General features: G+C 42.5%; 1 protein-coding gene across 1 annotated transcript; it reads right to left on the bottom strand.

The window, feature by feature from the left end:
* On the bottom strand, nucleotides 26,560–51,484 carry RPS4Y2 (ribosomal protein S4 Y-linked 2). The gene is made up of 7 exons (NM_001039567.3): nucleotides 51,426–51,484; nucleotides 50,737–50,814; nucleotides 47,544–47,724; nucleotides 46,211–46,308; nucleotides 38,616–38,787; nucleotides 27,926–28,083; nucleotides 26,560–26,661 (listed from the first exon to the last, which is right to left on the bottom strand). Exons 1-7 carry the CDS (start codon nucleotides 51,426–51,428, stop codon nucleotides 26,560–26,562), a joined length of 792 nt encoding a protein of 263 aa, NP_001034656.1. The 5' UTR covers nucleotides 51,429–51,484.

Here is a 60,288-nt window from a genome sequence, read left to right as displayed (position 1 = left end):
CACTACATATTTCAGTATTTTCTCAGTTACATTTCCCCAGTTATTTTAAATTTGGATTTTAGTTGGCAAAACTCTTCATTACAATTTAAATCTACTAGGCCATCTCAGTAACCATGATAATCATCATTTGTGTTATCTTGAGTAATAAAGCTCATGTGATATTATATTCATGGACTGCATCACTGTCAGCACATGGTGGAATTTTACAGCTGGCATCAGCAAGGGCTATTTTTGATCTAACAAAGCAGTCCAGCAAGTTTGTGCCTTTAATTGCCTCCTGCAAGAGTGCACCTTTCATGTCTTCTAATGCACATTTTTATTCTTTTCTCTGACTTATTTTTTTGAGATAGTCTCACTCTATTGCCCAGGCCCAAGTACAGTGGCACAATTTTGGCTCACTATAACCTCCACCTCTGGGTTCAAGCAATTCTCATATCTCAGCATCTCAAGTAGGTGGGATTACAGATGTGTATTACCACACCCGGTAAACTTTTGTGGAGATGGGGTTTCACCATGTTACCATATTGACAGGCTGGTCTGGAACTCCTAGCCGCAGGTGATTCACCCGCCTTAGCCTCCCAAAGTGCTGGGATTACAGCAGTGAGCCACAGCACCCTGTCTCTAATGCACATTTTCACATGTTGGTTTTCACATTTCACATGTCTTAGTCCTGAAGGAGTCAGTACTAAAAACTGTAAATAGGCCCAAACAAAAATGTCTCCCCAAAGCCCACCTTCTCTAGCCACAGGGACAGGAAACGGACACCATACTAAGACAAAAATCTTTTATGCAATAGTCACACTACTTTAGCCAAAGAACACAACACAAAACAAAGCAAAACAAAAAACCTACCCAAGCCAACAAAGTCCAGGTGTGAATATCCATTGCACCAGGCAATAATGAAACATCCCAATCCTCTGCTGGAGTAATGCTGGGTCTGACCCACAGACCCTGGCCAAACAATAGATGAACAAATGCACTCAGACACAGGTACCCAGTGAAAGAGTGGGCTAGGGGACTGGGCTGTCTACAGACACTAAGGAGGGTGCCATAGTCAGCAGCCACAGCCCTGACATGCTGGTGCTACAGTCATTTATTCAGCACAGATTTAATAACAAAGGCTTTGAGTCAACACACTTGTGGGTAATTAACTTCGTCGCCCTCCACAAAGAAAGCAGTCTTGCATGCAAATGATCAGAGTCAGTTTTAGGACAACATAAGTAAACAAGCTATAACTCCTCTACATTCCCTTGTTATTTGCTTTTTTGTTTTTTTGACAGTCTTGCTCTATTGCCAGGCTGGAGAGCAGTTGCATGATCTCAGCTCACTGCAACGTCCTCTTCCTGAGTTCCAGTGATTCTCCTGCCTCAGCTTCCTGAGTAGCTGGGATTACAGGTGCGCATCACCACACCCAGGTAATTTTTGCATTTGTAGTAGACATGGGGTTTCACCATGTTGGCCAAAATAGTCTCAAACTCTTGAACTCGTGATCCGCCTGCCTTGGCCTCCTGATGTTATTTGCTTTTTACTATTAGCTCAAGGTAAGAGGATCAGGCTGCCTTCAGCCATAAACCTTTCCTAAAGCTTTTTCAAAACCTGTCCTTCCAAGAAAGTTTGTGTTTTTCATATAATTTCCTCTTATAATTTCTCCCACCACCCTGAACAAATTGCTACATCTCCCCCGTTTCTGTTTTTTTTGCATCAGATTTTGTTGAGTGAAGAGTACAGATGCAACAGGTCTGTCAGGGGTGGCAGTCACTGCTCATATTCCGGCTTTGCATCCTAGAATTAGTAAATAAGACAAACATGAATATAATTAGCAAAATTCTTTTACAATCAAGCAGTGACCCACGGCAGTTGGGGGGGTCTATCCAGGAGAGATGATCTCACACAACCTCCCATATGGCTGTTTGTTGTGCGTGTAGATCTACGGCGTTTAGGGGTTCTGGAATTTTAGTTTTATGTTGTTTTATGGCTACTGTTAAATTGTCATGAAAGACTCCCCAGAGGTGCTGTTTCACCTTATCCTAGCTATGTATTAATTGATTCCATGGTTGAGAAATAACAGAGACATGTTTATGCTCCCAGTTGCATTTTAATTGCTGTCAGAATGCCAGTGCGTCCTGTCACTCCCCCACATATTCCAAGGCAGCCTCAAGGGCTTGCAGACATGCAGGAATCTTTAGATCTATACCTTGCTATAAGAGAAGATTCTTAGACAACTTTCTGGCCAAATTATCTAGAAAAGTAGCCGTTTGTACTGATTCAGTAACAGATGCTACAGCAACACTAGCAGTTGCTAGGATGATTATGGTTGAGACTATAAAGGCTATAAGTGTAACTATGAATCTTTTGTGTCTGATCTGGGACAGGGCATGTTCTGAGCTTCCCTGCCCTTGCCAATCACAGGTTAAATTGACTGGTAGGATGGTGTCAGATGGTCTCCTCAATACCATGACCCTAGTAATATTTAAATTAGATACATTATAATTAGAGATACAAGAGGCAAACCAAGCCTGTCCCTGCATGAGGGTCACAAACGTGGAGTTTTGGGGTATAATAGAAATATTGGCTCCCATAAGAAAAACATATGAATGGGTAGTGTGCAAATCAGGCACTGATCAGGGTGATTATGAAAAAAGGTCACAGTATAATTGTGACTGGAATTATGATATGTCCCATCCCAGGTGTTAAAAGGGGTGCTAAGATGCCCCAGGCACCGTAAAGTGTCTTGGGGTGGCATGGACTTTACTTGAGGATGGAGACATGCCATCCCCATTTTGAACCAAATTATAGGGGAATGGGACGTGGCTACAAAACTGTCATTGATATCACGACAGACAAGGACATCAGTATGATTACCCTACAAACAGCTATGGGGGCTCCAGTTTAAGATGTTACAATTGCCTAACTGGAGGCTACGAGCTTATTCCCCATGACAGACCTCTCAGCTAAAGTGGAATCCATTACTTTCTTGCTTTTGTTCTTTAGCACAGTGAGGAATGTTTGAGAAAGTGGCATTGATTGCATTGCCTAGTTTAAGGCTATATGCAAGTAAGCCTGTTAAGACATTTCCTTTGCCATGATGTAGCCATACTTGTGTTTGGGCGGGTACACAGTAAGGGGTAGAACTTTTACAATTTACATACAGTGGGAGGATAGTGGGATGATATGTAGTGTTACCCCGCACCTTAGTCCAATGTGTGCCATTAATGAGGAACCCCAGTGGGAGTAAATCTATCCCTCCTAGCCAAGCAGTTACATTATTAGAGGCTGGGAAGGGGGTGTCTGCCCAGGTGACAAGGCGAAAGAAAGATGGGTGTAAGAGATGAGCCCAATAGAGGTGTAGCAGGTACAGGCTGCAGACAAAGCGAGAGCATACAAAGGATCAATACCCTACACAAGCTGCAATGTACAACACAGAGCATAGCAAGGAACAAATTACATGGAGTAAATGGTGTCTGTGTCCAGAGCAAGATTCGCTCAGCCTCCTGAGTGATCCTCTTCAGCATCCTCCAGGGCTTGTGTCATCCACAGAAGCTGCATCACCGCAGCTGTGGGTCCTGTAGGGTCATTTTCTTTATTTCTGGGTTGGGTCCTAGTAACCCCATGGTTTGATGCATCATGCTGGAATCCAAAGAAGGACCTGTGAGGGTGTGAACACAAGCATATCCTTTCCTCCACATTAACAATTCATTTAGACAACACCATACATTACTGTTTACATCTTTCCATAAAACTGCAGGTTTTATGTGTTGAGAGGGTTTAGGAAAGTGCTTTTCTACAGCTGATTGAAATTTATCATCTAAATTTAAAAAAATTAAGAGTAAGGCTTGTGCCAGTAGTGTTGCAGGGTCCTTACTCGTATTCCCCCTTTTTTGTTTTTTGAGCATATTTTTAAGGGTGAAGTGGGCACGTTCTACTATGGCCTGTCCTTGGGAGTTATACAGGATGCCTGTGGAATGTTGGATGTTTCATGTGTGACAAAATTGTTGAAATTGTGAGCTGGCATAAGCCAGACTATTATCAGTTTTAATTTTTGTGGGTTGCCCCCTAAATGCAAAAGTTAAAAGATGTTTAATGAAATAATGGGTGGACTTTCCAGGAAGAGCATGAGTGCTAATTAAATGAGAGTTGGTATCAACAGATACATGTACATATAAAAGTTTTCCAAATTCAGGGACATGTGTAACAACTGTTTGCCATAACTGATTAGGTTCTAGTCCACTAGGGTTAACACCTGTTGAAGGAGGGGATGTGCCTGTGAGCTGGCAATCTGGGCATTGCAGGATAATTTATTTAGCTAGTCTCTGGGTAAGTTAAAATTGCTTAGATGAACCCGTAGGTGTGCTTGATCATTGCCATAAGCCAATGAGCCAGGCAGTGAGTTGTGGGCCCGAATGTGTGTAACAAAAATAGGATGTGTACGTTGATCTAGTAATTGTTGAAGTCAGAAAAAAATGTGCACACAGGGTGGGCTCCAGAGTGGACTTAATGAGGGCTGTCTCAAGGTTCTGCAATAAATAAACAGAGTAAGAAGAGTCACTAATAATATTGATGGGCTGAGTGGAAAAAGGCTCGAGAGCCAATATTAAGGCTCCAATCTCAGCTCTCTAAGTGCTAGTAAATCCAGAATGAGTGAGGGAATTATGTGGTCTCCACTAGACAGCCTCTTTTCTGTGGTTACCAGAGCCATCAGTAAAGACTGTTAAAGTGTTAAGTATGGGGGATTGAAATATTTTTGTAGGCAAAACCACAGAAGTATGAGATAAGAACTGAAGAAGCTTGTCAGAAGGAAGTGCATGTTCTATATGGCCTGAGTAATGAGAGAGCTATTTTCAGGTCTATAGATAACGGCAATATTTCTTCAAATTGCTATTTACTTAAAGGAATCCTGTTGATATTAAAAGTCATAACCTAGAAACTGATTGCATCATCTATGGCCTGAATAGATGACTTTACTGATTAATTGGATATAGGGAGAAAGTGTTTTAGTCCCAGTAATGTGAGCAAAAAAACCCACTCTAGAAAGCATAGCCCCGGGGCCACCTGTCCTATTAACCCTATAGGGGAGTGTTTCATGGGAAAAATAAATAATTGCATTGAATACCATGGGTCAATATGAGCTAGCTGTCTTTGAGAAATAGCTAGCTCTGCTTCTTCAATTTCCCATTGTGCTGCAGGAGTTAAATAACTGGAAGAGTCTAGGGCAGCACTGCCTTTTAAGATAGAAAACAACGTCTGTAATTTATCACCTGTTATGCCCAAGATGGGGCGAAGACCATTAATATCACTTAGCAATTTCTGATAATCATTTAAGGTAGGTAAGTTGCTAGTATTTAATTTAAACTCTTGAGGTCTTACTGACGAAGAAGTTAGTATGCACCCAAGATATTTCTCAGGAGAAACTGGTTATAGGCTATAACAGTTGGCATTAGGTCTCTTAATTTAGCCTGTGAAACCAAGTCTCCACTAGCTTTAAGCAGCTGTTTCAATAGTTTTATGTATTGTTTCTGTTGAACTGATAACTGTTGTCCCAGGATGAAACCCTAGCCTGAACAATTCCTTCAAACTTGGAAATCCTGAGTGGGCACCAATGACTTACTGACTTACTGACTGTGCATTCTTCTTCACCTTCGTTTTTGAGGGTTCTGTCATGATGGTTGCAGCATTCCTCTCATGGGGTACCATCTGCCAGGTCTGACCCACAGACCCTGGCCAAACGATGGATGAACAAATGCACTCAGACACAGGTATCCAGTGAAAGAGCAGGCTAGAGGACTAAGCCACCTACAGATGTTGAGAAAAGTGCTATAAAGAGTCAGCAGCCACAGCCCTGACAAGCTGGTGCCACAGGCATTTATTTAGCACTGATTTAATGACAGAGGCTTTGAGTCAACACACTTGTAGATAATTAACATGGTCACCCTCCCAGAGAAAGCAGTCTTGTGCACAAATGATCAAAGGTTGGTGTTAGGACAACATGACTAAACAAGCTATTTAGATGAACTCCTCTACATTCCCTTGTTATTTGCCTTTTACTATTAGCTCAAGGTAAGAGGATCAGGCTGCTTTCAGCCATATCTCTTTCCTAACGCTTTTGCAAAACCTTCTGGCCTTCTAAGAAGGTTTGTATTTTTCCTATAATTTTATCTTGTAATTTCTCCCACCACCCTGACCGAGCTCCTACAGAGTAGAATCAGAGAAGGTGGAGTAGAGAGCTAGGGTTTCCAACTCTTACATGTGGTAAGAAGACACTCCTCCCCTCCTAGCCAGAGAGATGCACGTAAGGCCTTGGGTGAAGCTGAAACCTGCATATTCATTTATCAATAACAGGAAACCCTGCTTTGTGTGTCAAAGGAACTGAAGAAGGGAATTTGGAATTCTGCCCCTACTTGACATGCACACCCCTTTCCTCTGTTAGGGTGGTATCACACAAAGCCAGCTACAAATGAGGGTTGTAATAAGGTCTGGAGTCTCCTAATAGTCCCTCAAATATTCAAGTTTCAAATAAAGATTACTCATAAAAATCAAGAAATAGGAACGTCTCCACCTCAATGAAACAACATGATAAATGTCAACACAGAAATGTCAATACTATCAGGATTATCTGAGAAATATTTTTAAATTGTCATAAAAATAATTAAATGAAGAATTATGAACATGCTCAAAACTAATGAAAAAGTATAAAGCATAAAAATTAAAGGTTTCAGTAAACAAAGGGAAATTTTAGGACTAAAAACTGTAACAAAAATCATGTAACTCAGTCTGAGGTGATCTTAAATGTATGTAGAGAAAATATATAAGGCAAGTATAAAAAGCTAATAATACAGTGAATAATGGGAGGTATACAGGTTTATATATTTCACTGAAGCTGGTAAAAAGATGTCAGTATACTATGACAAATTATGTTTACAGAATTTCACACCTCAAAAAACAATTTAAAAAGACACATCTTTATACCTCTTTAGGTATACTCAAAAAGATGATAAATACATCAGAATGAATGTCTCAAATCTCTTCAAATAAACTACATAAAGGACAAAAAAAAAAAAAAAAAAAACTCAAGAGAAAAGAAAACAAAATAAAACCAGCAAACAGAAAATGAAGAGCTAATGAACATATCAAAAATTAACATTAAATGTAGGCTGGGTGCGATGGTTCGCTCATGCCTGTAATCCCAGCACTCTGGGAGGCTGAGGTGAGAGGATCACGAGGTCAGGAGATCGAGACCATCCTGGCTAACACGGTGAAACTCTGTCTCTACTAAAAATACAAAAAAAAAAAAAATGCACCACCAGGCGTGGTGGCATGCACCTGTAGTCCCAGCTACTCAGGAGGCTGAGGGAAGAAAATCATTTTAACTCAGAAGGTGGAGTTTGCAGTGAGCCAAGATCATGCCACTGCACTCCAGCCTGGGCGACAGAGCGAGACTCCGTCTCAAAAAAAAAAAAAAAAAAAAAAAAAAACAACAACAACAACAACAAAAAAAACAAACAAAAAAAAGTAAACTATTCTAAATAGTGTAAATACAACAAAAATATGGAGATTAGCAGTGTGAATTTTAAAACATGCCCCACACGTATACTATCTATAAGAAACTCACTTTCACATAAAAGTAGAGACAGGATGAAAAGTTCAAAAGTAAAAAAGAAAAATGTATCATGCAGACATTAGAAGAAAGCAGGAGTGGATAGACATATTCACCAGATAAAGTAGACTAGAGAAAAGAAAATTTTCAATGATGTAAAAGATATTATATAATGATAAATGAAACTAGTAACCGAGAAGAAACCACAATCTGTACTGTCCATGCAGCAAGAAACAGAACTGAAAATATGTGAAGTAAAACCTAAAAATATAAAAGAAAAAGACAAATCTACAATTACAGTTGGAAAGGACAACATCCTTTCTCAATTTACAGAACAACTTGAAAGAAAACCAACAAAGAAGAGGACTCAGCAACACCATCAACCAAAAGAATTGAATCAACATTAATGGAACGTTCCACCCAATGCCAAATACACATTGCTTTCAGGGTTCCTGTGCCATAAAAGAAAACTCAACAGACATAAAAGACTTACAATAATCCAGTGTGTTTCCCAACCACAATACAACTAAAGTAGAAATCAGTAAGACAAAGAAAAAAACAGGAGAATCTCCATACACTGGGAAGATAATCCTTGGGTCAAACAAGAATCCTTTAATAACGAGAGGATTTAAAAAAAATTGTCAAGGAAAATAAAACAATACACTGAGCTGGATAAACATGAAAATACAATACTTCAGATCAGATGAAGGTAAAAGCAGTGCTGACAGGTAAATTTATGGCATTAAATCAAAACATGAGAAAACAAAATGTATTTCAAAAATGTACACTTCTATTTTAAGAAGTTATATATAGAAGACCAAAATTAACTCATTTTCTTTGTCTGGGCTCAGTCTTTAGGACACATGTCTGCTGGGCCGGTGTACACCTTAAGCACTTTTCTGCACTCTGTCCGGTCTCTCTGATTCTTTAAATCCCACTTCATCTGGTACCAAAACCTGGGAACTGGAGACAGCAGATTTCTGTATCCTTTGCCTGTGGGACTGAGGCCCCAGAAGAGGGGAGACCTGAACCCCTCGGCACCACGGGAGGACTTCAGCCCATAAGGGAATTGGTCCTCCTCTGTCCTGGTGCCCTTCCTGACAGCGCAACAGAACCGGCAAAGGAGATTGCTGGACAGTGTCAGGAGCTCTGTGCAGACATATGAACTGCAGTAAGGGTCTGAGCCTTAAGGCAGGACCCGTCCCCAGGGAGCGTGATCACCTCCCAGGGTGAGACAACTAGTCCGACCCAGAGGGACTGGGGACAACAAGAGAGGCCCCTTGATTCAGATGAAACTCATGCTCCAACCGACATCGAATGCGAGAGAGGCTTATAGGTCGGTCGGAAAAAGGAAATGAAAGTGGCAAGAGGGGCTCGCAGCTTTAACTAAAGAAAGAGAGAGAACAGAGGAGATTCAAGGAAACTGAAAGTGGCGGGGGCTCGCTGCTTTAACTAAAGGCCAGTACGGGAAATGGGGAGGTGTGTGAAAGTATGTGAAAGAGACGGTCTGAGCAGAGGCCAACTCGGGATGTGACGTGGGGAGACACAGATCTCTTAGCACAGACTGTGTGTTCCAAAGCGAGTGTGGGACGAGCCAGATCTAGGGCATTGCATACAGCCAATAGGAGCTGCTTCACGGCTGCAGCTGGCTGTGACAGGATTAAGGTATTCTCCTGGCTAAGCAACCCCCAGACTTCCCGTAATAGGACCCCGTCTGGTCAGTCCAGGAGTGAAAGTGACAGCAAATGCGCCTCTCAAGGCTGGAGATGGAAGGAAATGCTTCGAAGGCTACTGCATTGGAGTATATGTTGAAAAATTTCAAGAAAGGTTTTAATGGAGATTAATGAAGTTAAATTGACTCTCAGAGATTGAGAACTCTCTGTGAAATGGATTGGCCTTTTTTTAATGTCAGGTGGCCGACTGAAGGAACAATAGATAGGGAGATAATTGGCCGTGTGTTTAGGGTAGTAACTGGAACCGGAGAACAATCTGGGCACCCCGATCAGTTCCCATACGTTGACTCCTGGCTGAGGGTCATTGAAAATCGCCCCAAGTATCTGCAAGTCTGTTTTGAAAACTACTGTAATACCTTGGTAACCTGTGCCAAATTACACACAGTAAAAGTGTCCAAAGAGACTGTAGAAAAAAAGAAAAAGCCACGAGGAGAACAGAAAAAGCCTGTTTTGCAAGCCCGACCTGAGGAGAGGAAAATTCCACCTCTCTATGTCCCAATATATCCATCTCTGGCAAGGCTAAGGCAGGATGCCAAACAAGTGGTCCTAGAGGAATAAAGCTCAGAGGAGAGTGATTTAAGGTTTCACCTGGCAGGGAAGAGTTAGAGCCCCTGTCTGTAAAGACTAAGGAAGAACCTCAGGATAATGAGATCAGGCTGCATCCAAGCTTTGCAGATGCCTCTCGGGGAGACACAAGGTTATATTTATCATGATGAACAAGGTCAAATCCGAGGAGGGCAGGGTCTTTTTGTTTACTAGCCTTTCTCCACCACTGACCTAAACTGGAAACAGAATACACCCTCCTATACGGAGAAGCCCCAGGCCCTTACAGACTTGATGTGGTCCATCTTTCTGACTCATAACCCTACCTGGCCTGATTGTCAACAACTTCTTTTAGCATTATTCAATATGGAGGAATGTCGTAGAGTGGCACAAGTGGCCCTCCAGTTGTTAGAAAGCAATGAACCAGAAGGCACAAACAATGTCAAGCAGTATGCACCGGAGACAAAACCAGGCAGAAGGGTTACAAAACCTGCAATGGTATTGAAAGGCACTCCTTAACGGAATAAAGGCAGGAGGAAAAAAGACAATGAATATGGGAAAGGTCTCAGAGGTTCACCAGAAGGCTGATGACAGTCATAGTAAATTTTATGAAAGGCTCTGTGAAGCATACTGCCTTCACACTCCATTTGACCTAGAGGCTGTAGGGAACCAGTGCATGATTAACAGGGCATTTGTGGGCCAGGCACAAGGTGGTATCAGATGAAAGCTTCAGAAGTTGGAAGGGTTTGAAGGTATGAATATCACCCAGCTTATTCAAGTGGCTACCATGGTGTTTGTTAATTGAGAGGAGGAAACCAAGGAACAGGCAATGCCAAAGCTAAGAAAAAGGCTGATTTGTTGGCTGCTGCCATGGTAGAAAGAGAGACTGGATTTGTGAAAGGATGTGGATGTAGAAATGGTTGTGGACATGGTTGTGGAAGAGGACAAGCTAGGCCAGGGCAAGAGGGCTGGCTAGGCTTGAGAGGGATCAGTGTGTGAGATGCAAACAGAAAAGGGAATTAGAAGGATGAATGTACAGAAACAGAAAAGGATGGAGGCAACAGCCAAGGACCTGAGACATGGCAAAGGCCAGCAGCTGCTAGCCATTGCATTTTGAAGCAAGAAGCTGACTTGGTCGGCTTGGCAGGAATTGAAGAATATGAGGACTGAGACAGACCAAGCTCGATCTCTCTGGGCCTCCGGGAGCCCTTGGTCTCTATGGAGGTAGGGGACCAACAGATGGACTTTATGGTAGATACTGGTGCTGAGCACTCAGTGATGACATGGCCAGTGGGGCCACTATCTAAAAACTATGCTACTATAGTTGGGGCAACCAGAGTGTCAGAAAAAAGGCCTTTCTTTCAGTCCAGAAGGTGTGTTATTGGAGGTCAGGAGGTCTGGCATGAATTTCTATATCTGCCAAACTGTCCGGTGCCTCTGTTAGGGAGGGACATACTTCAGAAACTCCAAGCTCAAAGTTCTTTCAGGTCATAAGGAAACATGACTCTAGATCTGAGTCGTCTGAAAGCCATGGCATTAACCCTTACCTTGCCAAAAACTGAGGAATGCAGGCTATACATGAAAGCAGCATATCAACTGTCCAAGTTTATGGGCAGACTAATGGACAGGCTTGTTCTGAAGATACCTGAAGTGTGGCAGAAGACAATCCACCAGCACTAGCTATACCCCAAGCATCAGTGGTAGTAGAGCTGAATCCAGGTGTGTCACCAGTGTGTGATCCACAGTACCAGGTGTCCATAGAGGCAGTATGAGGTATGAACAAACACATGAGCCAGCTGTTAGAACATGGAATTATAAGAAAATGTAAGTCACTCTGTAGGTCAACCAGTAAGAGAACACACCTCTCTTACTGGTGCAGAAACCATCTGGTGAATTTAGACATGTGCAAGACCTATGGGCCATAAATAAAGTCACTGTTACTTTGCATGCCATGGTACCCAACTGATATACAATGATGAGTCAGATACCTGCTCATGCTGCTTGGTTTACTTGTTTAGACTTAAAGGATGCTTTCTTTTGCCTCAAGCTAACTCCAGTAAGCCAATCTATTTTTGCATTCAGATGGGGGAGAAACACAGTATACTTGGAGGCGACTTCCACAAGAGTTCAAAAACTCCCCTCCTATCTTTGAGGAGGCATTAGTGTCTGATCTCAAGGATTTTGTCTCGCCAAATGACAAATGTGTCCTGTTGCAGCACATAGATGATCTTTTGTTTGCAGCCCCAACTAAGGAAGATTGCTACCAGGGCATTGAGGGCCTCCTGCATCTACTATGTAAAGCAAATTATAAGGTGTCCCAGAAGAAGGCCCAGATTTGTGAACAAGGAGCAAGATATCTAGGTTTCTAGTAACTCAAGGGCAATGTGAAATGGGCAGTGAGTGAAAACAGGCTGTTTGTGCTCTTCCATCACTTGTAACATGTCAGCAGATCAGAGAATTCTTAGGGGTAGCTGTGTTGTGCCACATTTAGATACCAAACTTTTCACTTATGGCAAAACCACTGTATTAAGCCACCAAGTGGGGAGAAAAAGAACCTCTTCTGTGGGGAGTTGAACAGGAAAAAGCTTTCAACAACATCAAGAAAGCTTTAATCCAGGCTCCAGCCTTAGGACTGCCTCACCTGATAAAGCCATTCTTTCTCTACATCCATCAGAGAAAGGGAATGGCCACAGGAGTTTTATTTCAAATGGTAGAGTTGTGGAATCGACCAGTGGCTTACTTGTCAAAATGACTAGATTTTATGGCCTTCAGATGGCCCCCCTCTTTGAAGGCATTGGCCACCACTGCCACGCTAGCCGAGGATGCAACCAAGTTAACTCTAGCCCAAAGGCTAATAATACGGGTGCCACATACCATAATTTTCCTAATGGGTCAAAAAGGATATCACTGGCTATCTAATCCAAGAATATTAAGATACCAAGGGCTCTCATTTGAAAATCCAAATATAAATTTAGAAACTGTAAATATCCTAAACCTGGCTACTCTTTTGCCCATGGAAATGCCCAAGCTGCATGACCAATTTCCCCAGCACTACTGTGCAGACGTTGTGGACAAAATATTCTTGAGCCAGAAGGATTTAAAGGACCAGTCCTTCAATCAGGTAGGAGAAAGAAATAAAGAGTATTCAATTAGGAAAAGAGGAAGTCAAATTGTCCCTGTTTGCAGATGACATGATTGTATATTTAGAAACACCATCATCTCAGCCCAAAATCTCCCTTTAAGCTGATAAGCAACTTCAGCAATGTCTCAGGATACAAAATCAATGTGCAAAAATCACAAGCATTCCTATACACCAATAACAGACAAACAGAAAAATCATGAGTGAACTCTCATTCACAATTGCTACAAAGAGAATAAAATACCTAGGAATCCAACTTACAAGGGACGTGAAAGACCTCTCCAAGGAGAACTACAAACCACTGCTCAATGAAATAAAAGAGGACACAAACAAGTGGAAAAACATTCCATGCTCATGGATAGGAAGAATCAATATTGTGAAAAGGGCCATTCTGCAAAAGGTAATTTATAGATTCAATGCCACCCCCATCAAGCTACCAATGACTTTCTTCACAGAATTGGAAAAAACTACTTTAAAGTTCAAATGGAACCAAAAAAGAGCTTGCATTGCCAAGACAATCCTAAGCTAAAAGAACCAAGCTAGAGACATCACACTACGTGACTTCAAACTATACTACAAGGCTACAGTAACCAAAACAGCATGGTACTGGTACCAAAACAGAGATATAGACCAATGGAACAGAACAGAGCCCTCAGAAATAATACCACACATCTACAACCATCTGATCTTTGACAAACCTGACAAAAACAAGAAATGGGGAAAGGATTCCCTATTTAATAAATGGTGCTGGGACAACTAGCTAGCCATATGTAGAAAGCTGAAACTGTATCCCTTCCTTGCACATTATATAAAAATTAATTCAAGATGGAATAAAGACTTAAATGTTATAACTAAAACCATAAAAACCCTAGAAGAAAACATAGGCAATACCATTCAGGACATAGGCATGGGCAAGTACTTCATTACTAAAACACCAAAAGCAATGGCAACAAAAGCCAAAACTGACAAATGGGATCTAATTAAACTAAAGAGCTTCTGCACAGCAAAAGAAACTACTATCAGAGTGAACAGGCCACCTACAGAATGGGAGAAAATTTTTACAATCTAGCCATCTGACAAATGGCTAATATCCAGAATCTACGAAGAACTTAAACAAACTTACAAGAGAAAATCAAACAACCCCAATAAAAAAGTGGGCAAAGGATATGAACAGACACTTCTCAAAAGAAGATATTTATGCATCCAACAGACACATGAAAAAATGCTCATCATCACTGGCCATCAGAGTTGATCAATTTGCAACAGAGATTTGCATCAGAGAAATGCAAATCAAAACCACAATGAGATACCATCTCACACCAGTTAGAATGGTGATCATTAAAAAGTCAGGAAACAACAGGTGCTGGAGAGGATGTGCAGAAATAACACTTTTACACTGTTGGTGGGAGTGTAAACCAGTTCGGCCATTGTGGAAGACAGTGTGGTGATTCCTCAAGGATCTAGAACCAGAAATACAATTTGACCCAGACATCCCATTACTGGGTATATACCCAAAGGACTATAAATCATGCTGCTATAAAGACACAAGCACACGTATGTTTATTGCGGCACTATTCACAATAGCAAAGACTTGGAGCCAACCCAAATGCCCATCAATGATATACTGGATTAAGAAAATGTGGCTCACATACACCATGGAATACTGTGCAGCCATAAAAAAGGATGAGTTTATGTCCTTTATAGGGACATGGATGAAGCTGGAAACCATCAATCTGAGCAAACTATCGCAAGGACGGAAAACCAAACACTGCATGTTCTCACTCATAGGTGGGAATTGAACAATGAGAACACTTGGAAACAGGGTGGGGAACACCACACACTGGGGCCTGTTGTGGCGTGGGAGGAGGGGGGAGGGATAGCATTAGGAGATATACCTAATGTAAATGATGAGTTAATGGGTGCAGCACACCAACATGGCTCATGTATACATATGTAACAAACCTGTATGTTGTGCACAAGTACCCTAGAACTTAAAGTATAATAATAAATAAAAAGATCATGTCCAATAAATAAATAAATAAATACATACATAAATACATAAAAAGACCAGCCCTTTGAGGTACGAGATGTTGAATATTTCACAGATGGGAGCAGTTTCACATCAGAGGGGATCCACCAAGCCGGGCAAGGAGTGGAGACTCTTAAGTTCAGTAGCTGAGGCACAGGCCCTCCCTGCTGGGACCTCACTCAGCACACAAAGCAGAATTTATAGCTCTAACTAGAGCCCTGCTGGTGGCCAAAGGAAAAACAGTCCACATTTACACTGACTCAAAGTATGCTTCTGCCATATTGCATGCCCACGAGGCTATTTACAAGGAAAGATGACTTTTAACTGCTGGAGGGAAAGAAATTAAAAATAAAGAGGAAATTTTACAGCTCTTACATGCTATGTGGGCTCCAGACAGGATGGCAGTCATTCACTGTAAAGGACACCAGACAGGTGGTGGCATAGAGGCACAAGGAAATAGAAAGGCAGAGAGAGAAGCCAAGCAAGCAGCTATGTCCAACCTAGGTACTAAAAAGTAGACCCCAACCCTGCCACTTCTACTAGAGCCTTCCTTAACTGAAACCCCACACTACTCTCCAAATGAGAGAACTTGGTTTGAACAAGAGAGCGGAAGTTACATAGGAGGCTGGTGGAAGTTCTCAGATGGAAGGCTAGCTATCCCAGAAACAATAGCCCCCTGATTTGTAAAAGTTTCATCAAGGATCGCACATGGGAAAAACTGCTTTAGAGACTCTTGTAGTACAGAACTTTTATGTCCCACACCTTATTGCTATCACTTAAGCTGTTTGTGGCAATGCATGACTTGTGCTCTGAACAATCCAAGGCAAGGGCCAACTCGGCCCCCAGGAATTCAAGAGATAGGAGCGACACCTTGTGAGAATTTGCTTGTGGACTTCACCAAACTGCCCGAGCAGGGGCTAACAGTGCCTGATGTTTGTTTGCAATTTCTCAGGATGGGTTGAAGCATTCCCCACTAGGACACAGAAAGCCCTAGAAGTAACCAGAGTATTGCTAAAGGACATTATTCCTACATTTGGACTGCCTCTGTCCTTAGGATCAGACAATGGCCTGGCATTTGTGGCTGAAGTTGTACAGCAACTAACTCAGCTGCAAAAATAAAGTGGAAATTACACACAGCCTACCACCCACAGAGCTCAGGGAAGGCAGAATGGATTAACCAGACATTGAAGCAGCTGCTGAAGAAATTTTGTCAAGAAACTCATCTTAGGTGGTATCAGGTCTTGCTCATGGTCCTTCTCTGAGTCAGGTATACCCCTACCAAATTAACTGGGTATTCACCCTATGAGATTGTGTTCTCTAACCACCCCCAATTATAAATCAGATTATAGGTGATCTCTGGGAACTAGGAGAACTAACTTTAAGAAGGCAAATGCAGGCCTTAGGGCAAGCTATGCAGAAGGTCCATGACTGGGTTCAAGAAAAGATGCCTATTAGCCTGACAGACCCAGTCCACCCTTTTATACCTGGAGTTTTTGTTTGGGTTAACAAATGGAACCCAACCACCTTACGGCCCACATGGGATGGGACCCACACTGTAATCTTGTCTACTCCCACTGCTGTTGAAGTTGCAGCTATCATACCCTGGATTCGCCACAGCCAACTGAAGCTGGCTGCCCAGGACCAGTGGACCAGTCAGCAGGACGCAGATCATCCAACATGACTGATTTTGTGGCAAAACCAAGCCACTGCTGAGAAGAACTGCCCTGCTCTGACCACACCGGAGGCTGGTCAGTCTATGCACGACTGAAGCTTAAGGAGTCTTCAAGCCCTGCTGAAGTCACACACTGAAAGCTGACTGGTCTACCCACAGCCGAAGCTTTAGGAATAAGCAATAGATAAGTAGACATGGATAAAATTCATAAGTCTAGTTGTGATTTTATCAGTATTAATTATCTTGTTATTATGCTGTTACTACAAATGTTGCCAATCCCTTTGTCCAGGAGAAAGCCTCCCATGCCCATGTGTAGTGTAATCATGTTTCTATTATACACACTAATGTTGTTACTATTTCTGCCTAATTCTTCCTTGTCTCTTACCTCTTTTCATCAGAATTGTTCAGTCAACTATAGAGGCAATCATGGCCAGACACACTATTGCCCGAAAAATGGCATTGACTAAGTATCAGGTTTTGCCCCAAGAAGAATATGTATCAGCCCAAGAAGAAATAAACAATTGTAGTGCTCTATTAACCAACATTAATACAGAGCACCAAAGTGGGGATGAAGGGGGAAATTGTGAAAATAACAGAATAATAACATAAGTCATAATAGTAAAAATTATAATAATAGTTAGAAAAATAACAACAGTTCATAGAATGAATTTCTGTATTAACCAAAGCTAAGAAGAATGTAAGTAGCCCCCCGAAATTAAAGTCAGAAGAGAATATTAACTGTCTGTTCCAAGAACCATTAACCATGTCTATCCTCCACATATTTTGTTGGCTTTATAAACTCCTACTTCTTTCTTCCCTGCACAGCTGCAAAGTCCCAAGACATAAGCATAAGCTGCAAACCAAGTTCTCAAAGAGATGTAAGACATGTTACAAAAGTGTCACAGCAGCCTTTTGTTCTTGCTTCTGTAAGCCTGCTTCATGTAGTACCTGCCTCAAAATGCTTAAAAGGGACTCGTTTTCTTTGTTCTGGGCTCACCTTTAGGACAAATGTCTGCTAGGCTGGTGTACACCTTAAAACAAACACTTTCTTGCACTCCATCTGGTCTCTCTGGTTCCTTAAATCCCGCTTCACAATGAGGCAAGACAAAAAATAAAATACTTCCAAGCTGGAAATGAAGAAGTGAAATTATCTTCGTTTGTAGACAACATAATTTTACACACAGAAAAACCTAAAGAATTCATCAAAACCAGAACTAATAAAAGAATTCAAAGGTTGGGTGCAGTAGCTTACACCTGTAATCCTAGCACTTTGTGAGGCCAAGGTGGAAGGATTGTTCAAGATCATTCAAGATCCTTCCACTGGTGTTCAAGACCAGCATGGCAAAACTCCATCTCTCCAAAAAATACAAAATTGGCCAGGCACGGTGGCTCACACTTATAATCCCAGCACTTTGGGAGGCCAAGGCAGGCACATCACACGGTCAGGAGATCGAGACGAGCCCAGCCAGCATGGTAAAACCTTGTCTCTACTAAAGATACAAAAAATTAGCTGGGCATGGTGGTGGGTGCCTCTAATCCCAGCTACTCAGGAGGCTGAGGCAGGAGAATCACTTGAACCCAGGAGGAGGAGGTTGCAGTGAGTTGAGATCACACCATTGCACTCCAGCTGTGGCAACAGGGTGAGACTCCATCTCAAAAAAAAAAAAAGAAAAAAAAATTAACTAGGCATGGTGCAGCTGCATGCCTGTAATCCCAGCTACTTAGAAGACTGAGGAGGGAGGACTGTTTGAGTGTTTGAGCCTGGGAGGTTGAGGCTAACATGAGCCCTGATTATAGCAAAGCACTCCCAGCCTGGATGCTAGAGCAAGACCCTGTCTCGAAAGAAAGACAACCTATAATGCCAGCACTTTGGGAGAGTAAGGCAGGTGGATCACTGGAGGTAGGAAGTGCAAGAGCAGCCTGGCCAATATGGTAAAACCCCGTCTTTACTAAAAATACAAAATATTAGGGTGGTAAGCTCCTATAGTCCCAGCTACTTGGGATTGAGGTGGAAGAATCTCTTGAACCTCCTCAGAGGCAGCAGAGGTTGCAATGAGCCAAGCTCATGCCACTACACTCCAGCCTGGGCAACAGAGCAAGACTCCATCTCAAAAGAAAGAAAAAATAAAAGACAAGAAAGAGAGAGAGAAATAATAAAGTCAACATTAAAAAAACAGCATTTCTATACAGAAAGAGATTTATCTGAAAAAGCAATCACAAAAAAAAAAGCCCATTTACAATACCTACAAGAAAGTTAAATACTTCAGAGTACGTTTAGGCTGGGTGCAGTGGCTTGCACCTGAAATACCAGCACTTTGGGAGGCTGAGGCTGGTGGATCACGAAGTCAGATCAAGACCATCCTGGCTAACACAGTGAAACCCAGTCTCTACTAAAAATACAAAAAAATTACTCATGCATCATAATGGGCGCCTATAGTCCCAGCTACTCAGGAGGCTGAGGCAGGAGAATGGCATGAACCCAGGAAGCAGAGCTTGCAGTGAGCAGAAATCACACCAATGCACTCCAGCCTGGGCGACAGGGTGAGACTCCATGTCAAAAAAAAAAAAAAAAAAAAAGTATGTTTAACTGGCTGGGCATGGTGGCTCACACCTGTAATCCCAGCACTGTGGGCGGCCAAGGCAGGTAGATAATTTGAGGTCAGGAGTTTGAGACCAGCCTGGCCAACATGGTGAAACCCGTTTCTACTGAAAATATAAAAATTAGCTGGGCATGATGGCCCATGCCTGTAATCTCAGCTACTCAGGATGCTGAGGCAGGAGAATCACTTGAACCCAGGAGGCAGGGTTGCAGTGAGCTGAGATCATGCCATTACACTTCAGCCTGGATGCTGCAGCAAGACTCCATCTCAAAAAAAAAAAAAAAAAAAAAAAGTATGTTTCACCAAGGAAATGAAATCATCTGTATACTGAAAACTATAAGACACTGATAACAGAAACTGAAGAAAAAGTTGTTGCCTGTTCATGGATTAGAAGAATCAATATGGTTAATTTTCAATACTACTCAGAGCTATTTATTTCAGTGCAATCCCCATCTATATTAAAACAAAAAAAAAAGTGTCTGGCAAAACAGAAGAGAAAAAAAATCCTAAAATTCATCTGGAACCACAAAACAATCCTGAATTGGCAAGTCAATCTTGAGCCAAAAAACAAACGTGGAGTTATCAAATTACCTGACTTCAACATACACTACAAAGCTACAGTAACCAGAACAGCATTACTTAAAAAAAAAAAAAAAAAGAATTGACATATGAAACAGAATAAAGTCCCAAAAAAAAAACCATACTAATTTTTGACAAAGGTGCCAACAGCCCACAATGCGTAAAAGACAGTCTCTTCAATGATTAGTGTTAGGAAAACTAGATATTGACATGCAGAAGAATGAACTTAGGCTTTCTCACAACACACAAAACCAACCAAAATACATTAGGAACTTCAGTGTAAGACCCGATATTTCCACAACTACTATTAAGTATAACGAAACACAGGGGAAATGTTCCAGGACATTGGTCTGGGCAATGACTTGTTTCATATGATGTCACAGGCAACCGAAACAAAAACAGAGAAATGGGATTACATCAAACAAAAAAAGCTTCTGTGCAGCAAAAACAAAACAAACAAAACAAAAACCAGTATAAAGAGTGAAGAGAAACTTACAGGGTAAGAGAAAGTATCTGCACACCATATGAATAAGAAGTTAATATCTAACATATGAGGAACTCAAACAACTCAACAGAAAGGAAACAACTAACTCAATAACAAATGGACAAAGAACCAGAATAGACATTTCTCAAAAGACCCAGGAATGGTCAACAGCTATATGAAAATACTCAATATCATTAGCTATCAGAGAAATACAAATCAAAACCACAATGAGGTGTCACTTCACTCCTGTTACGATTGCTGTGATCAAGGAGACAAAAGTTAACAAGTGTTCACGAGGATGTGGAGAAAACAAAACCCATGCACATTGTTGATGAGAATGTAAATTAGCACAGCCATTATGGAAAACAGTATGGAGGCTGTTTCACAAATTACAAATAGAACTACCATAGGATCAGAAATATTGTTAGGCACATATTCGGAGAAAAGAAAATCAGTATTATCAACCTGATATCTGCACTCCTATGATTCTTTCAGCACCATTCACAATATCCAAGATATTAGGAAGCAACCTAAGTGTTCATTGCGGGAAGAACAGATAGAGAAAATGCAGTATATATACAGAATGGAATCATCTTCAGCCTTACAAATGGAGAAACCCTGCCATCTGTGATGAAATATGGATAAATCTGGAGGGCATTTTAAGTGAAATAAACCAAGCACAGAAGGATGGATTTTGCATGATCCCACTCACATAGAATTCAGAAACATCAATCTCATAAATGTGGATTATAATAGTAGTTACCAGAGCCTGGGGTGCTAGGGGAGGTGGGGTTGAGGAGATGTTGGTCAAAGAATATATATTTATAGTTAGACAGGAGGACTCAGTTCAAGAGATCTATTATTCAGCATTACAACTATAGTTAATGACAATATATTGTATTGCTTAGAAATGCTGAGATTGAATGTTAAGGGTTCTCACCACAAAAATGGTAACAATGTCAGGCAATGCATTTGTTTATTAGCCAGATTTAACGAGTCCACAATGTATGTGTACTTCAAAACATCATGTTATATGTACACAACACATACAAGGTTGTTGTCCATTAAAACAAATTTTTTTAAAGTAAAAATATAGAGAACAAATGCCATGTGTTATTCATCATTGGAATGGTTTGAGAGACTGCAGTATCATAAGCCCTACTCTCTTCAAAATATCTATCAGAGACTAAATACCAATCTTCCAGTGCTGTATGCACAAAGACATGTGACATATAAATCCTGGCTTTCAGACACATTGTGATAACTGAGACTTCAATATGCTAGTAAAGTGGGAAATGCACCATATAAAGCATTGAATCTCATTTCCCATGAGGGTGAGAGCACCAGAATTTTGGCAGTGTTGCCTGCAGTGGCCAAAATGCTGTTCTGAATATGATGTCTGAAGAGTATTGGCAGAGATCCCAGCATATTGTGGAGGAAGAATAATGAGAAATGTTACATTAGACTAATTTATTTTATGCTTTTGGCATTACTCCAAGTATGTTAGCATTAGCTGGCATCTCAAGTGTTCCAGCAATTCTGTGCAAGTTACCCAGTTTCATTTGCTTTCAAAATCACATTTCAGTTGTGACAAATACACCTGAGTAACCACAACTCCAATGCCATAGGAAATAGATGTTTTAGAAAGTTCCCACATGCCTATTAACAGTCATAAGCCACCTTCCATACATCCTACCCCTTAAAAGTGGCCACCCCATCCATTACTTCATCAGACTAATACCTTGTTTTTAAGGGTGGCATAATGTGTTTATGGAAATGAACACCACTTAAGGTATACAAATTGATGTCTTTTTACATATTCACTGAGTTTACTCCCCAAAAGTCAAGATGAAGAATAATTTTTCAGTACCCCAAAAGTCCATTCTCAGTTACTCATCCCTACTCAAGGTTAAGTGCTCTCCTGTTCTCTGGGCACCATAGATAAGTTTTTTATGTTTTTGAACAACATATAAATTAGAACCTCTTTTGAGTTCAGCTTCCTTTGCTGTAAACCACTTCGGTGATACTCTTCATGTTGCTCATCTTTTGAGTTTAGCTTCCTTTGCTCCAAACCACTTCAGTGATACTCTTCATGTTGCTCAATGCTTTAGAAGCACTTTCCTTTTTATTGCTTGTGTGGTTTGTTTATTCTATATCATTTCCTTTAAACTACCTCTCCTGATTTTCTTGTATACTGTTAGATCTGCCTGATTGTATTCAGAACATATCCATGTATGTAACTATATGCACAAATACACAGTAATTCTTCACATGTGACATCGTGCACTGGTAGGCATATGGTATTTGGTTGACTTTCTTACTAGAAAAGGAGCTACTGAAGATGGTCAATTTCTAGGTGTTTGCAATTTGCAATGCCTGTTTCAACACAGCCACCCCTAAAATCAAGCCTCGGGGACCCTTTCCAGGAATACATAAAGTCACAATTATTTTCACACAGAAATATAACCTGCCCTTTCCACCATGCTAATGTTTGCACTGAAGGTTCAAACGGCACTGGTGGTTGAGACTCCTGGCTTCCTACCACTAATGGATAAAGACAGTAGCACCAAACGGCACTTGAGTCATTTCTAATTTCCACAATCGTAAAAGCTCCCCTAAAGATAAATATAAGCAAGTTTCACTTAAGAATATCCCCAGCACACAGGGAAAATGCCACATGAAGGCTAGTTATGCAGCCACAAGTCAAGGAACTGCCAGAGCTTGGAGAGGCCTAGAACAGATCCCTCCTATCCATTGAGGGAGTATGGCCCTGTCAACACCTTGTTTTGGACTTCTGGCCTCCAGGATTAGGAGACAACTAACTTCTGTCTTTTAAGTTATCCATTTTGTGCCCTAGCAAACTAATACAAATGGAAAGCATGGATCCACCCCTTTAATTATGGAGGAAAAGTGTTAACATGCCATTAACTTGCGTGTACTCTGTCGACTCGACTCTACTGACTCAAAAATGTCACTGCTCAAAGGCCTTTGTGTAGTGCCTGATCTAAAGGCTCTATCCCAGTCCCATTTTACTTCTTCATAGACTTGTCACTGACAGAACCTTACTTAATTTGTTGACTTTAAATCATCAATTTCCCACACCTGAGCTCATGCTTCAGTATTTTCTGTCTGTTCTGTTCAATGCATGTCAAACAACAGGTGCTCAAAAAGTATGTCTCAAGAATGAAGGCACGAGAAAGTAATGTTTAATTTGGGAATACAGATTTCTGTGTATGGTCAAGGGTTGTTGACACTGATGGTGTTCATTCCTTTGTTCTTCCACTTTTCCTGCTTTTCCTTTTTTCATCTCTTTGGGCTGGGATTAAGTATTTGGACTTGCTGCATGGTCTTGGGCCTGAGTTCTCTTTCCCTGCTGTGGATGAGTGTGCTTTTGTACCAGTTTGTCTATGAGTTACATAGAGAACGTGAGTTCTTAGTCCTGCTCTGCCACCCCGCTTGGTAGGAAAGAGTGTTGGAGGAAACCAGACCTTCAAAGCTTGAGCACAAAGGCCTGAGGGCTTGAACTCTACCAGACAGAAAGAGGCTGTCAGGTACTGGGCCTGTGTAGGGCAAAGATTAGGGCAAATGTGCAGACATACTTAAAGTTCAAGATACCAAACAGAGGAGCAGTATTTTGTGAGAGCTCAGACTTGCTGCCTTTGAGCCTCAAGGCAACCTGAAAGAGATTCAGAAACAAAGTTTTGGGTTGACAGTGTAGCTCTTTGAGCTCGCCAGCTAGTGAAATACAGGAAGAACAAACTCAAATAATAGGCAGTGGACAGAGGAGAATATAAACTCAGAGATGAACATTTCTGGGATAAAATCCTGCAACAGAGAAGACAATGGATGGAAGAGATTTATGCCAGGTGGTTTAGTGGCTTAGTTTTACTTACATATGATTTAAAATTCACCTACTTACAGAAAGGATTTGAGGGAGATGAGATGAGGGTGAGGAATAAGGTAACAATAACCCAAGGTCCTCAAGCATGATGAGGTAAGGAATGTCCCTACTTCAGGGAGGAAGGATTACAAAGAGAAAACATTTTTGAACATGTTCAATATTGGATTTGTCAGTCATGAGATGGAGGGATATTGAAATAACAGTATCACAATACAACAATAAACACGGTAGTCAGAGAATTACTATCCCACTTCTTTCCAGTATAGTATCTTTGTTGCACTTTCCAGCATAGCATCTTTGTTGCAGAGTCAAAATTTTGATTATCAGCTGGGGGTGAATGGCTCATGCCTGTAATCTCAGCACTTTGGGAGGTCAAGGTGGGTCGATCACTTGAGGTCAGGAGTTTGAGACCAGCCTGTCCAATTTTTGTACACCAAAACTACAAAAATTATCTGGGCATGGTGGTGTGTGCCTGTAGTCCCAGCTACTCAAGAGGCTAAGAGGCATAAGAATCACTTAAACCCAGGAGGCAGAGGTTGCAGTGAGCTGAGATCACAACACTGAACTCCAGCCCCAGCAACAGAGTGAGACTGTCTCAAAAAAACCAAAACAAAATTTGATTATCACAGGTGCATGCACACGTGGACACAAACACACACACACATACCCATTTTGGCAGTTGCAACCGGGATCTTAAAATTACACCAAATTCCTCAGTTTTTCCTTCCTGTGTCCTGAAAGAGCCCATTTTCTTTCATGTGGTCATTTCACTTCAATTCCTTCAGAAACACCAGATGGTATGATACACAGGAAGAGAGCTCAACAAGCAAGCACCAAATGAGGGCTCACAGCAAAACAGCTGTTATAACCATAGGTTTTTGAGCTTGTAGATGCATAAAAATACACACTTGGCAAGTATATGCTCCTTTAAGACTCCAAGGAGGAAGGGTAATGACTCCTATTCCCTTTGTAACTGATTCTTTTATAGAATCCAGCAAGACACAGGGTCTTGCTCTGTCACCCAAGCTGGAGTGCAGCAGCAGAATCAGGGCTCACTGTAACCGCCAAGACCTGGGTGAAGAAAGCTATCAATCAGTCTTCCCACCTCCACCTTCCAAGTAACTGGCACTACAAGCATGCACCACCATACCTGGCTAATTTTTTTTGCTTTTTACTTTTTATAGAGACAGGGTCTCAATATATTGCCCAGGATGGCCTTAAACTTCTGGGCTCAAGTGATCCTCCCTCTCCCAAAGTGTTGGGATTACAGATGTGAGCCACTGCAATATAAAATAACCTTTATTTTAACTTCCAGTTATGTATCATAATTCAGAATTTGCTTTTCAACAGTAGCCAAATATTAAACTGTTGGCTTCAACTGCCCGCCAGCCATTTTTCTTTTGTTTCTAAGTCTTTACAAACATCAAAGATGCCCACATCCCACTGTCTAGTACTTGTAAATGCTACCTTTTACAAGTCCACTGCCAAGACAAAGTGGAATAAATATGATGTCATTAAAGTGACAGTCCATGAAATAGAGATTATCCTGCTGGGCCCTTAAAAGTGGAGAACTGTTCCTGACTGGGTCAAAGAAAGACCGCTTAGTGTATCTGAGGGATGGGACCACTAGGCAAAGAATGCACGTGACCTACAGAAGCCGAGAACAGGCCTCAGCTGCCAGTCAGCAAGGAAACAGGGACAGTACCCTACAGCCACAGAGATCTGAATTTCTGCCAATAATGTTAATGAGGAAGGAAACTAACACCTTCCCCAGAGCTTCCACAAAAGAATGCAGTCCTTTCGGAGAGAGAGGCCAGACTTTGGACCTAAAAAACTGTGAGGTAAATTCTATAAGGTGAAAAAAGAGGGGAGGAGGGAAGTGGGGGTAGAAAGAAAAAGCATAACCATGGTAAGGCACGAAAAATTATTTAAAAACTCCCTAATTAACACAAACACATTTTTCTTCTATGATTTCAACTAATGTTCATTTTCTCAGGCAGCCAAAAATATCACATTTTTTGCACTTCATTTATTGATGTTATTCCCATCATTCTGACCACAGAGAAGATGTGGGTAACATGTATGAGGGAAGGAAAGAAAAGGTTTATTTCCTTGAGGGTCAGAGGAAGAACGGGTGGTACCTAGAGATCTTAAGATGGTGCCAAAACCATGCCCAAAATTCAAACCCTATCATTATCCACAAGGGAAAAAGAAAAAAACATACACATTAGGAAACAAGAATTCATTGTTTATTTGTGCAAAGAAAAAAAATAAGCCACTACTGTAATTTAGCCACTGCTCTGTTTGGCAGCCAGCCTCTTGTCTCTCTCTTCAGCAATAGTAAGTCGGATGCCCTTTCCCCTGGGCAGGGAAATCCAAGGTTTATTACCCTGTAATTGAGAAGGAGATAAAATAAGTACATAAAAAAGGGATGAAAAGGGAGGAGACGAAAGAAAGCTGGAGGGAAAGACAGGAAAAAAACAACACTCCACCAAAACACACATGCCTTGTACCTTCCTTTACATTAAGGGGCAGCTAACAGAACACAACCAAACAAAATTCCCAACAAAATAAAAATTTCCTTATACATGTTTCCTGAGAGGTTGTCTGTCTCTCACTGTTCCTCCCACTCCCCACTGCTGAGCTGCTGAATACAGGTCTTCCTGCTTCTATTTTGTGTGAAGCAATCAGTCAAGAAGCTTTTCATGAACATCTTTTTCCATAAGGCACTCAGTGCTGAGAAAAAAAAAAAGGCCATTAACCTCAGCTTCTCATTATTTTGAAGTGGAGAACTGTCAGCTCCCTGTCATAAGCTTTACAGAGCTTTCACAGGCATCTACTCAGTCCTTCAGTTCCTTCAGAAACACCAGATGATATGATACACCTGTTTTCAAAGGTACAGAATGAGGTGTCATAATTCAGCACTGAGAAGAGAAATGGCCCAACTATAGAGCTGCCAAGTGACACAGCCAAAGAGGCAACAGCAGGCTTCCCCTCTGTACCATATCATCTCTCACGTACCAAATAGCTGCCAGGGTACAAGTGTTAAGATACCACTCCCAAGGCTGAATTGCTTGATGAAAAGCTTGCCCGTCCTTAAGTCACAGGGTAACAGACTCTCATGTGAGGATACTGTGTGACTCCAGAGGTGCTCCTTCACTGAAAAGCCCTCAAAAGATCTCAGAGCAAGGTCATTCTGAATGAGTAAACGAAACTAACAAGCAGTATGTGACTTGTAAATGCTCTTATTCTCAAATTAGCAACTCACTCATAGTCCCTTACATCAATCTTCATCATCAAATACATGTTCAATGATGAGGCATATAATGTAGTCTCAGAGGAGATGGCAGACAGTGACCTTAATCCAGCACATACCAGTGGTATAGCCCTGCAGAAGTTGCAAGGCTGAGTTTAACTTAATTTGTTGTGTGACAGTGCTGGCACCTCACACAGACCTCCTTGAGAGGCAGGCGCAAGGCTCTAGATCTAATATTCTTTCTGGTCAGAGGCTAAATACAGAGCTTGCTGCACTCTGTGCACCTTAACACAGGAAAAACACAAGAACAAACAGACAAACACCAACAGTGGATGCAGGTCTTTACATTTTTTAGGGTGAGTCTTCTTAGAAAGTAGTAAAGAGAGTGCAAGTCTTACATTGCCAATGACAAAAATGTTGGAAATCCTTGTGGCAAAGCTGTTGCCGTTGGCATCCTTCACATGTACCACATCGCAAGAACCAGGATGTCTTTCCCTGTTTGTGATCACACCAACACGACCGAGGTTAGCTCCAGCAATCACCATACATACATTGCCTAGAGGGAAAGGAAAATAAACAGGAGAGGAGTCATTTTAAAACCAGATAGAGGCCTGCTGTCCTTTAAAACCAATTTACCACAGACAGGCTCACCGGGACCAAAAAATGGAGCATCATTACAAAATTGTAATGTCAAGAACTCTTGTCACTATGAACATGCTTTTTGTGAAGTAGACTGCAGTCAGCGTTTTAAGGCAAGCCCCTAAGGATTTTTCCAATGACAAGCTTTCCCTGCACTGTTTGTCCAACAATAATTCTTCAAAGGTTGAATAAATAATCATTTTTGGGGGGGACAAAGATGGCATGGAAGAGTACTGGGTGGGAAGAAAGAAGAATGATTGACTGAGAGGGAGGGAGAACTAGAGAAATTCAGGCTAATCAGAAAGACACTAGACAATAACGAAAGGCCTTTAACTGGACTGCTAGCTAATCCAATCTCTAGAGGGGGAAACTTCCAATGTTCTGAGGGCTGTCACAGGGCTCCTGGAAGAATAGTGTTCATTTCAGATATCTGGACTTATTTTTGTGGGACATAACCACCTAATATAAGCATCCTATATAGGGCACAGGCCACCATGTCAAGGAAGTTTTATCACAGAATAAGCATGTTTTAAGAAAAAGTTTCCTCAAACCACTGCTAATAAAGACTCAGCCATAAGTCCACTTTTTTATGTGAAGACACATTTAAAAAAAAGGAAAAAAAAAACAAGGACACGTCCTTTTTTTTAAAATGAAGACACACCAAAGCCAGAGAATGCAGCCCTGTCTTAATGCCAACAAAACAAAACACAAACTAGTAACCTAGCCTAAAATACTCCAGGATAAATTTGAAATTATAACCTATAAATCAAGGGGAAAAACATAAATCAAGAGCACAAACACTTATTGAGCTCTCAAAAACTAATGGGAAAAAGAAGAAACCAACTCAACCTGAGGGTCTTAAAGATAAGCCTCTGGGATAAAAGAAAATTAAAATTATGTTCAGAGTAAAAATTCTTCGATTTGACAATGAACAAAGAGATTTCCAATGAACAAAGAGATTTCTGCAGTTTGACCGTCCCTACCACAGACATTTGTTGATCCAAAATACAGATTTTTAACAGAAATCCAGGGCCAGCGGGAAATATGTGTTTGGCATGGTGAGAAGCCACAGGAATTAAAAGGACCAATGGTTTTACCTCAGCATTAACAACTGTACTGAGAGTCAGAGAAGTGATTTGAAAGTAATTTTGTGTAAGTGCTGGTATCGCATTTATTCCAGATGGTATGGATACCCAATAATGTTCAGGTAAGTCACAAGAAAGTACCCACAGACCCCTATCTGAAATATAAGAAAAATCACATAAACAGCCCAAGATTTTGCTTCTTAGGTCAGTGTACTTGGCCAGTTCTTTGGGGTCCTTGTGGCAACCACTGAGAAGACAGTAAACGAGCAGCACCAAACACCCTCAGTTACAAAAAACTTTTGTACACTATGCTTTAGGGCAGTTTAGGAAGATCTGGATAAAAACGCCTGCTCAGTAACAAAATGCATGTTTGTTCTACGTGATAAGCAGAAGATGACACCCAAAAAAGAGGTGAGATGAAATGCCAGTGAAAGCTTGGTGTTTTGTTCCTCATAGAAAAGACCCAATTGCAGAGACTCCTGTAAAAGAAAATCAGTACTTGGGAAAGAGCAGCAGAAATGCCTCATGCTGCTTATGTCAATAATAAGGTCCACAAAGGTTTTTAGTTCATTTTCCAGAGTCCTTAGGTGGGAACACTATGGACTTAGTATGCATAGGGAAAAAATAGAACTAAGTTAATCACGGTAAGATTCAAACTGTTAATAGTTCCTTCCCTTCACTTGTTTGTCACTGCTTCTAAAAGTGAAGAAAGGGTATAAATTGATGAGAACACTCATTCTTTCAAGGTGTGTTAAGTTCCAATAAAAAGCCCCTGACATTTACAAAAGTTCCCACTAGGGCACACTAGTAAATGTAGGTTGAAAGCTAAGACCCTTCACAAGAATAACTGTAATTCTTGAATGTGTCAGATATATTCTTTATGTCTATCAGACAACCCTCAGAAAAACAGACTGAGTGGAAACTAATGTTGACTTTTGTTGTGAGACTCTGCTTTCTTTCTGATGGCCTCACAAAGACAGTGGAATAGAAATCAAAGCCCCAGGTTCAGTCTCTTGAGTGAAGGCTGTAACAGGAGACCCTTCCCACCATTAGATGGACCCCAAAGGCAGGACCCTCACAAACACATGAGCCCAAAAACAACCCTGTTTTCCTACTAACAAAATACAGGATTTAGCCAGGCGCAAATGCTCATGTTTGTAATCCCAGCACTCTGGGGAGTTGAGGCGGGCGGTTCACCTGAGGACAGGAGTTCAAGACAAGCTTGGCCAACATGGTGAAACCCCATCTCTACCACAAATACAAAAATTAGCCCAGTGTGGTGGTGGGCACCTCAGCCTCGCGGAAGGCTGAGGCAGGAGAATCGCTTGAACCCGAGAGGCAGAGGTTGTAGTGTGCCGAGGCTGGGTCATTGCACTCCAAACAGAGCAAGACTCTGTCTCAAAAAAAAAAAAAATTGACCTCATATTGTTCTTACTAACAACACTTTACATATAGTGTCTAGCATGGAAGGAACTAAGATACCATGATAAAGAACCACCATCATCAACACAGCATCAAACCAAATGCAGAACTTGGAACTGCCTTGAAAGAGTCTACAAGGACAAAAGCAAAACAAAACAGAACAAAACTAATGTAAATCACAAGAAGCCCACCTTTGTAGAGTGACCTAGTGGATTTGAAAATCAAGTAATGAAAATTTAGTGAACAAAATTAAGAATGGAAAGGAATGGGTTTAAAGAAACAGCCTACAATTGGTTGAAGAGAGAATCAGAAAAAGAGAAGGTTGCTGGGAAGATATGCTCATGATGCACCATGGAAAGACAAAGGATGAAAAACAGAGAAGACCGGGTGACTGGGTCTACTGTGAGAAGCTCTAATACAAGTTAAATGCAAGTCCCGAAAACCAAGGTGAGAGGAAGGTTAGGGACAAAGCAGTATGTGAAAACATAATTTTCTAGAATGATGCCAACCCAGATGCATGAAACCCGTCAAAAATCTCAAGAAAGGTAAGGAGAGAAACAGATAGCATATTCCCACCCACATCCTGCTACTGCCCCAGAGGAGGATAAAGAAGGTGGTTAATCCTGAGCTTGGGTGGTTTCAATATGCACACTGTAATCACGAGCACAACCACTTAAAATTAACAGAACCAGATGTGGCTTTATTTCAAAACCACCAAGGAAACAAATAAAAACTAAAATGTCAAAAAAATAACACAGCAGACATCTGCAAAATGGCACAAGAGGAGGCCCCAGGCTCTCCCTCCGACTGGACACACAGATTTCACAATAACATATACAACCAAACTGCATTGGTGAACACTCCACCAATCAGATAAGAGGCTGCAGGACCCCAGGCCAGTGCAAAGCCAAGAAAAGCAGCACTAGACCAATAGAAACATTTGTGGCATTTTACCTGCACAACATGTTCCACTTCCCCAGCACCGCGTAACACATTTGGGAAAAAAAAAAAAAAATCCAAAATCCTGGCATCTCCCACAGGAAGGAAAGAGAAATGTGAACCATTCATGCGACATTCTGGCTTTTCAAGGGGTCAAAACCTGCCTGACAAACTGCTTTCTGTCTTACCTGAGTCAATACTGACAAGGAAGGTAGTTTGGACACCCAGGCTGAGGGACTCAGAGAAAGAAGACAAGACATGCAGGTGGGGTGCGGTGGCTCGGGCCTGTAATCCTAGCACTTTGGGAGGCTGTGGTGGACTGATCACTTGAGGCCAGCGGTTAAAGACCAGCCTGGTCAATATGGTGAAACTCTGTCTCTAACTAAAAATACAAAAAATTAGGTAGGCATGGTGGTGCGTGCCTGGAATACCACCTACTTCGGAGTCTGAGGCAGGAGAATGATTGAACCTAGGAGGCAGAGGTTGCAGTTGAGATTAAGCCACTACACTCCAGGCTAGGTGACACAGCAAGACTGTGCCTCAAAAACAACAAACAAACAAAAAAAACAAAGATCTGCAGGTGCTGGGGGGACGGGACAGTTGTTACAGCACCAGAGAGGCCGTACTACACAGACAGGCATCAGGGAATGAAAGAGATTAGGGTCTTCACAGAAGCTCAACCAGGAAAGCGCACACCCAAGTCCCTAGTTGAGAGATCCCCAGAACCTCTGGCCTGGCTGACTGGTGAAAGTCATCGTCCCTGTATGAAGATACCTGGTAGAGATTGGGAGAGGTGGCCGTTTTTCTCTAGAAAAATAAGCCTAAACAAATGATGATCTATGAGTTACCTGAAAAAGAATTCAAACTAACCATCTTAAAGATGCACATCAAACTAAGGGAACACAGATAGACAAACAAAATCAGAAAAACAACGCATAAACATGAGAGTTATCAACAAAGTAAAGGAAACCCACAACAAATACCCATAATCAAACTGGAGCCGAATACCTTTAAACTGAATTGAAAAATTCACAGGTTCAGGAAGAATTTGCAAACTTGAAGACAGGCCATTGAAATTAACAAGTCAGAGGAGCAAAAAGAAAAAAAATAACAAAGAAAGGTGAGCCTAAGGAAGGGAGTATGAGACAACATCAAGAGGAACAATACACAAATTACAAGACAATACACAAATTACAAGAGTCCTAGAAGGAGAAGAGACAGAAACAGAGAATATGACAAGGGAATTTGGGAGACAGAGCGGGAGGGGCAGAAGGCCTTCTAGAAAAATAATAATGGCCCGGGTGCGGTGGCTTACACCTGTAATCCCAGCACTTTTGGGAGGCCAAGGTGGGCGGATTACGAGGTCAGGAGATTGAGACCATCCTGGCTAACACGGTGAAACCCCATCTCTACTAAAAATACAAAAAATCAGCAGAGTGCAGTGGTGGGCACCTGTAGTCCCAGCTACTAGGGAGGCTGAGGCAGGAGAATGGCGTGAACCCAGAAGGAGCCACTGCACTCCAGCCTGGGCAATAGAACAAGACTCCATCTCAAAAAAAAAAAAAAAAAAAAAAAAAGAGGCCCAAACTCCCCAGTTGGGAGAAAGAAGATGGACATAGAAATTCAAGAAGCTGAACTCCAACTAGAATAAGCCCAAAGAGACACACATCAAGAGACAATATAATCAAAGTGTCACATCACAGAGAAAGAATCTGGGAAAGAATCATGTACAAGGAAGCTCCTGCTAGATAAGCACTTTTCTGATAATCTCTGATAACTCTGCCATCCAGAAGATAGAGGGATGACATACTTCAAGTGTCAATGAAAAGAGTCTAACTCTGTAAAATATTTGAAGAGATTTATTCTGAGCCAAATACGAGCGACCATGGTCCATGACACAGCTCTTAGGAGGTCCTGAGAACACGTGCCCAAAGTGGTCAGGACACAGCTCGGTTTTATACACTTTAGAAGGGCATGAGACATCAAATACATTTAAGAAACACATTGGTTTGGTCCAGAAAGGGCGGACAACTCAAAGTGGGGTGGGGTGGTCCAGGCTATTGGTGAATTTCAGCATTTTCTGGTTGGCAACTGGTTTCCCTAAGTTGAGTTTGCCTAAAGACCTGGGATTGACAGACAGGGAATGTTTTAGTTAAGATAAAAGATGGTGGAGATCAAAGTTGAGGAAGTCTTATAATGGCTGCCCTCAGAGACAAGAGATGACAAATGTTTCCGATTCAAATTTTAGTTAATCTCTTTAAGATTGAAAAGATTTAGAAGAAAAAGATCTAGCTACGTGAAGAGAGACTCTTTACAAATACAGATTTCCCCCTCACAAGGAACAGTTTTGCAGGGCCATTTCAAAATATGGCAAAGAAACATGCTTTGAGGTAAAATATTTTAATTTTCTTCATTGTCTCGAAATGTTATGCCAGTGTCAGGCTGGAAAGTAAGTCATGATATGTAGGGTTAAAATAAAACCCATCTGATGATAAGTCATGCCCATTTGTAGGGCATGATTCCCAAGACGCCTTAGATAGGAATTTAGGCAAGATTAAAATCAGAGTTCAGTCCTCACAAGAATACCATTTCCAGCAAAGCTGTCCTTCAAAATTGAAGAAAATAAGACCTTCCCAGATAAACAAAAGGCACTAGGCTTGCCCTACAAGAAATGCTGAAGGGAATCCTTCAAGTGTCCAAGAAAAAGACATTAGACACAAAACCATATGAAAATATAAAGATCTCTGGTAAAGGTAAATATACAGAAAAATAGAAAATCATAATGGTTTACAAATCACTTTTAAGTCTGGTATAAAATTTAAAACATGAAAGCATAAGAACCACCATAAACCAATGTAAATGGGTACACAATAGAAAAAGATTAACATGTGGCATCAATAACAAAGTTGGTCTGAGGAGGTATGGAGATGGAATTAACAGCTGAAAACAGATTGTTTTCAATTTAAGATAATTTATGTAATTCCCTTGGTAACCAGGAAGAAAATAACCAAGGAAGGACAGATACAATAAAATGAGAAAGGATTCAAAGTATTCTTTAAAACACAAAAGGCAGGTAATAAGGGAGAAAAAATAGGGACAAAATATCTACAGAACATAACAGAAAATAGTTAGCAACAGAGCTACACTAATGCCTTCCTTAACAGTAATTATTGACTATAAATAAATTAACTCCCCACCCCAATCTTAGGACAAAGACTAGCTAAATGAATAAAACCAACCAACCAACCAAGGTACAATTATATGCTACTAACAAAAGACCAGTTTTAGATTTAATGACACACATAGGCTAAAAGTGTAGGACTAAAGCTGATGTTCCAGGCAAATGGTAACCAAAAGAGGGCAGGGGCTGACCAAACTTGGTCAGACAAAATAGACTGTAAGTCAAAAACTGTCACATAAGACAAGGCAGCTCAAAAATGCTTATGTTACAAAAGAAGACCTCAAACCAAAACCTAACTAGATCACAAGAAACTAGAAAAAGAATAGAAAAACCCAAGGTTAGCAGAAGGAAGGAAATTAAATAAAGATTGGAGCAGACATAAGAGAAAAAAAAAAAACCGGAAAAAAGCTAAGAGTTGATTTGAAAAAAAAAAAAGATTAACAAAAGGGACAAAACCTAGGCTGGGTGTGGTAACTCCCGCCTGTAATCACAGCACTTTGGGAGACAGAAGCAGGTTGATCACCTGAGCCCAGGAGTTCAAGACCAATGTAAACAACATGGCAAAACCCCATTTCCATGACAACAATACAAAAATTAGCCAGGTGTGGCAGGGCATGTGCCTGTGGTCCTAGCTACTCAGGACACTGAGGCAGGAGAATTATCTAAGCCTAGGGAAGTTGAGGCTGCAGTAAGTAGTGATCGAACAACTGCACTCCAGCCTGGATGACACAGAGTGAGAAGGCAGGCAGGTAGGCAGGCAGGCAGGCACAAAGTTAGGTAACTCACACATTCTGATTTGACACACAATACAAAATGAAAATGACAGCAATCCAACAGTCTTTTATTAGCATAAAAGACAAACAACAAAAGGAAGAAAATAGAGCCCAGAAATAAACCTAAGGGTATATGGCCAAATGATCTTCAACAAGGGTGCCCAGAACTCTCAATGGAGAAAGGACAGTTGCTTCAACAAATGGTGTTGGTGAAACTAGGTCCCCATGTAAAAGAACAACATGGGGAAGACTTTACCTTACACCATACAAAAAATCAATTCTAAATGGATTCAACGTAAGGCCTCAAACTATAAAGCACCACAGCCAAAAACAGAGGACCACAAGCTTCATGATATTAGGGACATGATTTCTTGGATATGACACCAAAAGCAAAAATACACAAATTCAAAATTGCCTGCCAATCAAAGGAAACAATCAGTAAGGGTGAAAAGGCAACCAAACGAATGAGAGAAAATATCCGCAAATCTTACATCTGATAATATCTAAAGAACTCCTATAATGCAATAATACCAAGAAACAACCTGACTAAATACTGGGCAAAGGGCTCGAATGAGACCTTTCTCTAAAGACATACAAGCACACAAAAAGATGCTCAATATCTCTACTTATCACAGAAACCCAAATTTAAAAGAACAACAACAAAAACTAAAGAGATATGACCTCATGCCTATCAGGGTTGTCAAGAAAGAAAAAAGAAAAAAATATAAAAAGCAAACAAAAGCAAAGTATGGGCAGGAATGTGGAGAAACTGAAACTCTTCTGCACTGTTGGGGAGAATGTAAAACAGTGGGGCTGCTATGAAAAGCAGCACAAAAATTACTCAAAAATTGTAAAATTATCACATATGATCCAGCAATCCCACTTCTGAGTATATACATAAAAACATCCAACAGGATCTGGGAGAGTTATCTGCACAGCTGTGTCCGCAGCAACATTACTCACAATAGTCAAGAGGTGGTGGCAACCGAAATGCCCATCCAGAAGAACAGATAAACAAAATGTGGTGTACACACAATTTAGTATTATTCTGCCTCAGAAAGAGGAAGGAAATACTGTCACATGCCAGAACATGGATGATGAACCTTGAGGACACTGCAAAGTAAACTAGTCAAACAAAGACAATCACTATGATTTCCACTTATTAAGACAAACCCAAAGGAGTCAAATTCACAGAAGCAAAGAGTGGGACGGTGGTTGTTGGGGGCTATGGGGAGGAGGAAGTGGCAGAGTTGTTTAATGGGCAGAGTTTCAGTTTTACAAGATGTAGGCATTCTGGAGATCTGCCACACAACAATGTAAATATAGTTAACACTAATGATCCATACCGTTAAAAATAATTAAGATGGTAATTCATGATGTATCTTTTTTTTTAAACATAATTAAAAATTACTTAGGCATTTTAAACCAAACAAACCAAGAACTATAAAGAAACCTTTGCCCTTATTCAGTTGGTTTCTTCTTACCAGAAATATTGGCTCTGTGAAATTATTTTATGTAAACTCCCAGGATTAAACTTAATAAGCAAGTAATAAACAAGCAAACCAAGCATTTCATGTAAAACAAAGATCTATATATTTCAAATAGAGTTAGGTGGGGGAGAATAATCTGTTGAATTTTAACAGGGAAATTCATTTAATAAACAAATGGCAAATATTCCATTTAATTGGAGATAGGAAGTCCATGTCCGTTTTAAAAATTATTCTCAAAGGTATGCAAAAGTTGACAGACAAGCATAATACGCTCCTACCTATCCACTCTCCAGTTTCAAAACATTTGAAAACTCATGGCCAGCATTGATTCATCTTTATCCATGTAGTCCTGCATTGGATCACTTAGAAACAAATGGCCAGTATCAAATCATTTGAACTTGAAGTATTTTGGCAAGCCTCTCAAAAAGCTAAGTCACTCTGCAGATGACTGCTAGATGTCTTAAGCTTCTTCCAATATATACATGCTTTCTTTTCTCCCTTTATCCAAGTTTGTATTGATTCTTTGACAAGAATACTTCCTGAATGGTACTGTGCACTGCCACTACTGGGAGATGCATGATGTCTAGTTATCTCTTTTGTGGTCACACTGAAATCAACAGGTTTAGACATCGTAAGCATGAAACATCCAGTTTAATATCCCCTCTCTCAATGTTTTCCCCTAATGGGAAGGCCTCTCAACTTTCACAGCCAAACATTCTTGCCTAACATTTCCAGTTCAACAGTAAATACCAGGAGTTCAGGCAGCACAGGCACAAGGTCATAGAGGTCAGACAACAATCAGACAGCTTCAGCGTGTGGAGTACTGAATTCAAGACAGCCAGCTTGGGGTCTTTAAACAGCAAGGCAACTGACGACTTTGGCTGGGTCTTAAATCAGGGTCCAAGTGGGGATTGTGGGGATGCACTTAAGCAACAGAACGAAGTGCAAAGTCATCAAAGATAGGCAGAAAAAGGAGTTGTCATTGTTTGTTGTGCCTATCCTATTTTTTCAGTGTTTCTGCATTTCTAGAAATTTCTGTTAAACACACTGGGCAAAATATTTCACTTCATTAGCACATCAGATGCTAGCAAGCACTTGGGTGTAAAGCTGTCAGGAGTCAGAGCCTGGGGTGTAGGGAGGAGAAACAAATCTGCAGACACATCTTTTCCTCATCACTAGTTTGAGGTTATCTGGACAACTTCAGCCCTTCAACTCAAGGAATACACATAAAATTTACACATTTAAAACAAAGTTCCCCTCTCATGACAAACCAAATGGACACCGAGTTTACACAGCTATGGTTTACATTCTTGAAAAAGGCCAGGCTGTTGGATGTAGCCCAAAGGGACGTCACACCACTATTCAGCATCAAGAACCCACTGCAAACCCAAGAGACCACGAGGCAACATACTCTCTTAGGGAGAGCCAAATGTGTTCTCTCCAGTCAAGATGGTAATACAGATAAAAGAGAATAAAATAGAAAGAAAAGATAGAAAAAGAAAAGGCAAGGGAGGTGGCCAACAGACAAGGGAAAAAAAAAACAACAAAAAAAACCTTACCTGTGTCAAATTTGATAAAGCTGGTTATCTTCCCAGTCCCTAAATCAATCTGCACAGTATCGTTCACCTTGATGAGAGGATCTGGGTAGCGAATGGTTCGAGCATCATGAGTCACCAGGTGTGGAATTCCCTTTGTCCCCACAGTAATCTTCCTCACTTTGCACAACTTGTACTATACACATAAGGAAAACCAATTTAGCATGTAAACACAAACTCAGCCCAAAGCAGTCACCCAGTCATTATTAATCCCACCAATTTTCAACATTTCCTTAGTCAGAGGGAGTGCTCTTGGAAAAACTATATTAACCAGTCACAGAGCTGATGGTCTGCCATACTGATTTAGTAATTGAGACATCTGGGAAACCTCCCCAAGGGGGAATCTGTTTCAGAACCCTCTGGTGGCTCCTGGAGGAGTACTCAGCTGAACTAACTTCCGGTCCTTTATCACAGGCTAAGCTTGTTGCCTGTACATCTGAGTGGTAACACAGACTCAACCGACTGGTCTATCACTTTCTCCTCAGGGATGTTTTTCCCGAGAGAACTCTCATCTTGCAACTCTGGAAAGGTGGCTACATGGTGCCCTAGCAACAAACTTAACTCTACCACTGCTAAAAACATGACGCTTTGATGACCAGGTTAGGTAAAAACAGCTTTTCCAGGCAGCTAGATACCTTCCATACACAATGCTGCTCTTCCTCACCTGATTTTTAAGGGTCACATCCCATTATCTACTTGCCTTAGCTCCTTGAGCTCTGGTGCTGTTCAAATGACATCTAACAGCAGAAGCTGTTCAAAATGTCTCATACCAAGTACGTGTATCATCCCAACAGTTAGCCAAGCCCCATTATGTTCCAGAAACAATTTTCAGGGGCTTCAAATGGTATACTTCGTAATCTCAAATGAACATAACCCATTTGTGGTTGTTACTGCCCATCCTATGTACCACGGGCTCCCCACAGAGTGTCACTGCTCAGAAGTAACAAAATGGGTTTTCTTTTAGCTTTGCTGGGAGAAAAAGCTTCTCAGGGCAAGTTTTGGGTAAATGTGAAAATGACAAGGACAAACGTAGAGTGCCAGGTAACAGAAAACCCCCCAAGAAAAGATGAGAGAAAACCTCCAAGAAGGGCACAATAAATGAACTCCAAGAGCCAATACTTTTTTTTTTTTTTCTAAATCAGCTCCTGCATTTCCTCTACAGATGTTGCACTCTCTCCCTCATCTTTGGGCTCTCAGGACTGACTAGAGTTGCCAGCTTGTCTCTGTCATTGCTTTTGACCTGCCTAGGAGGTGTGGAAAGAAACATGGTGAGAAAAGTAGCCAGATCTTGGGCTCCACTCCTATAAAAAGTCCCCAAGTTCAAATACTGTCCCCTTAAGCTTCAGAGGATAAGATGGGAGTAATAACTGCACAGTCCTAGATGTAATACATTTATAAGATGAAGGAACATAAAGGACCTAGCAAAGCAGTTAACGCCAGCTAATATTATTTCTGCTGCTACTACTGATCCAACACTATTCAAGGCGCTATGGAGATGTGAGGCCATTTAATATAACCCAGCAGTCCAAGACAGTGACGACACTCCACATGTGGAACTTAGGCCATATTAACTCTATTAGTTAAGGTAAATCTGGAATTCACCAGCCAGGCATATCCAAGCCCACTTATCCATGTTAAGGCCTGGCTCCTAGGCAGTCAATCTAATGAGTGCACTCTCTTCTCTCTACCTCAAAAGTTCACAGTTGACACAACCCCCCCAGGCACTCTCTTCAGTAAGTGGTCAGTTTGTTTACCAACACCAGCTCACATTTACCACCACTACAAATACAAACCCAAGATCATTTTCAGCTTTCTTGGCCAGGGAGTTAAGCACAGAAATGAAGACTGCCTAGCTCCCTGATCCCTAATTTGAATTTGAGATTCACTGAGCAGCCAAGCAGAATCGCCTCAGACAATAAATGGCATACTAAGGGCACAGAGGGTTACTAACCTGCCAGCTTCGGGTGAATACATGTGGATGGGGTACAATATGATTATCGAAGCTCATTGTTCTCTTTGCCTTCTACTCCTAAGTGGAAAACTACCAAGCTACAGTCCATAAGCACCAGAGCATTGGCCAAGAATCCAGGCTTGTTCAAGCCTCGAGTAAATAAGGTCCTAGAGCTGCTGAGGACTAAGCAGGCAGAGAAAACATGTTTTCCTCTTATACTTCCTAAGGCCTTGGGACCAAATCATAAGAAAGAGAACACTACTCCAGAGCCTATACTCTGCCACCAGTGAGGCCAGACTTGAAAACAGCCTGTCTGTTGACTTCACTCTTCCATCCCCATTTAGGAGAAGGGAAACTTGCAATTTGCCTTTAAAAGTTACTATCCCATCTTCAGTACCCTTCCTCCTTTCTCCTGCCTTTGAAATCCTTATCTTTCACAGTGCAATTCCAGTGACCACTTACTAAAGCAGTATTACAAAACCTAGGGCTACTAGTGGACATTCTCAATCTCTCCAGCTCTACTCCCTGCTAGATTTAAGAAATCCTGTCCTTGATAACATGAGAAAAGAACTCTGAAATGCCATGCTCTAGCTCTCAAATGGCTCTACACACAGTTACCAAGATCCCTATTACCAATATCGCTATTATAATCACTGTTCCCTATTCAGAATAAAATCTGCCCCTCCAACTTCATGAGGCAAGTCTTTGCATCATGGCCTGCTGAATGCATTCATGTCAGCCAACTGTCCTGCACATTTTTTGCATGTGACATCCTGAACCTACTCGGGGATTCTAAAATGTTTCCAGCGAAAGCTAATTCTGTCCCCTTTCCACCCTGGCTCATTAGCTCCAAATATCCCAGGTAACCCAGGTCCAAGCAAGTTCTATAGCTGTGAACACATAGAAGGCCTATTCACACTTCAAAGCCTACCTGCTGCCCTCCACTTTTCACATACATCCTGTGTAGTATACTCTGAGAACAGGGCTAAAGGAGTCACAGTAGTTAACAGGTACTGCTGACGGTCAGGAGACAGACAGCAAAAACAAAACAAGTAAAAATACTCTTCTCCTGTATCTTCCACAGATCCTCTCACTAACCAAACTATTTCTTCATGACAGCAATAGCATCATCATGGCATCAAACTTGACACCTTGGGCCCAAAGGTCCTTTGTCTTTAAACGCAGGCATGAAACACCCTCTGAAAAAGGCATGGCCTCTCCCTTTAAAGGTGCTACCAGTTCCAAGTGGCCTCCCTCCATCCTCTGAGGTTCACTCTGGAACCATTAACCCAAGCTTCATGATGCATGTCAGTCCTTGAAGCATCCACAGGTAACTTGACTGAAACACAGATGACACTCAGTAACTATCCATAACTGAGTAAAATGCCTGTAAGCATGCTAGTACATTAACAGGTAACAATTCTGTCTAACCTTTATACAGAGCTGACTGACCGAGTTTGCAGTACTTTTAAGACCAGGACTAAGACAGGCTAAAAACTTCTAAACACTTTTATTAAGAGAAGTGCTCCTGCAAAAGACAACACCATGGCAGGCTTTCCTCATATTCACCTCAAACAACTTTATTACCTAAGCACCAAACCTTCATGTGGCCAAGACAGCTCAGGATTCAGATCTGGGGTCGTCTTGCTTAGTAGAGGCCCATCCTGCCAGGAAACTAGAGCTTCACTAAGGGTATGGCTGGACATTTCATGAGGGGAACTTCCAGCTGAGTAAACCTTGTACCAGAGGGGTAGCCTCAACCATCTGCAAAAAACCAATCACTTTTCCTTTGCCCCACAACTGAAAAGACTGCCTTCAGATTTTAAAGATGTGACTCCCCCATCATCTTCTGACCCCACCCAACAATGAACGAAACATCTTTTGCAGCAATTTGAATGGAGCTGGAAGCCATTATTCTAAGTGAACTAACACAGGAGTGGAAAAAATCAAAACTCTTAGGTTCTCGATTGTAAGTGGGAGCTACGCTATGAGTATGCAAAAGCATACAAATGATATAATGGGCTTCAGAGACTTGGGAGGGGGCCAGGAATAAAAATAACTGTACATTAGGTTACGTACAGTCACACACTACTAGGGTGACAGGCGCACTAATATCTCAAAATTCACCACTGTGTAACCCAAAAACTACTTGAATCTAAAAAACTACTCAATTTTTTAAATTTAATTATTGTTTTTAAAAGAAATTTGGAGAAAAAGACTATTTGTAGCTGTCGTACAGCACCCTACCAAAAGAAAACCTCAACTCTGCTGCCTGTCTGCTCAGCAATCTTGACGAGCAATGATTTGTAATCACATCACCACCTATTACAACATGCCTACCCCATCAACACCCTTTCCATACAACCTGGACTGCAAGGTGAGGCCCCTGGTCATTCTCCAAAGTGAATGTCAAATGTGAGGCTCCACTGAAAGCATTCTACCCTGTCCCTCTCGAACTGCAGATTAAAGAACTGTTCGCTTCAAGTTTCCACTGCCCTTTGAATAACACCCACACAAACCAGTCTGAAATCCTTCCCTACCTGGCCTCCCTTAGAAACAAACAAATGCAATTGCCCAGGTTCCATCTTTTCTGAAACTTCAACTGCCTATCCTGTCCGCCAGTCTTTTTCCTTGCCCACCACAAAAGCACTAGTCTCCACATTCATGGTCTTGACCACTACCTCCTTTTGCACCAGACTCCAATTGTGTAAAAAAAAAAAAAGGGGGAAACATCGCCTCTTATCTTAAAAGAAACTCCCTCTTAACAAAGTTACCTCTATTTACCACCATCTATCTTCTACTTTGGGTATAACTGCCACCTTTATGAGGTTCAGTCTTCTCAATTTTCAAGAATGACAATCCACAAACACATCTCCGGTTGGTTACTCTCTGACTTCCTCTTTCTGATTTCTTTAACCAGTGTTTTCTACTTTTCAGGAAACAGAACCTGCACCACCTAGATCCTGTTCATAAACCCTCTGCATTATGAAATCTCTCTCTCCCCATGCACATCCATCATTGAATACAAGCTGCCCAAAGTCAATGAGGATTCTGTGCCAACTATTCAGCCTCTATTGTAACTCATCTGAGCAGTGTTTCAGTCCTCTATTTCAGTCAGCATCTACTTCCTTCTATCATCTACTTGAAAGTTCCAACGCAAGCTGAACCCAAAGCATTAATGTACTGTCCTTCCACAACTCTCTCAAGCATCCATGTATTTCATGAAGATCTGCAGCTACCATCTCCTTACCCTACCACCAAATACTCAGTCACCCTGTCCCACATCTTCTTCCCCTCTACCACAGCAGGGGATGCATACACTAAACCCTTTGTCTCCTTTGCCATCTCCCAGGTGATACTTGTGTCCTCTACCCCAACTTGCAATGGGAACAGGTACTGCCTCAGTTCCCATTACTCATGTGCAGGCTCATCACGGGCTCACCCAAAATCTTTCCTTTTCTCCCATCCACTGTAGTGGCAATCACAAAACAACAACAACAACAAAACAAAAACCTCATCTCCCATCCTTAAATCTAATGACTCCCATTTCTGTGGTCCTCAACTAATACCAAGTTGTTAAAGGGAAAAATTATGTCTGAAATCTATAAGGCTGTTTTCTCAAGACCCATAAAATATCCCTTTTCTAGTTTTAATTTCAAGGGTGGAGGGCCGTTTGGATGTTCTGTCTCTCCACTAACCTGTGCTACCTGGTGGACTAGTAATCTGCATAAAAAGGCTCCGTGGTGTGTCCCTGATACACTGAAATCCAAGGAGCCCACCACTCTCCACTCTGAAGTCACTGTGCCCTTCAACCTGTGGCTCTAGACATGCTGGCTGGGGTGTGACAGGGAATGCTACCTTTCTAGCTATCGAAAGAAACAACCAGCCAACAAATAAGCTCAACCAAAACTTCCCCAAATCTCTTATCTCTTGCACAAAGATAAGGTCCTTACTCTAACCCAAACCCAGAATAGGCATTTGGCACCTGTGGCTACGATGTGATACTCACCTGGACACAAGCTTTTCACATGGTGACTGGCCAATGTAGTAGAACCAGTACTAGGTATTAACAACTCTCCAGTATCTCCTTCTCCTACTCCATCTCTCCCCATTTAAAAATTCACAGCAACGGCTGCGTGTGGTGGTTTATGCCTGTAATCCCAGCACTTTGGAAGGCCCAGGCAGGTGGATTACGAGGTCAGGAGTTCAAAACCAGCCTGGCCAATATGGTGAAACCCCATGTCTACTAAAAATATAAAAATTAGCCGGGAGGGGTGGCACATGCCTGTAGTCCCAGCTACTTGGGATGCCGAGGCAGATTAGTATGAACCCAGGAGGCGGAGGTTGCAGCGAGCCGAGATGGCACCACTGCACTCCAGTCTGGGCGACAGAGTGAGACTCAGTCAAAAAAAAAAAAAAATTCACAGGGACTACCAATCTGCATTGTCTCTTGAGATCCAAATTCCTTACAAAAGCAGAAACCAGTCATCAGATTTGAGATTTCCCTGTGCTTTCTAGCTTTTAGACACAACAGGATCCAACACCCTGGGCAACTGAACACTCTCCAGGACACTAGACCTAGTTCCTACCACCTAAAACAAAGCACCTCATTGTGGGAACAATCCACAAAAACAGAAGGGACACTGCATCAAGGGACACTACCAAAGAAGTTAAAAACAACCAACAACTGATCAATTAAGAAACTACCCAGATATGAAAGTATTTGTGAATTCCTATAGGGACTCCAATGTGTTTCCCCCAAAGAAATAACTGAGAAAAAGGCAAGCTGATTAAACAAAGTGGAAACAATGTCTGATAAAACATTGAAATTCATCTATAGAATGTGTCTCATATTTAGGTGGCATTTGGTCACTGTACAGGTGATTGGGTTATGTGAGAAATAAGGAAGAAGTCACCCCATGACCTTAAATCCAGGGAAAAGAGGAATGGATGACTGAGGGGTGATCCTGGTTTCCAAAGAGGTGTTCCCTACACAGAAAAAAGGCAGGTGCTGTCCACACGGAAAGGAACTTCCTTGAAAAGTTTCCCCGATGGTACTGACTTTGGCCATTAAATTTGGAGAAGGGGGAGTTTAACGGTTGAGGCAGACTTCAGGAAGTCAACAATCTTCTATGTCTAGCAAGTGCGAGGCACCACTGCTGCTAACAGTCACAGAAACCTGGCAAGAAAGCATATTATCACCACTTACAGAGAAAATGAAGGCTCACAAAAGGTTCTACATACTGTTGCCTACGGTTACATAATTAATCAATGACAGGGTCTGGATTCTTACCCAGGCCTTCCTGGTTCCAATACCAGACTTTTCCTATACAGAAACATCTTGTCCCTCAGAGAACTGCTTACTCTGTACGCTGTTTCTAAACAGCCTCGTCTGGAAAATCCACTGCCTTGTATCAGTGTTGGTAGACCTACGTGCCTGAATTGAACAACCAGACAAATAGGCAGAGATAGGCACTATTCCCAGAATATGGCTTAAATGCCCGGACAAACAGGCAGAGATAGGCACTATTCCCAGAATATGGCTTAAATGCCGTCTGAGAACCTTAGCAACAGACCTATCTGTCTGGAAATTATAAAGCTCACTTACCTTTGCCTCTTCCACTGTGATACGATGAACAGCAAAACAGCCCTTGGTATTATAGACCAGGCGGAAATGCTCACCTGTTTTCTCAATGCTGATGACATCTGATCACAAACAAGTATAAGGAACATTATTAATGCAGTTTCTTTGGCCTGCACAGCTGGAGCTCTCTGTGCCAAGCTGAATGTGAGAACATTTTAGCAGCGTAGGGGTCCCCAGCGCTTGATGGGGGTGCTTGAATGAAACCAACCAACCCCGGTCCTGTCCCAGTAAATATCATCCAACAAAAGGAAATGTCTATATATATGGCTACTCTACCACTTTCTATGTTATTGTGCAACGGCTGCTTGAGACTGTGTTCTGGGTTAATGCACTCAGGATGCTGAGGAGAAAACACACATAAGCATACCCACACACACCAGAAAACCAAATGAACAAGCAGTCCTCACATTTAAGCAGACAAGGCTCAAGGCTCTGCAGGTTGCCCGGTCAATGGCTTGGCACCCCCCGCCACGACTCTGACTTCCCTTATCAGGAGTCCTGCCTTGCTTGGGACTTGGAGTTTTAAGAAAGAAAGCAAAATACAAAATGAAGAAAAAAAAAAAAGTATTGAGCCTGTCGCCATGAAAGAAAGAGAGAACAAACCACTAGGTCAGAATTCCTCAGTGCCTTTCCCTACCATCCTTCTCAGGACACTTTTTCCCTAGACGAGTGTGACCCTTCTCTCCCTTCTCCACTCTCCTCTCCCACCAAGGTGCAAATGCATCCTTGGAGATCCAGCATGGTTAGGTCATCAACAGAGAAAGTGGGAAGACAGGGCCAAAACCCTGTTCACTGACAAAGATTCTCTCTCCTTGACCAGTCATTAGCCAGACTCCTCTAAGCCCTCTTCTTGGCTGAGCTTCAGCCTTGGCTATGAAGATCTGAACCACTAACATGGCTTCTAAAAACTCAAGATGAGCCCAGACCCCTTCAAAGTGCCTGCCTGACAAACTCAAGACTAACCAAAAGAATTTACTGTTTTTTCCAGCCAACACCTGAGGACAGCTTCTCTGTCTCCCAGTCTCTGTTGGGAGGGTAGGAACCAAACTTCGATAACCACCAGCTAGCAGCCACTGCTGATCTCATCCCATTACATTACCAACCCCTTTCCAGCTTTTCACTTGTGCCTTGCCACGCTCTCCCTATCCCTCATTCTCCTTCTGAAATGACCAGCAGTAACTCATGTAGAAATCAAAGTTCAGTGTTGGGTTTTGCTTATCGTTGGCAACATGTAAGCCTCACACCTTGTTTTTCTCTCAACCTGTTCCTTCTTCAAAACAAAGAACTCTTTCCTTACCTATGAATCCAGCAGGGTATGTGATGTCCACTCGAACCTTGCCATCAATTTTGAGGAAGTGTTGCATACATATCTTCTTTACCTCATCTCCAGTCAATGCATACTTGAGTCTATTCCTGAGGAAGACTATCAGGGGAAGACATTCCCTCAGCTTGTGAGGACCTGTCGATGGACGAGGTGCCTGTAGAAGACAATGGCAGGCAACCTAATCTCTCAAGATCCGCCCCTTACATAACCAGATTGAGTAGATGACTTGCCTTAGTTCAGCATTAGCTGAACTTAACTAGTTGGGGAAGAGGAATATAAGAGGGCAATTATTTCATCAATTTAGAGAGGTCTGTCTTGTTAGGAAGGTCACAACCCCAACTATGGAAGTCTCTTTTTGTGCCCCTTTGTTTCACAAATCCAGTCTCACAACCATCTCCCCATTTTGCCCTGCCCCAAGCACCACCAGCACTGGTACTGCCTCTTCAAACCTCCCTTCAATACAATACTACATCCCATGTATCTCAGGTGTAGGTTACGCTTTACCCACAACCTACGAAGACATATTCTACTACTTTCTCACCATTCTAGGCCTCAAAGTCCCACACAAGCCCTGCCGATATTGCTGGACCACCTCTTAACACAGACTGTGTGCTCTTCCCTTTCTTGGCTGCTTGCCACCAGCTTAAGTGTCATCAAATTCCCACTCCAATAAATCCTATAACCTATACTTTTGCAGTTTTAGTGTTATACCATCCTTTGGCTATTTGCTACCAGTACCTGTAAAGGTCTCAAGCTCTGGGGCTGTATTGCCTTTAACTCCACTCCTCAATTATCTCTTAAGCTGAGGCCACACAGGAATCCTTTCTAATGAAGGCTGTTCTTAAAGCTCCTTCTACAGATGCCTATTTAGCTTTATCCCTCTTAAAATGGACTCAATCATTAACCACACACTTCCATCGACGCCATGGGGAAAAGAGTGGAGCCCAGAAGACTGAGGACTAAGTTCCCAGCAAGTCTTCTTAAAAAGAGTGCCTTGACCAGGTGCAGCGGCTCACCCCTGTAATCCCAGCACTTTAAAAGGCCAAGGTAAGCAGATCACCTGAGGTCAGGAGTTTGACCCAGCCTGACCAATGTGGAGAAACCCCATCTTTACTAAAAATACAAAATCAGCTGGGCTTGGTGGTACATGCCTGTGATCTCAGCTACTTGGGAGGCCGAGGCAGCAGAATCACTTGAATCCAGGAGGCGGATGTTGCAGTGAGCCATGATTGTGCCATTGCATTCCAGCCTGGGAAACAAGACTGAAACTCCGTCTCAAAAAAAAAAAAAAAAAAAAAAAAAGAGAGAGAGTGCCTTGCTCATCCACTTAACAATAGAGGGAACAGGGGCCCAACCTGGGAGGTCAGACACTAGGGGGCAGTAGCAGAGATAAGACTTGGAAGCAGAAACTGACACGGAAAGTTTGCAAATCCAGCTCTGCAAACAACACAGAGTCCATGTTCTCTCCGAAAATGCCAAGACAAGGAAGACAAATTTCTGCTACTCAGTGTTCAGAGTTCTAAGTCCCAAGAAAAGGCTACGTAATCTATCAAGTTAGTTACCAAGTGCCTATTATGTGGATGTGGACCCTCAGGGCTGCATTATTTTCTCTTAGATGCCCTATGTTTATTCCTGCCCAACAAAACTTTTGGCATCTTAATCACCTCGCTTCTGTCTGCTTCTTCACACTGGCTCCCTTTCTGTCTCAGAAGACCCAAGACTTTCTTATGGCTTCAACCCCTCTCTCCCATTGTTACCACACCACCAATGTGGAAACTGCCTAGTCCGCCTCTTGTCAGATGCTTGCCTCCTTTGCCTCTGGGCATACTGTCCTCATCCTGCCAGGTCTTCAAGGTTGAGTTCAAGAGACTCCTGCATTTCTCACGCAATTTCTTGCCTGTGTTGCATGGACCCCAGTAGCCGTTACTGTTAAAACCGTATCTTGGGCTCAATGTAAACAGCAGCTACTCCACCCTCTGAAACAAAGGGTAACTTCAAATTAAATACATTTTATTATTAATGGGGACTCAGTGCACTGTCACTGAACCCTTTCTTATCTGGAATTTAGCACATTCATTAATCCCCTCAGGTCTGGGTTCAGGAAGTGCCCTCTAAAGTGGAGAGCTCAAACAGCAAAAGAGACCACCAGGACTTGACATCCTGGTGTTTTGTTGTTGCTGTTGGCATTTTTAATCCTTGAGAGCACAAGCCTCAAGAAATGGGTTCATGATATAACACAATTTGAATAAATCACAACACAGCAGCCTAACAGCTCTTTTGAAAATATGAGGGGCGCCATGGCTAATGCTTATAATCCCAGCACTGTGGGAGTGGCCACCAGCGGGTGGATCAGAAGGTCAGGAAATTGAGAACATCTTGGCCAACAGGGTGAAACTTGGTATCTACTAAAAATACAAAATTTAGATCGGCGTGGTGACTAAAAGATCCCAGCTACTGGGGAGGCTGAGGCATGAGAATCGCTTGAACCCGGAGGCAGAGGTTGCAGTGAGCTAAGATCATGCCACAGCACTCCAGCCTGGTGACAAGCCAAGACTCAGTTTCAAAAAAAAAAAAAAAAAAAACCCCAAACATGTCCAATAGTTCACTCACTTATGTCTTTCTGTTCTTCTGTAAGAGGCTTCTTTATTTCACACTCTTTAAAACTGCAGTGCTCAAAACCCCATTGATCCTTCCAACAGCCCTACTTTTTTCTCCCCCCAGCCTTCAGCACCTGTGAACATACTGTAACTTCCCTCTCCTCCCAGCAGGATGTAAGCTTCAACAAGAAAGAGGGATAGATTTTGTTGTCCAACCATTTTGTACCCGGACATATCCTTAAGGGTGGGCCCACATAACAACACCTGGCATGTATTAGGCTCTCAATAGTTACTAAAAGATGGCAAGCCCAGGTTCTCAGCGACATTATGGACCACAATAGTGCTCAAAGTTGAGGTCAGAGAGCTGTTCGACCCGCTGTTTCCAAACAGGATGTCCTAACTTTTTTCTCAGGGACCTTTTCATTACAGTGCAAGGACAAGTTCCGTGTGCAGCAAGTCTTCACCAACGAAAATCTCACATAAATAAGCAAACAGTGTTCCCACGAAATAGCAAGCCACAGGTACACAGCATGCACTTTTGAGTAAAAAGCAAATACAGTTATACTCACAAATACACCAGTTAGTTTATCCAGCATCCAATGCTTCGGCGCTGCAACACGCTTCAAGTGCTTCTTGGGGCCCCGGGCCTGAAAAAGACACCAAACTTTTTCAGAGAAACTCGTCTCAGTTAACAGTAAAATGTCTTTATCTTCAGCTGTAACAACTGCTAACGGGTAATACCGGATCGGAGGAGAAAGGACAGTCCAGGCTATTTCACGCCCAGTTTTGAGCAAATATTACTTCCTGCCAGACTCCAGAACAAACCCCGCAAAACTCCCAGACCTTTGACAACCTCACGAGTCTCTCTGGCGTCTGTCAAGACAGCGTCCACAGTGCTCTCCAAGCGAATCTGAGACTGCTTCAACGTATGGATATAAGCTAACCCGCGTAAAAAGCCAGTGCTGGGCTGCGGAGTCAAGGGTGGACTTGTAAGGTTAGCCGAGGAAGCTTATTCCTAACAAGACTCACGTGCCAACAGCACCACCGGCGCCCAGGCCGAGCACAAGGGCCAGCCCGGAACCCCCAGCCGCACTCTTCTCAGACCTCCGCTCTCCAAATCGGGTTTCCTGAAGCAGCACCAGCAGCATTCCCACCCGCCAAGCAGCGGTACCCGAAAAGTAAAAGCTTGCCAAGATGGAAGGCCCTTCTTCAAAGGATGGAGGCAGATAAATCCGGAGCTAGGACGCAGACGTCTTACCATGGCGAAATCCCGCGACGGAACAGAACCTCTCCTTTTACGGTGCAACCGTAATCTGCGGTGATAAACAGCGGGAAGTCAAATGAGTGAGAATTTCAGTTCCAGATTCCGCCTCGGGTAACCAACCTATTATTCTTCCGTTGTAGAGGTCACAGCTCGGAACTGAGTTTCTTAGCATATTCAGTTTCTGATACTGATTCATAGGTGTCAGTTATGCCACGGGACTTTTTGTTGTGCTTCCTCCCCTCAGGTCGGCTAAGCTGGGAGGACGCAGTTTACACTCTAAAAATTATCTTTCGCCAACTTTAAAAATATTTAACAGAAGCTCTGAAGGAGCAGGATTTAGCCGCCTTAAAAAAAAAAAAGCCAATCGTTAAGAAATAACCTGTATGATTCCTTGTGACTGTGACATGTTGTATTGTAAAATCATGATTTAAGAAACAATTCGTTTTTCTGAATTAGGGCCAATTTCACAGGTTTGAGAATGTATTAAAATCGTCTGTATTGTCAACTTTGAAAGGGTAGGTTTTATGGGACGTGAATTGTAAGTTCAATACCTTGTTTTGCATTAACTTGAGGTGATGGTTGCACAACTCTGTGCATGTCCCTAAAACCTCCAAAACAATTCACTTTTAAAAAGGTGAACTCGGCTATGTAAGTTGTACCACGCTCGCATGTGTGTGATGTCACAGCTTTATTGAGGTGGAATTGCTATACAAAACACAACCAGCCAAATGGACTTCCTTAATCTGTACCGTTTGACGAGTTCGGACATAGGCGTAAACCCACGGAACCATCATCACAATCGAGGTAATAAACATCTCCATCACCATCAAAAATTTCCTTGTGTTATTTTCTAGGTATTTCTTTTCTTTTTCTTTTTCTTTTCCTTTTCTTTCTTTCTTTTATTGTGTTTTTGAATGTGGCAGGGTCTGGCTCTGTCGCACCGGGTGGAGGGCAGGGGCGCCATCTCAGGTCCCGGCAGCCTCGACTTTCCGGGGGTTGAGTGTTCCTCCCACCTCAGCCTCCCACAGTGCTGAGACCCACAGGCACCTGCCAGCACTTTACGGAATTTTTATTTTTATTTATTTATTTATTTATTTATTGAGACGGAGTCTGGCACTGTCGCCGGGGCTGGAATGCAATGGCGCGATCTCGGCTCACTGCAACCTACACCTCCTGGCTTAAAGCCATTCTCCTGCCTCAGCCTCCTGAGTCGCTGGGATTACAGGCGCCCGCCACCAGGCCTGGCTGTTTTTTTGTACTTTTAGTATAGACAGGGTTTCACTGTGTTGGCCAAGCTTGTGTCAGACTCCTGACTTCATGAACCACCGACTCTGCCTCCCAAAGTGCTGGGATTACAGGCATGAGCCACCAAGCCTGGCCTCCAGCTTTTCTTTTCTTTTTCCTTTAACTGTAGAGAGAACACAACACAGTAACATCGACCATTTTTACCAATTTGTAAGCGCGTAACAGTGCCTAAAATGTTTTTGTTGTTATGTTTTGTTTGTCTTTGCATTCAATTCCTTGATTCAAGTCTATAGGCACTGTATGTGCCAGCTAGCAAGACAGCAGGCTGGAATAGATCTGAACTCCACACTGTTTGCTCTGTACTAGTATTCACCTCTTCTATTCTGAGACTCCTAGACTCCTTTTGCCATTACTTAGGTCCCTTTGCTGCTTTTGTGGTAGGAGTTATTAAGAAATTATTTTAGGCAAATAGAGAGGAAAAGTTTTCATTTCTATTAAAGCTGCTCTAGAAATGTTTCTTGTCTAGAAGCAAAGCCTGGGCTCTTAGAGCTTTGGCTCTTAGGGCTTGGCTGGCAAACTTTGATATGCAAATGTAGGCCATTAGAAACTGGGTCCACCCAAACATGGCAATTCCTGTGCCCTCCTGCCCTTGCCCTACATGTTCCTGGCAACATGGCCACCCCCACATATCCCCACGTGTGTAGAACATCATGGCGTCCTTCGTTTGCATATTAAAAGACTAGAGTAGTTGGGCCCGCTTTTTCGTGGGCTAAGTGAATGACATGCCTTGTCAAACCAATCCACTGTGCCCTGTGCAAATCAGACACCGCCTCCTCCAGCCTCTACGTATACCTGGCTTGTTTCCTCCCCACTTGGGTTCCATCTCTTGGCTTTCGAGTCCTCCCTCCCTCTGTGTCTGTACAGGGGAGCTTCTTCCTTCTTTGTTCTTCCTTGTTTCTTGCCTATTAAACTCTCTGCTCCTTAAAACAACTCCACCTGTGTCCTGTTGTTTTATCTAATTCAATGTGAGACAAGAGCTCTGGTGTTCTTACCCTCATCAGAGCACTATCAATTTCAGTTCTAGTCCTGGACAGCTCTCGGAGAGCCCTTAACCTTAACTGGACTGGTTTCTTCCACTCTCTGCGGCAGACAACTCACTTTTCCATTCTTTTCCCCATCATTTTCCTTTTTTATTATTCTCCCCCAAAAAAGCATTCGCTCCTCCAGATATAACAGTGCTGAATAGTGCTCTCTGACTAAAACGGGCTTTTCTGATTGAATCATTTTCAGAAGACTGTTAGTCAAATACATATGTAGGCATGAGGAGAGCCGTTACCTGCAAAATTATCCTTGTTAAACTCCAATCCACAAGTGCTAGGGGAGACCCATTTGAGTAATAATAAGATTTCCTGCACAGCTGACTCTGCATGGATTACTCTTTCTCCATTGCAATTCCCCTGTCTTGATAAATCAGCTCTCTCTAGGCAGCTGGCAAGATGAACCTGTTGGGTGGTTACAGAGCTGCCCGTCCGTGGCCTCCCAAAAACTGGCGACCTTCTGCTGCCCCTCTGGGAGGCAGCCAGGCAGTTCGTGCTGATGTTTCAGCCACTGGACAGTGGCAGCTCTGCCTGGCCCTGAGCCTCCTGCAACTGCTGCCCTGCTGTCAGCCTGAGGCCCTGGTTCCCCCGGACCTCCCGGCCAACTCAGCGCATCCTGGGTGCTGCCGCTGCTTGGCTGCCTAGGTAAGTGTGTGCTCCATCTGTGGGTTAAGACCTGCTCAGTGCCCAGGTGAGGACATAGGGCAGTCGAGTTGTAACTAGATCGGTGCCTGAGTGATGGCGCACCACCCTCCGGCTGGATTGGGCTTCTGAACACTTGAAGCACAGAGAAAAGGGAAGCAGAGGCGCTTCCCTCGGGACCGGACTGAACGAGTAGGTAATTTTTCCATGCAAAATGGTAGGTAAAAATTCCTGTCCACGTGAGGTTCGGTCTTTAAAAATCCATTCATTGTGTTTCTGAACAGGAAAATTTCAGACAGTGCAGCTGAGCAAAAATTGCACCAGGGAGAAACTCACAGTTAAAGTGTGTGTATGTGCATGCTTTTTTTTTTTTTTTTTTTTTTTTTTTGGTGGAAACTGGCTGTGTCATCCAGGTTGGAGTGCAGTGGTGTGATTGCTCCTCACTGCAACTTCCTCATCCCAAGTTCAAGCGATTCTCCTGCCTCAGCCTCCAGAGTGGCTGGGACTACAGGCATGCAACATGACACCCAGCTCAATTTTGTATTTTCAGTAGAGAGGGGGTTTCACCATTTTGGCCAGGCTGGTCTCAAACTCCTGCCCTCAGGTGGTCTGCCCACCTGGGCCTCCCAAAATGCTGGTATTACAGGACTGAGTCCCCGCAAATTCTTTCCTCTTTTGCACCATATATTTCCCGCGTGTTTTGTGACCTTAAATCCCCTCCCTATCCAGGCTTTTTTGGGCTTGGTTTTTCCACCATAGCTGTGCAAACTGCAGCCCATGAACAAAATCTTGCCCATATTCTAAGGCCCATGAGCTAAGAATGGTTTTACACATTAGGTTTTTGTTTGTTTGTTTGTTTGTTTGTTTTGAGACAGAGTCTCATTCTGCTGCCCAGGCTAGGATCATAGTTCACTTCAGCCTCAACCTCCTGGGCTGAGACTACAGGTGCACACCACCACACATGGCTAATTTTAAAATTTTTGGTAGAAATGGGATATCACTGTGTTGCCTAGGCTGGTTTCCAACTCTTGAGCTCAAGAGATCTCCCACCTTCGCATTCTAAAATTTTGGGATTACAGGCCTGAACCACCTCACCTTGCTTCAAAATGTTTTTAGAAATCAAAAGAAAAAAAAAATCCTGGCATGTGAGTGTACATGAAACTTAACAATTAGTGTCCACGCATAAACTCTGATGGAGAATGCAGCTATATTGTGAACTCCAGCCTGGGTGACAGAGTGAGACCCTGTCTCAAAAAATAAAAATAAATAAATACAGAAGTTCTTGCTCTGAAACTCATGCTAGAGTGTGATGGTGCCATCTTGGCTCACTGCAACCTCAACCTCCCAGGCTCAAGGAATCCTCTTGCTGGGGCTACAGGTATGGACCACGCCTGGCTATAGCCCACATTCCTTGACTCATGACCTCTTCTTAGCAACAGTGGTTTAGGTCCTTCTTATCTCTCTGGTTCTCTGCAGCTGACAGTCTGCTTTCCTGGATTCTGGCAGTTACAGTGGGCCAACCCAGATAATCCAGGATAACGTCCTCATCTCAAACATCCTTAACTTCACCTACAAAGTCTCTTTTGCCATATAAGGAAACATAGTCACAGGTTCCAGAGATTAGGACAGGGACATCTTTAGGGAAACTTATTTGGGCTATCACAAGTGTTTGTCCACTTTAACTTATATACGTAGTTTTATCCAGCTGTGATGTGTGGTGGCTCACACCTGTAATCCTAGCACTTTAGGAGGCTGAGGCAAGAGGATGGTTTAAGCGCAGGAGTATGAAATAAGCCTGGGCAACATAGCAGGACCCCATCTCTACTAAAAATAAAATTAAAAAAAATTAGTGGAGCATGGTGGTGTGCGCTGTTGCCCTAGCTATTTGGGAAACTGAGGGAGATGTGTCACTTGAGCTCAGGAGTTTGAAGTTACTGTGAGGACTTATAATGCCACTGTACCCCAGTATGAATGGCAGAGAGTAACCCTGTCTATTATAAAGAGAAAAAACAGCCCCATAGTCTTGTCTCTTAGATCAGCAGCCTCCAACCTTTTTGACAGCAGAGACCACTTTCATGGAAGACAATTTTTTTCCCCCATGGATTGGTGCTGGGAATGGTTTTGGATTGATTCATGTGCATTACCTTTATTGTGTACTTTATTTCTGCTGTTATTACATTGTAATATATAATGAAATAATTTTACACCTCACCATCATGTAGAATCAGTGGGAGCCCCAAGCTTGTTTTCCTGTAACTAAACAGTCCTATTTGGGAGTGATAGGAGACAGTGACAGATCACCAGGCATTAGATTTTCATTAGGAGCCCAAAACTCAGATTCCTCATAAGTGCAGTTCACAAATAGGGTTCGCAATGCTATGAGAATCTAATGCCACTGCTAATCTGACAGCAGGTGGAGCCCAGGTGGTAGTGCGAGTGACGGGGAGTGGCTGTAAATACAGTTGAAGCTTCACTTGCTAGCCTACTGCTTACCTCCTGCTATGTAGCCCAGTTTCTAACAGGCCATGAACCAGTATGGTTGCAACTGGGGGTTGCGGACACTTGCCTTAAATTAATCACAGCTCCAAGCTTGATTTCATGTAAAATCTTCTTCATCCAAACAGGGCCTGTGGGACTAGCCCCCAGAAGGGGCACAGGCAGGGACGTTACACTGCTTCTTGTATGTTGCCCTCTCGAGGTGGTCACCCCCATGTGGGCAGGGATCTTCACGTCCCCAGTGCCTAGAACAGGCATGATCTTTGCTCGGTAAACATTCAGCCAATGTACACTGAGTGAGACATACTGTGCGGCTACAACTCTATTATTCTTTAATTGAGATATAACTTAAATACTGTAACAGTCACCTTCAAAAGTGTGCATTTCAGTGGCTTTTAGTGCCATCTGCAGAGTTATACATCAGTTAGCTCCAATACTGATAGTTCCAAAACATTTCCGCTATCCCAAAAAGAAACCCTGTACCTATTAGCAGCCACCCCGATGTCAGTGTAATCATACAATATGTGCACCTTTTGTATCTGGCTTTTCACTCAGCATTCTGTTTCTGAGGTTTACCAATGTAGCAGCATACATCAGTACTTCATTCCTTTCAACTGGACGTTACTTTTGCACAAGCTGACGGCCATCCTGTAAGTTAAGGTTGTAGGAAGGCCCTCCTATCACTGGCCCCTCTTCCCCTGTACAAAATGTACACCCAAAGGCAATTCCCAGAGTGATGGTGCTGATGGTCCAGCACATGTCTCCACCCTCCCTGAGCATAGGATGCTGGTAAATCCCACTGCTGGGGACTTCTGATTGTCCTCAAATTGAAGACAGCCAGGTGTGAAGGGTAGGCCCAGCATTGTGGGAAAGTGGAGGCAGGCACGGATGGCCAGCCTGCCCTGAAGAGCAGCATAGAAGCAGAAAGCAGCCGGTCCTGACGTCTACCCAGCCCTTAGCGTAATGGCACAGGCAGGCTGAAAAGGATTTCCTTGTTCACCCCACTGAGAAAAGCAAACCACAACTCTGAGAAAAGTATCTGGCCAAGGCAGTGCAGGTACCAATGTGCCAGATGTTTGGATTCAGGGTTCAGACTTCTTGAGCCTCAGAGCATCTTCCTGGGATGAGGCTATAGGAGGAATAAGTGGGGAGGCTGGGCGGGTTTGAAGGGCTGGGAGGAGCACCTGGCAAGTACCATACTTGTAAGGTGGTGTCTTAGTCTGTCCAGACTGCTGTAACAAACATCACAGACTAGCGGTGGCTCATACACAACAGAAATGCATTGCTCACAGTTCTGCAGGCTGGGAGTTCAAGATCAAGGCATGGGAGATTCAGTGACAACACACTTCCTGGTTCATAGACGGAGAGTTTTTACAGTTTCCTCACATGGTGGAAGGGGTGAGAGAGCTCCCTGGGGTCCCTTTTATAAGGTCACTTATCACTTTCATGAGGCTCCACTCTCATGACCTCATCACCTCCCAAGCCCCCACCTCTTAATACCATCCCCTTGAGGGTTAGGATTTCAACATGAATTTTTGGAGGACACAAACATTAAAACCATAGCCAATGAGAACAGAAAAATGCCATCAGAGTGTATGCTTTCAGCAGAAATTCCTATTCCGTGGTTTTATCACGATGGGTCCCGTTTAGATCAAGTCTCAAAAACTTCAGTCACTGTCACTAGGATAGCTACAATCAAAATTGTAAAATAGGCTTAGCATAGATATGGAGAAGTTAGAACCCTTGCGCATTGCTGGTAGGAATGTAAAATGGTACAGCTGCTGTGGAAAGCAGTTCAGTGGTTCCTCAAAATCCTGTACATAGAAATATCATCTAACCCAGGAATTCCACTCCTACGTATACACCCAAAGAACTGAAAACAGAAACTCAGATATATTTTTGTTTTGAGAAAGGTCCTCAGTCTGTCACCCAGGCTGGAGCGCAGCAGTGCAATCATAGCTCACTGCAGCCTCGACCTCCCAGGTTCAAGCAATCTCCAGTCTCAGTCTCCTGAGTAGCTGGGACAACAGGCACACACCACCATGCTGGGCTAATTTTTTAAGTTTTTGCAGAGATAGGGTCTGGCTTTGTTAATCAGGCTTGTCACGAACTCCTGGACTGAAGTGATCCTTCCAACCTGACCTCCCAAAGTGCTGGTATTACAGGCATAAACCACTGTGCCTGGCCTTAAACTAATCCTTGTACATGAGACATATTCATAGCAGCACTACTTACAGTAGGCAAAAGGGTTAAACAAATTAAATGTCCACTGAAGGATGAGTGGGGTCTAACTATACAATGGAATGATATTTAGTCACAAAAAGGAATAATGTACCGATCCATGCTACAACATGGGTTTACTTGTTATGGTGAGTGAAGGATGCCAGATGCAAAAGGCCACACAGTGTATGCTACCATTTACATGAAATGTCCAGAACAGGCAAACCCACAGATACATAAAAGCAGGTGAGGGAAAAGAGAGTGACCGCTTAGTTGATATGGTATCTCTTTGGGGGATGATGAAAACATTTGGTTGTCCAGGCATGGTGACTCATGCCTGTAATCCCAACACTTTGGAGGCCAAGGCAGGAGGATCACTTGAGGCCAGGAGTTTGAGACCAGCCTGGGCAACTTGGTGACATCCCATCTCTACAAAAACACAGAAACCAAAACAACCATTTTGGTGTTTTCAATGATGATGGCTGCACAGTATTGTGAATGTACTAATTGCACTAAATTATTCACCTTAAAATAGTTAATTTTCTGTGATGTGATTTCCACCTCAATGGAAAACAACCAACCAACCTCAGCAGCATGAGGAAGCTCTTTGCTGACAGGCTTTACTTTGGGTACATTTTCCTGACCTATCCAGAGTGCAGGAGCTCACCTTGCTGTTCCAGGCTGGGCTCTCTGCCCTGTTGTGCTGTGGTCATTGTTGTGCTTCCCCCCAGTACCATCCTGCTGCACCATATCATGGCATGGGGCCTGAACACCCTGACCTAGGGTGCAGGGAGCCACCATGCTCTACTACCCTTTCATGTCCAGGGAATCCAGGACTCCAGTACCCTAGGTGGCTCCATGCCTGGCCCCTCATTGCAGGGGACCTCTTGCAGAGAATGCAGAACCCTGACCCACAGAGTGGGCTCCTTGAAGGTCAGGCCATTGTCTCAGGGCCACACTCACAGCCCAGACATGGAGGGATGACTCCAGTAGCTTGGACCCTGGAATCATTCTCTCTGCTTCTGCTTTTCTTATTTGCGTGCATAGGTGCCTGTGCACACAAGCATGCATATGAAGCTTTCAGCATATCTCCCTTCATGTAAGTCTGCATGCAGAATTTTTCGTGTATTCCCAGCATCCATATTTGTGAACTTTTA

This window comes from Homo sapiens, chromosome Y (assembly GCF_000001405.40).
Source record: "Homo sapiens chromosome Y, GRCh38.p14 Primary Assembly".
Classification (NCBI taxonomy): Eukaryota; Metazoa; Chordata; class Mammalia; order Primates; family Hominidae; genus Homo; species Homo sapiens.
This window is presented reverse-complemented; position numbering and strand designations above follow the sequence as displayed.

What these genes read in the sequence shown, in the direction of transcription:
- RPS4Y2 (NM_001039567.3), bottom strand. An exon ending in ATACCCTGCTGGATTCATAG is followed by an intron (nt 46,309 to 47,543) that starts GTAAGGAAAGAG and finishes GTTTGTGATCAG; the next exon opens with ATGTCATCAGCATTGAGAAA. An exon ending in TCACAGTGGAAGAGGCAAAG is followed by an intron (nt 38,788 to 46,210) that starts GTAAGTGAGCTT and finishes TTATGTGTATAG; the next exon opens with TACAAGTTGTGCAAAGTGAG.